This window comes from Oncorhynchus tshawytscha, linkage group LG12 (genome assembly GCF_018296145.1).
Source record: "Oncorhynchus tshawytscha isolate Ot180627B linkage group LG12, Otsh_v2.0, whole genome shotgun sequence".
NCBI lineage: Eukaryota > Metazoa > Chordata > Actinopteri > Salmoniformes > Salmonidae > Oncorhynchus > Oncorhynchus tshawytscha.
In genome coordinates this window covers 42,034,340-42,106,428 of record NC_056440.1, presented here as the reverse complement: position 1 = coordinate 42,106,428, position 72,089 = coordinate 42,034,340, and the positions used below count along the sequence as shown (strand labels likewise).

Below are 72,089 nucleotides of genomic sequence, written 5' to 3'. Positions count from 1 at the left end.
CCAAAGTAGTCCGTTGTGGCTCAGATAGTTGTGGGTTCGATTCCCACGGGGGACCAGTACGAAAATGTTTTCACTCACTACTGTAAGTCTGTTACGGCAGATTTCCTCCACTTCCTCTGAAGAGGTGTAACAAGGATTGGACCAATACGCAGCGTGGTAAGTGTCCATGGTTTTTAATGTGAAAAACTGAACATGAACACATATACAAAATAACACCGTGAACTAGCAACGAAACAGTCCTGTGTGGCACAAAGACAGACACAGGAAACAATCACCCACAAAATACCCAAAGAATATGGCTGCCTAAATATGGTTCCCAATCAGAGACAACGATAGACAGCTGCCTCTAATTGAGAACCAATCTAGGCAACCATAGACATACAATTTACCTAGACAGGACACAGCCCCATAAACATACAAACCCCTAGACAAGTTAAACACATAAATCACCCATGTCACACCCTGGCCTAACCAAAATAATAACGAAAACAAAGATAACTAAGGCCAGGGCGTGACAAAGTCGCTCTGGATAAGCTGCTAAATTACTCAAATATGCTGTGCTCCCTCACTTTTTTCATTTTAAGAATGCACAGAGAAGGGAAAATATTGGAGGAAAATAAATTATGATAAATTCAAAATGAATTATTGGCTATTTAATTACCACAAAATTTGTTTCTCATTTTGTCTGTCATAGTTGAAGTGTACCTATGATGAAAATTACAGGCCTCTCTCATCTTTTTAAGTGGGAGAACTTTCACAATTGGTGGCTGACTAAATACCTTTTTGCCCCACTGTAAGGTATTTCAATGTTGTATTTTTTATAAATTAGCTAAAATGTCTGAAGACCTGTTTTCACTTTGTCATTATGGGGTATTGTGTGTAGATTACTGACAAAAAAATGAACTTAATCAATTTTAGAGTAAGGCTGTAAAGTAAGAACATTTTGAAAAAGCAAAGGGGTCTGAATACTTTCCTAATGAAATTCACTCTTCCTGGAGTCTAGCAAAATTAAGGCAGATATTTAAAAATTGTAACATTAGAATACATTCACAACCGATTTCAGAACACGTTAAGTGTGTTCCCTCAGGCCCCTACTCTACTACCACATATCTACAACACAACATTGATGAAGGATCTGCCTTGTTGATAGTGCTGTTAAGGAGGCAGAGCAAGGCTTTATTATGAACAGACTTCTCGCTATCTTACATAGTGTTGTATCAATATGTTTTGACCATGACAATTTACAATCCAGGGTTACTCCAAGCAGTTTAGTCACCTCAACTTGCTCAATTTTTATATTATTCACTAAAAGATTTAGTTGAGTTTTAGGGTTTAGTGAGTGATTTGTCCCAAATACAATGCTTTTTGTTTTTGAAATATTCAGGACTAACTTCTTCCTTGCCACCCATTCTGAAACTAACTGCAGCTCTTTGTTAAGTGTTGTAGTCATTTCAGTTGCTGTAGTAGCTAACGTGTATAGTGTTGAGTCATCCGCATACATAGACACACTGGCTTTACTCAAAGCCAGTGGCATGTCGTCAGTAAAAATTGAAAAAAGTAAAGGGGCTAGACCGCTGCCCTGGGGAATTCCTGATTGTGTTTATAGGCTTCCATTAAATAACACCCTCTGTGTTCTGTTCGACAGGTAACTCTTTATCCACAATATAGCAGGGGGTGTAAGCCATAAAACATTTTTCATTATCATAAATTTCTCTCAGCCATTTGTGTAAGTGCTGTACTTGTCCTTCCCTATACGCGTGTTGAAAGTCTGTTGTCAATGTGTGTACTGTAAAATAGCATTGTATCTGGTCGAACACAAAAGTTTACTAAGGGTTGGTAACAGGCTGATTGGTCAGCTATTTGAGTCAGTAAAGGGAACTTTACTATTCTTAGGTAGGGGAAGGACTTTCGCTTCCCTCCAGGCCTGAAGGCAAACACTTTTGTGTATGCTTAAATTAAAGATATGACAATTAGGAGTGGCAAAATCGTCCGCTATTATCCTCAGTAATTTTCCATCCAAGTCGTCAGACGCCGGTGGATTGTCATTGTTGACAGACAACAGTAATTTCTTCCTATTCCACACTCACTTTACGGAATTCAAAATTACAGTGCTTGTCTTTCATAAATTGGTCAGATATACTTGGAGTCAACGTTTGTTGCCATGCCTAAATTTTCTAATCTTGGCAATGAAAAAGTAATTAACCTGTTATGGCTGCAATCCCGAAACCGGGATCGATATGACAACTACCAGTGAAAATAGAGGGCGCCAAATTCAAACCACAGAAATCTCATAATTACAATTCCTAAAACATACATGTGTCTTATATCATTTTAAAGCTATTCTCGTTGTTAATCCCACCAAAGTGTCTGATTTCAAATAGGCTTTTCAGCGAAAGCACTACAAACGATTATGTTAGATCTCCACCAAACCACAATAAGCACAGCCATTTCCCAGCAAAATATAACATTCACAAAAACCAGAAATAAAGATAAAATTAATCACTAACCTTGAATTTTCTTCATCAGATGACACTCATAGGACTTCATGTTACACAATAAATGCATGTTTTGTTTGATAAAGTTCATATTTATATCAAAGAATCTGAGTTTACATTGGCACGTTATATTCACTAGTTCCAAAAACATCAAGTGATTTTGCATATCCACATCATTCAACAGAAATACTCATCATAAATGTAGATGATAATACAAGTTATACACATGGAATTATAGATATAGCTCTCCTTAATGCAACCGCTGTGTCAGATTTCAAAAACAACTTTACGGAAAAAGAAACGCATGCAATAATCTGAGACGGCGCTCAAAAGTAAAAACACCACAGCCACAAAGATGGCGTCAACATAAACAAGAAATTACATGATAAATATTCCCTTACCTTTGATGATCTACATCAGAAAGCACTCCAGGAATCCCAGGTCCACAATAAATATTTGTTTTGTTTGAAAATGTCCGTTATTTATGTCCAAATACCTTCTTTTGTTAGCGTGTTTGGTATACATATCCAAATGCTAATTCTGGTCAGCGTTATATCGGACAAAAACTTCAATAAGTGATATTACCGGTTGAAGAAACATTTTAAACTAAGTACAGAATAAATCATTAGGATGTTTTTCACATATAGCTTCAATAAAGTTCCAACCGGAGTATTGCTTCTTGTCTTCGTGAGCAATGGAATTCAAGTGACTACCATGAGGAAAAAGCGCGATCACAAAATGGCTGCTTGATGGACATCTGATATTTTGCTCTAATATTCTGCTCTGATATTCTGCTCTCATTCACTCCCACAACAACATAGAAGCCTCATTATAATTTCTATTGATGGTTGACATCCCGTGGAACCCCTAGGCAGTGCAACATCATTCATATCTCAAGGGGATTTCATTGGGGACTCTGGTGAATACATACAAGCTCAGATTTCTGACTTCCTGTTTTGATTTCAACTCAGGATTTTGCTTGCCAATATGAGTTATATTATACTCACAGACATCATTCAAACAGTTTTAGAAACGCCAGAGTGTTTTCTATCCAATACTAATAATATACTAATAATAATATGCAAATATTAGCAACTATTAGCAACTATGACTGAGGAGAAGGCCGTTTGATATGGGCACCTTTCATCCAAGCTACTCAATACTGCCCCTGCAGCCATAAAAAGTTAAAGTAGTTGGCGATATCAGTGGGTTTTGTGATGAAGCCATTTGATTCAATGATGATGGAGCGGAGTTTGCCTTTTTCCCTCAAAATGTATTTAAGGTGCTCCAAAGCTTTTTACTATCATTCTTTATGTCATTTAGCTTTGTTTCATAGTGTAGTTTATTTGTATTTTTATTCAGTTTAGCCACATGATTTCTCAATTTGCAGTACATTTGCCAATCGGTTGTGCAGCCAGACATATTTGCCATTTATTTTACCTCATCCCTCTCAACCATACCATTTTTAGTTTCCTCATCAATCCACAGGAATATAACAGTTTATAGTAATTTTACTAATGGGTGCATGCATAAATGTGTCAAGTGAAGAGTCTGGTTGCTTCCCATAATGGACCAACACATATTCTTTACATCAACAACGTAGGAATAACTACAAAAGTTATTGTATGACCTCTTATACACTATTTTAGGCCCAGCCTTTGGAACTTTGGTTTTTCTAGATATGAATAGCATGTTGTGAACACTACATCCGATGGATTTGGATACTGCTTTCATGCAAATCTCTGCAGCATTAGTAAAGATGTGACCAATACATGTTGATGATTTAATTCCTGTGCTGTTTGTAAATACCCTGGTTGACTGATAACCTGAACCAGGTTGCAGGCAATAGTTACAGTTTGAAGCTGTCTCTTGAGTGGCCAGCCTAATGAAAGCCTGTCAATATTTAAAACACTCCGAAAATATACCTCTCTGTTGATATCACATACATTATCAAGCATTTTACACATGCTATCTAGATACTGACTGTTAGCACTTGGTGGTATATAGCAGCTTCCCACCAGAATGGGCTTTAGGTGTGGCAGATGAACCTGTAGCCATATTATTAACAGTATTAACATGAGATCCTCTCTAAGCTTTACAGGAATGTGGTTCTGAATATAAATCGGCCACACCTCCACCTCTGGCATGTCTGTATTTTCTGTAGATCTTGTAACCATGTATTGCTACCACTGTATCATCAAATGTATTATCTAAGTGAGTTTGAGAGATTGTCAGAGTACGAATTGTTACGGTTTTCTTCTATCTCCTCCTCTGACGAGGAGGTGTAGCAAGGATCGGACCAAAATGTAGCGTGATAATTTTCATTCATGTTTAATAACGAATAAACACTAACAATACAAAAACAAGAACCGTGAAAACCGAAACAGCCTATACTGGTGCAAACTAACACAGAGACAGGAACAGTCACCCACGAAACACTCAAAGAATATGGCTGCCTAAATATGGTTCCCAATCAGAGACAACGATAAACACCTGCCTCTGATTGAGAACCACTTCAGGCAACCATAGACTTTTCTAGAAAACCCCACTATACCACAATCCCAATACCTACAAAAAAAACAAGACTAAACACACCACATAATAAACCCATGTCACACCCTGGCCTGACCAAAATACTAAGACCGTGACAAGGGCGTGACAAGAATGTCATATGTTACTAGCAATTTTTAAATTTCACGAATGTTGTTTCTTATAGCTACATACGTAAACATGGGCTATTTTTAGCACTATTCTGGGATGCTTGATTGTTGTTATTGCTTTACTGGGAAGCTTAGGAGAGGTAGACATGCTCTGGTTATTTATTTTAGTGCATGATGAGCTGCACACAGTGGACTTCCTGCTAGGACACACCGCCTCAGTGCTATCAGTATAACTCTGGTTCATAGGCACATGATTACGGCATACAATAGCTGTAGGATCTGAAGAGGCATTCAGTGCAGTAAGAGGTACATGCATGTCTACCTCCTTTAAAAGTTGCGAGCTTACACTGCGGGTCTTAGAGGTACCCGGCGTCACTGCTTCATTGCTCCAGATCACCGCAAGAGGGAGTTAGAACACTCATTATGCACTTGGGTCCCAAGGTTTTTATATGACCAATCATATCAAGTGGTTCAAATGATGAATTTGACGTGAGCCACCTGTCCCTGGTGACTGTCTTCAGCAAAGATCGCTGACAAAACATTACGGTGGAAGCAAATGTAAGTAATTATAATGTCATAATGAGTCAAGCAAAAAAAATGTACAATTGAGAGGAATATGTTAGTTAATGTAGAGACAAACGATTGTGCATATTTATTTGTTAAAGTTCATTTACAAAAATCGCTATTTAGCAATTTAGCTGACTAGCTAACATTAGCCAGCTAGCTAGCTAGTGTTATGACATGAGAATGAAATTGTAATTTGTGTTGTTAAATGCTTTAGGGACTCCTGAGAAAACCAGCAAACCAGCCTGTCATCTTGTGAAACAGTGGATGTGAAGAATCTAGCTAGATAAAGTATTTACTGCAAATTGAATGTACAATTGTGTAAGCTTGCCTTGCTTATATTTGCCATGTAATGCAGCTGAAGAAACATAGCTAGCTAACTATTTACTTGCTTATTGTGTAGTGGAGGATAAAAAAACTGTATGCCTATAGATGTGTAGCTAGCTACAGTATGTAGCAGATCTGTGTATGGACACTAAAACGTTTGGTATGAATTAGGTTCTGAACTATCTATGAACCTCAGTTATCATAGTTGTTGTATCGACTTCAAGTCTGAATGGCATTAATGAAGCCTATGGATTGAGTAGAATATAATAACTTTATTGTGCCAAGGATGCAAGTCCTATATACATGTAGTTAATACCATGCATGAGATCCCCACATTGTAGCCTGCACATTGAATATATTCACTGATCATATACTCTTCCTTGGCAAATAAAGATGTGGTTCCCTAAATTGCCTAAGTTGGTCTTTGAAGTTATTACAAATATAAAATGTTGTTGAGACAACATGTTGGCATAGGCAGACGTTGCAATTGGCAAATGCATTTAACGCATATTCTATAACAGGGGAGGACGGCTCATAATAATGGCCGGAACAGAGTAAATGGAATGGCATCAAACACATGCAAACCACGTGTTTGATATATTTGATACCATTCCACTGATTCCGCTCCAGCCATTACCGCGAGTCCGTCCTCCCCAATTAAGGCGCCACCAGCCCCCTGGGTTCTATGATGATATTCAATAGGCTACATCTATCAGTACAAACTTTGATTGAGATATAAAACAAAAACTGGCTCCTGCACCTAAAAAAAAGTAGCAGTACACCACTGAATGTTACTATATTAACTTTTAACTGGTGAACTATAAACATTAAATGGTATATTAAAACGCTGTAAATTAATAATAACAGAACATCAGGGATAGCAAATCGTCTAGCCAAAATCAGCAGTCCCAGTTCATAAGATTGAAAATATATAGTCACTGGTCTGTTATGTGAACCATTTTTCAATTCAACTTGATTTCTCAAACGTGATGTATAGGCTTATGTGTTATCACCATCTTGTGGAGAAAGACACAGCGGACCAATATCAGCAGTAATGGAGCAATCTGGGATTGGTACATCAAGGTCTACAGTACATCAAAAGTAAAACATTTTGTTAGGTGGACCTTGACCAAGGAAACCTCTGAAATGTATCACTTATAAGCTGAATTTGAGAATTATTGATATGTTTGGTAAAAATACTAGAATGGCTGAATTTAGATGGTGAATAATATCCCACTGGGCACATTTAGTTTTCAGTTAAATTTGTTTGAATTGTCAACTATCCATGAATTCAGCGTGAAATCAACTAGAGATGTGCTAGTGTCATTGAATTAAAGGTTAAATGTTGGGTGAAAAAAAAGACAAAATGCCCGTATGTCGAGGACTTTTTACAAATCTAAATCGTTTTCCACATCATCACTTCGTTTTTTTTGGTTGACGTTCAACCAATTTTTTCCCAGTGGGAACTCCTTTCTCCACAAGCATTAGATAGGTGGAGGTATCAGCTAGTGGCTTTCCACATTTACCAGACACAATTATCTAGAGCAACTTATAGGAGGGTAAGTGCCTAGCTGAAGGTTAAGGTTAAGTGCCTTGTTAAAGGGCACATCTTTCAACTAGTCAGCTTGGGGATTTGAACCAGTGATGTTGCAATTACTGGCCCAATGCTCTTAAGTGCTAATCTACCTGCTCCCATTTTTCTTTCAAATCAGTAAAGGGAAGTGAACAAGTGCACACTTTGGGAGGAAGGAAGGATAAGTAGATGATACAGTTGGAACATAGCCCTTGTCAACAACCACATGAAGTGACATGAAGTTGGAGGAGCAGTTAGAAACCACAAGGCCCAAGTGACAGTTTAACCTCATGTCTTCATCACTTCTCTACCTGAACACAGTTATCTTCAGGTTCAATAGAGGACACATCAGAATCATCATCTCCAGGATCTGTTGTCATTCTTTACTTTATTGAAGTAGGCTGTGTGTGTCCATCACGTACAATCTATTTTTTTATACAATACACCCTGGTCATTGAACAACTGGAAATGACTGGAGGAAAATAGTGTCTCTGTCTGAATTTGTCTATGATTGATGCAAATATTGTGGACACATGTAATTGCTTCAGACTTCTGCTAATATACTTTCGTCTCAATGTGTTGTTGTAGATGAGCTGTTGTTGTTTTAAATGCCACTGTATTGTTGCTATATTCTTCTGCTGAATCTTGTAAGGTCACACAAATAAGTTAATAACCTTAAGGGATTTTATCATAGATAAATAAAGGTTAAACAAAACATTGAATCATTTTATTCTGTACTGAATAATAATAATTCAAACCTTGTGCATGTTAATGTGTACATTTTGTAATTGCAATCAATGTCAGTGGCAGGGCGGAAATTGGACAAGCCGATATCATGGACCTGAACAGAGGGACAGGCCGTCTTCTTCAGCTGCGAAGACAATGATCACTGTACAACTTGTTGTTGGTGCCAAAAGATAGTGGGAGAAGTTTTTCCCTTGATTCTCAACATACAAAAGCATAATTGCATGGTCTATAGAGGCTACAACTATCCACAAAAATATGACTTATCAGCCTTGAGAAAGGAGAACACCTGTGATCTGATGATCAAGTCAGTTAAAGTGGTCCATTCTGCCACCTACTACCGTGCCTGTTATCGGGCTGGGGAACCCACAATGAGAACCAATCAACTCACCATGTACAAAATCTCTGTGGTTTTAATCAAGCTGTGAATACATTTTTTTTTTGCTCCATAGGAAGTGACATGTTCATGTGGAACTGTTTGAGAAGACACACCCCAGCTGAGGTGAGTTCAATTCACTTGAATGTTTGCTACAGAACGGCACGTTTCCCCAAAAGGTTTTGTAAGTTTTTAAACAGACTTTGAGGTCCGTTTTGATATGGTGGGTGTGGTGAGGTGTGGCTTGAAGCAATGAGTGACGTATCTAAAGGGCTGTGGCCATGTTGACAGCGTTCCCAAACCCACAATCAATGACATGCCCACAACCCCAAACCCTTCCCATTTTTCAACTGGTCATTCAGTACAGCACCATTTATCTTCAATTGAACATTCCATAAAGTAAAAAAATACTGAACGCAGACCTGGTGCTTCACCTCTCATCTTCAAAATCAACTATATTATCCAAACCATACTTCAGTAAAGATTTGTGAAATCAGTTAGAATGTCTGTGATCATTTCTTATTCTTATTCATATTGTTCAATGAAGAATACGTGTTTTTAGATTTTCCCAATTCTTAAAACCACATAATCACTGAACATGGACTGTGATATAACAATATGCCTTTCACATTAATTGCAGGACCTTTCATTTTGAACATGGTGCAAATTGTGTTCCCTCCTTAAAAAATAAAATGAATATCACATTTGACTATTGATGATTGTAGGACCTACCCACTGCAGACACTTGAATAGAGGTATATTTAAGGTTTTCTGGAAAAATTAGGAGAGCAAATCTTGATGTTTTCTGAAAGTTGCCCTGCAATATCTGTCATAGGTAAATTATCTATGTATTTGATTAATACAAAAATATTTACCTAAATATTTCATTATTAAATATCTAGACCAATGAGTTCTAAATACGTATTATTATTCAATATAATAATTAGTAACTTATCGTGTGTGTACTGAAGTGTATTTTTTTTCAAGAAATTAGAGTTTGTTTTCTAATGAGGTATTTAATATCTTAAATTATTTCATTATTATACCATGTATTATAGAATATCCAGCTTATTTTGCTTTAAAGAACTAAATGCTAAGTGCTTACTGACCAGCTAAATTGGTCTATGAGTGGAATCATACATTTGTGATATTTTACATCGATTCAATGTTTTCTATTCGATTTTTTACCTTGATAGGGTTTATATGAAGAGTGACATTTTCCTTGCATAACAGCCTGCACAAAATAACCACATTGCTCAGAATAACTACACTGAACAAACATGTGAAGTGTTGGTTTCATGTTTCATGAGTTGAAATAAAAGATCCCAGAATTTTTCCATCTACACAAAAAGCTTATTTTTCACAAAGCTTGTGCACAAATGTTTTACATCCGTGTTAGTGAGCATAATCCATCCACCTGACAGGTGTGGCATATGAATAAGCTGATTAAATGGCATGATCATTACACAAACGTCCAATCGGCCTCACAACCGCAGACCATGTGTAACCACACCAGCCCAGGACCTCAACATCCGGCTTCTTCACCTGTGGAATTGTCTGAGACCAGCCACCCAGACAGCTGATGAACCTAAGGTGTATTTATTTCTATAATAAAGCCCTTTTGTGAGGAAAACAAATTCTGATTGGCTGGGCCTGGCTCCCCAGTGGGTGGGCCTACCTCCCAAGTAGGTGGGTCTATGACCTTCCAGGCCCACTCATGGCTGCTCCCCTGCCCAGTCATGTGAAATCCATAGATTAGGGCCCAATGCATTGATTTAAATTGACTGATTTCATTATATGGAGCTGTAACTCAGTAAAATCGTTGAAATTGTTGCATGTCGCGTTTATATTTTTGTTCAGTATATATGCTTTCTCATGATGATGTGTTTAATGTTTGTTGCCTTTGTGGAAGAAATGCTTCTGCAAAGTACTGGAAATGGTGTTCAGTTCTGTGCTGTTTTGTCACAATAATATCTAATTAAATCCCTGAAAACACCGTATTTCTTTACTAGAAGACAATCTATTCTTAGTTGTGATTTTTATATTATTGGATCACTTCAGAAGCTGATTTTTTTTTTCATTTTACTATGCAAGTCAGTGAAGAACAAATTCTTATTTTCAATGACGGCCTAGGAACGGTGGGTTAACTGCCTTGTTCAGGGGCAGAGTGACACATTTGTACCTTGTCAGCTCGAGAATTCGAACTTGCAAACTTTCGGTTACTAGTCCAACGCTCTAATCACTAGGCTACCCTGCCGCCCCAACAATAAAATCATAAGTTCACCTCACCTCACCTGTTTACTTGAATCTGCATCTTCCGACGCAGATGTTGAGCCTAGACACTCTTGTGGTGGAAAAATGTGGTTATTTATTTGGTTTTCTAATGAAAGGTGACAACGGTAGTTACTGAAAACAAGCTATATGGGTGGCAGGTAGCCTAGCGGTTAAGAACGTTGGGCCAGTAAATTCCCAAGCCCTAATATTTTGTATTTGTTATATTGAAACCTTATTCCAAGACTGTGGCACCACTCAAATAACTGACGGCTTAATGCCGTATCAAGTTTAGGTTTCCTGGACTGAGAAAGAGTGAGCGTAGTTTACAGGTTTTACCATAGTGCTGCATGGAACAATGCACTGGATGAGCCTCACTGTTGGTAACATGTGGGTAGTGCCGTTATAGTTCAGTTCCGTACTACAGCAATGACAGTATATGGCTAATCATATCAATGGAAGATATAATGTACAGGGAAGGTCAAATTAAATCTCAGTGTAGTCTTATACGTTTATTTAAACCTATAGGACTGCATTATAACACAAGTTGTAGTCTATCATTTTTCATCTGGTAAATGACAACAATGGACAGGATATGAAAAGCTGATTATTGCACACTGCCACCTGCAGCATCACAACCATGCTGTGCTTTTTCCTATTTTGGTTTGTCACTACCACACTCAAAAGAAAAGAACCCATCTAGATATGATCTAATTGAGTAGTCAGAAATAACAGTAGAGAAAAATATCAGGCAGGGATTGGATGAAGGGATTATTGTACCCAATCGGCCTATCTAGATGTTGATGTAGATTACAGGAGTGTCTGGTTTTACAGATGTGTGATCTTAATTTGACCCCTTTAGTCGCAGGACAACTTGAATATCTGAGTAAATATTTTGAATCGCCACCAGGGGGCAGCTGGAAGTGGTCTTTGTATACAATGTAGTACTGTAAATATGTTGTAGGCTACAATATGTATGCTATGTGCAGGCTATAGTGCGTCTCGTGTGAATTCTTATATGGATTATAATAAATTGAGGAATTTGTAGGGGGTAGGTGTTTTTTTTGTGAGGGAAAATCTTGTAAGAGAATTTTGTAAGGGAAGTAAACAAGTGCACACTTTGGGAGGAAGAAGAGGTAATATAATTGGAACATAGCCCTTGTCAACAACCATAGGAAGTGATATCAGAACGGAGGAGCAGTTAGTGACAGTGTTTCACCTCACATCATCTCTGCTCCAACTAAACACAATTATCTTCAGGTTCAATAAAGGACATCTCAGAATCCTCACAGAAACGTATCAAGGCTCTGTTGTCATTCTTTGCTCACTTTATTTAAGTACTGTACTGTACATTTTTTTCCTACAATGCACCCTAGTCGTGGAGCAACTGGAAATGACTGGCATAAAATAGTGTCTCTGTCTGAATTTAAGTCTATGATTGATGCAAAGCTTGTGGACACATTTAATTGCTTTTCACTTGTGTCTATAAGTTTTTGTCTCAGTGTGTTGTTGTCAATTGTCATTGCAGTGTCAGTGGCAGGGCAGAAATTGGGACAGGAAATATAATGGATTAGGACAGAGCGAGAGGCTGTCTCCTTCAGCTGCAAAGACAATGATCAGTGTACAACGTATGTCTACTGGTACCCGGAAGGAGGATGGAGAACATTTTACCTTGATTCTCAAGCTGGGAATTAATCAAAAAGAAAGTGTTTTGCACCACAGGAAGTGACATTGTCAGAGGAACTGTTTGAGACGACACACTCCAGCTGGTTTTTCACCTCTCATCTTCATAATCGACTATATGATCCAAACCAGACTTCAGTAAAGATCTGTTAACTCAGTCTGATGTTCAATGTTATTTATAACGTGTAGCTTTTCATTTCCCCAATTCTTAAGCACATATTCCCTGAACATGGACTGTGGTATAATAATATTCTCTCTTTTTCTGGGTAAGTGGTTTATCTAACCGGTATCCATATATTTGAATGGAGTAACTCTACTGTGAATTTCTTTGTGATCCACTTCTGTTTTACAGTGGCTGCTTCAGGACAGCGGCTGCAACAAGATCAGATATCAACTACTAAGAGAGAGAAACAGAGTGTCACCTTCAGCTGCAAAGTTACTGGTTCGTGTTCAGGTGGCACAGTCCACTGGTACCAGAAGAAAGAGGGTGAAGCCTTCACTTGGATTAATGTTGATGCCAATTCTGGCAGCAGTGCTACCACTCATCCTCAGAGAGCAGATTTCATTGTTTGGAGGGAGTCTGTGTCTCACCCCAGTGAGCTGAAGATTAAGTTAGTTAAAGTGTTCCATTCTGCCACCTACTACTGTGCCTGCTGGGTCTCGGGAACCCACAGTGAGAACTGATCCACACAGCCTGTACAAAAACTCTGTGGTTATAATCAAGCTTTGTATTCATGAAAAAGGTTTCTATACCAGAAGTAAGTGACATAAGAGGTTAGAGTGCAGTGTCTTCTTCAAATCCAAAGTGAAATGCAATTGTAAAAGGAATTATAAATACATCATATAAGCAAGATGTCTTGCAAATGAGCAAACAGTGTATAAATCGCATCTTCTTGCTGTGTCCTGTATACGTACATTGTGTGCAAAGGTTGGGCAGAGGTTTGTGTGCTATCTGGAAAAATGGTCTGAATGTCGTATTTACAGTTCAAGTCGGAAGGTTACATACACTTAGATTGGAGTCATTAAAACTCGTTTTTCAACAACTCCCCAAATTTCTTGTTAACCAAATTATGGTTTTGGCAAGTTGGTTAGGACATTTACTATGTGCATGACGCAAGTAACTTTTTCAAACAATATTCCAACAATTGTTTACATACATATTATTTCACTTATAATTCACTGTATCACAATTCCAGTGGGTCAGAAGTTTACATAAGTTGACTGTGCCTTTAAACAGCTTGGAAAATTCCAGAACATTATGTCATGGCTTTAGAAGCTTCTGATAGGCTAATTGACATCATTTGAGTCAATTGGAGGTGTACTTGTGGATGTATTTCAAGGCCTACATTCAAACTCAGTGTCTCTTTGCTTGACATCATGGAAAAAAATTAAAAAATCAGCCTCAGGAACAAAATTGTAGACCTCCACAAGTCTGGTTCATCCTTGGGAGCAATTTTCAAATGCCTGAAGGTACCACGTTCATCTGTACAAACAGTAGTACGCAAGTATAAAGACCATGGGACAAAGCAGCCTTCATACCGCTCAGGAAGGAGACGCGTTCTGTCTCCTAGAGACGAAAAGTGTAAATCAATCCCAGAACAACAGCAAAGCACCTTGTGAAGATGCTGGAGGAAACAGGAACAAAAGTATCTACAGGATATCCACAGTAAAACTAGTCCTATGTTGACATAACCTGAAAGGCCGCTCAGCAAGGAAGAAGCCACTGCTCCAAAACAGCCATAAAAAAGCCAGACTACGGTTTGCAACCGCACATGGGGACAAAGACTGTACATTCTGGAGAAATGTCCTTTGGTCTGATGAAACAAAAATATTACTCTTTGGCCATAATGACCATCGTTTTGTTTGGAGGAAAAAGGGTGAGGCTTGTCAGGAATTGTGAAAAACTGAGTTTAAATGTATTTGGATAAGGTGTAGGTAAACTCCAACTGTACACAAGTATTCAGATCATTTGCTATGAGACACAAATCCAGGTTTCCATTAATCATCTTTGAGATGTTTGTACAACTTTATTGGATTAAACCTGGGCAAAATTTAATTGATTGGGGACATGATATGGAAAGGCACACCCCTGTTTGTGTAAGGTCCCACAGTTTACAGTGCATGTCAGAGGAAAAACCAAGCCTTGAGGTTGGAGGAATTGTCCGTAGAGCTCCGAGACAGGATTGTGTTGAGGCACAGATCTGGGGAAGGGTACCAAAAATATCTACAGCATTGAACGTCCCCAAAAACACAGTGGCCTCCATCATTATATAGTAACGTTATTAATATGCATGACGAAGCCTCTGTTTTGAAACCATTGGATACAGTATCCATTCAGCAATACTGTAACGGCTTTCGATGGTGGAAGGAACAGTGGACCAAAGCGCAGCGTGGAAAGTGTTTATGATATTTCTTTTCAAGAAACACTCAAACAAAAATAACAAATTCAAAAAACGAAAGCGAACAGTTCCGTCAGGCACAGACACTAAACAGAAAACAACACCCAACAAAACCCAAACGGAAAATCACAACTTATATTTGATCCCCAATCAGAGACAACGATAGACAGTTTCCTTTGATTGGGAACCACACTCGGCAGAACAACAAAGAAATAGAAAACATAGATGTTCCCACCCGAGTCACACCCTAACCAAACATAGAGAATAAATACGGATCTCTAAGGTCAGGGCGTCACAAATACGTTTTATCATTGGGGACGATTTTAGAACTCATCACTGTATTCTTTACAAACATGTGGGATGGACCTCTCTGTCACGTTCTGACCTTTGTTCCTTTATTTTTGTCGTTGTTTTAGTATGGTCAGGGCATGAGTGGGGACGGGCAGTCTCTATGTTTGTTTTTCTATGTTGGGTTTTGAGTTCGGCCTAGTATGGTTCTCAATCAGAGGCAGCTGTCAATTGTTGTCCCTGATTGAGAATCATACTTAGGTAGCCTGGGTTTCACTTTTGGATGGTGGGTGTTTGTTTTCCGTGTGAGTGTTTGGTCCACACGGTACTGTTTCGGTTTTCCTTCGTTCACTTTATTGTTTTGTATTTCAGTGTTTAGTTCGTTTCATTAAATATTACATCATGAACACTTACCACGCTGTGCTTTGGTCCGATCCTTCTTCCACCTCTGAATGCTGTGACACTCTCTGTCTGTAAGACGAGAGCTGCACTCTCTTATGTATTTACTATGCAGTTTTGAAACCCTTTGGTCTCCACAGAATTGGAAAAATATGCTTTTAGTTTTTTTGCTCCTTGTGTGGAACAAAATGCAGAATTCCTTGCAATTAGATATTCTGGTGCCTTTCAGACAAATACAATTATTGATTAGAGACTTTTACATTGCAGAATGCGATTGCTTTTCTTAAATACAGTACATTTAATGTTGTGTTTATGTGTTTAATTACACTGTTTTGTAGGGCTGTTGTTTTATTTATGAATTTGGTTTTATTTGTAAATGTATACAGAGCTCTCTTGTAAAATAGTTTTATCTCAGTGTGACTCCCTGTTAAAAAACAGTTAATAAAATTCTTAAATAGAAGTTTGGAACCATCAAGACAATGTCTGGATAGCTGTGCAACGACACTCCCCATCCGACATGACAGAGCTTCGGAGGATCTGCAAAGATGCTCCCCAAATACAGGTGTGCCAAGCTTGTAGAATCACACCCAAGAAGACTAGGCTGTAATCGCTGCCAAAGGTGCTTCAACAAAGTAATGAGTAAAGGGGTCTGAAAACATATGTATTTATTCCATTTATTCCATTTTAAAATAAGGCTGTAACGTAACAAAATGTGAAAAAAGTCAAGGGGTCTGAATATTTTCTGAAAACACTGTATGCATCTGTTGGTCACAGATATCTTTTTAAGAAATGGACTGGCGTAGCTCAGTAAACCAGTCAGTATCTGGTGTGACCACCATTTGCCTCATGCAGCATGGCACATCTCCTTTGTATAGAGTTGATCAGGCTGTTAATTGTGGCTGTGGAATAATCAATTATCTAGCAACAACTCTTGTGGACATTCTTGCATGCCAATTGCAGACTCCCTCAAAACGTATTGTGTTGTGTGACAAAACTGCACATTTTAGAGTGGCCTTTTATTGTCCCAAGCACAAGGTGCAACTTTGTAATGATCATGCGGTTTAATCAGCTTCTTGATATGTCACACCTGTCAGGTGGATGGATTATTATGGCAAAGACGAAATGCTCACTAACAATGATGTAAACAAATGTATGCACACATTTTGAGAGAAGCAAGCTTTTTGTGAGTAAAGAACATTTCTGGGATCTTGTATTTTAGCTCATGAAGCATGGGTCCAACACTTTACATGTTGCATTTATATTTTAGTTCAGTGTGTGTGTTTATATATACAGTGGGGAGAACAAGTATTTGATACACTGCTGATTTTGCAGGTTTTCCTACTTACAAAGCATGTAGAGGTCTGTAATTGTTATCATAGGTACACTTCAACTGTGAGAGACGGAATCTAAAACAAAAATCCAGAAAATCACATTGTATGATTTTTAAGTAATTAATTTGCATTTTATTGCATGACATAAGTATTTGATACATCAGAAAAGCAGAAACTAATATTTGGGACAGAAACCTTTGTTTGCAATTACAGAGATCATACATTTCCTGTAGTTCTTGACCAGGTTTGCACACACTGCAGCAGGGATTTTGGCCCAGTCCTCCATACAGACCTTCTCCAGATCCTTCAGGTTTCGGGGCTGTCGCTGGGCAATACGGACTTTCAGCTCCCTTCAAAGATTGTCTATTGGATTCAAGGCCACTCCAGGACCTTGAGATGCTTCTTATGGAGCCACTCCTTAGTTGCCCTGGCTGTGTGTTTCGAGTCGTTGTCATGCTGGAAGACCCAGCCACGACCCATCTTCAATGCTCTTACTGAGGGAAGGAGGTTGCTGGTCAAGATCTCGTGATACATGGCCCCACCCATCCTCCCCTCAATACGGTGCAGTTGTCCTGTCCCCTTTGCAGAAAATCATCCCCAAAGAATGATGTTTCCACCCCCATGCTTCACGGTTGGGATGGTGTTCTTGGGGTTGTACTCATCCTTCTTCTTCCTCCAAACACAGCGAGTGGAGTTTAGACCAAAAATCTCTATTTTTGTCTCACCAGACCACATGACCTTCTCCCATTCCTCCTCTGGATCATCCAGATGGTCATTGGCAAACTTCAGATGGGCCTGGACATGTGCTGGCTTGAGCGGGGGGAATTTACGTGCACTGCAGGATTTTAATCCATGACGGCGTAGTGTGTTACTAATGGTTTTCTTTGAGACTGTGCTCCCAGCTCTCTTCAGGTCATTGACCAGGTCCTGCCGTGTAGTTCTGGGCTGATCCCTCACCTTCCTCATGATCATTGATGTCCCACGAGGAGCCCCAGATCGAGGGTGATTGATCGTCATCTTGAACTTCTTCCATTTTCTAATAATTGCACCAACAGTTCTTGCCTTCTCACCAAGCTGCTTGCCTATTGTCCTGTAGCCCATCCCAGCCTTGTGCAGGTCTACAATTTTATCCCTGATGTCCTTACACAGCTCTTTGGTCTTGGCCATTGTGGAGAGGTTGGAGTCTGTTTGATTGAGTGTGTGGACAGGTGTCTTTTATACAGGTAACAGGTGCAGTTAATATAGGTAATGAGTGGAGAACAGGAGGGATTCTTAAAGAAACACTAACAGGTCTGTGAGAGCCGGAATTTTTACTGGTTGGTAGGTGATCAAATACATATGTCATGCAATAAAATGCAAATGAATTACTTAAAAATCATACAATGTGATTTTCTGGATTTTTGTTTTAGATTCCGTCTCTCACAGTTGAAGTATACCAATGATAAAAATGACAGACCTATGTTAAAAATTGCAGACTTCTACATGCTTTGTAAGTAGGAAAACCTCTCCCCACTGTATATACACAGCAGAGGCGGACTGAAACAATAATTCAGGCGGGGAATTTGACTCCATCCCAGGCCACCCTGTTCACACAAACCATCAGACCGTTAATTTTGTAGGCTAACCCTAGGAGAGCATCCTTGTACCCTTGGGCCTTGCTTTGGATGGCAGGTTTTATGGTCACATCCTTTTCAATTATTTCCATTGTGATGACCACATCCTTGTAAAGTGCACGGTCAGGCTTTGCAAAGCTTCCAAATACTTTCCTCAAGGCCTCGACTTTGGCCCACCAGCATGTTTCACCAATTACATCAAGCCATCTGTCTCCTGTCCTCACTGGTTTCCTCCCATAGCTTCATGCTCTTGCAGGAATCTCGAACGAACACTGCAATATCATTCAGCAGGTAGAAAAGGGATTCACCTGCCACAACAACCCCAGTGGTGTCAGTTAGCACAAGGTTGAGAACATGTGTGTAACACCATATGTGTATTTGGTTAGGAGACTCTCCTGTGAGCAATGTAGAGAAGCCCATGTATCGTCCCTACATATTAGCTACTCCGTCTGTCGAATTACACCTTTTGATATCTATGTCCATCTTCGCAAGGGTCTGTTTCACAAGGTCCACAAAGTACTGTCCAGTCTGACTCACAGTCAATGACTGCAATGAGTCTCTCTTGGACAACATCAGTGACATCTCGCAGAACTACTGCACACTGGTCTTTGTGGTTAAATCCTGTGTTGTGTCCATTTGTATTGAGAACATCCCTGCCTTTCTCACTTCAATAGCAACTGTCTGACTTGAATTACTTTATTTGCTTTTGTTTTGGACATCATAGTTACCAAGGACCATCTTCCTTTACTTCCCATCTGCTTCTTGCTCTTCTCAATGCAATCACTAACATGCAGACATCATATTTGCTTAGCAACAACATAAGCTCAACAAACTTGCCATGATTGATGGCCATGTTTTCCAAGTTATATGCAGCTTCGTGTTTGTGTCCTCTGTAGCTCACATTTACCAATAACTTTAACTACATCAATCACATGTTCCATGACCCGCCTCCTCTTTCTGTCCTGGTCTTGTTGAACTGACATTTACTTATCACTCAGAAGGGTACGGATGTCTACTTTGCTGGCTCTGAGGAAAAGGGCTTCTACACTTTCTCTATGGGTCTTGCTACTCTCATGTTCCTGTACTCTCTGATGGGCATGTTTCTAGGCCTGCATGCCTCCTTTGACAAATGCACTACACTGGCTGATGGTTTTGCGAATGCAAGACACACTGAGCAGAATAAGGAGTGAGTTACTTCATTGTAGGTCAGTCATTTTCTGTTTGTGCTATCTTTGGAGTGGAATACATTGAGAATGACTGTTTGAGGGGTTTGTTTTGGGTGGTACTGAAAAAAAGAAGTCAAAATCCTTGGACTGAGGATGGGCAAAATAATCACATTTTCAGTGCTTTCGCCGTCCCTTTCTATTTTCCCTGTACTGGGCTCTGAACCTCTCTCTCTCTGCACATCTGGTTGCTCTGCAGAATGAGATTATTGTAAATAACATAAACTTAAATTTACATTACTTGTGCAGTCATCAATTGTATGCCACCCGATTACAGTCCTACTGATAATCTCATAAATAAAGTACATATTAATCTAAAATCATAGCCTACATGTTTAGGTTTGTGCTCTTAAGTTGTACCTGAAGGTTCCTGCTCTGAGTCTGACTCTGAACTGACCACCATCTCCCTTTCTGCAGGAGCACCTGAAGTTCTGGTGGTGGTGCTGCTTCCTTCTCCACCTTTGCAAAGAAAATACTCTTATCATACTTACTATCTTTAGTGTATCGGTAGGCTACATTAATACAGCTCTGGAAAAAATGAAGAGTGGTCTCTCAATTTGAAGTGGTCTCTTAATTTTTGCCAGAGCTGTATATTATTGTAGTAACTTAAAATGCTGGTACTAATGGTGCTAATGATCTTTGTCATTGCCTATGCTGTGTCACACAGGCTAATGTGTTAAGTTCATGGATGTATTATGGTTAACTTACTGCAGCCTGTTTCGCTGTACAGTACATGTGCACTTTCCCTAGCTTATGTGGCATGAGTCATGACCGAATGCTGGCAAGTCCATAGTCTAGGTTTACTATGTTGTACTAGTTGAAACATATTGCCTTCAATGTTATATTATGATCGCTATGTTGCACTCATTGCTATGATATAATACCTCCACGAAGACTTAAGATGTGCAAACTGTTTAGCCTACCGGCCGTTGTGTTACTATTTTTAGCTACTATTTAGCTAGCCATATTGGGTGTCGTGTGTGTGTGTCAGTGAGTGTGTTTTAGATAGTGTTTTTGACTGACATGGTCCCTTATTTGCGAACATGGCACTTATTTTGCAGCATTTAGTTGTGTCTGTGGTAAGGGCTTTTCTAATTTAATTCTCTCCCTCTCTGATCCACCTTTCCTTTTCTGACCGTCCATTACGCCGTGGGACCTTTCTAAAATGTTATCGGTAGAGAAGCAGGTAGATGGTTTCTATGTGCGTTGCGGAGAGACCTGATGTCACTTTTGGTGCGCTCACCCTCGCATGGGGACACGACAGCGCCTGATGCATGGATTCTCCGTCAACTCATTCCTGCTTGCTATATTATCGCTGGTCAAGTTGACTACTCACGGCATGCCAAAATGGCCCTCAGGGTTAGGGTTAGGGTGTGATTCCGGCTTTCATTCGCGAATTGCTGCAAGGAAACCACTACTAAAGAACACCAATAAGAAGAAGAGACTTGAATGGGCCAAGAAACACGAGCAATTGACATTAGGCTGGTGGAAATCTGTCCTTTGGTTTGATGAGTCCAAATTTGAGATTTTTGGTTCCAACTGCCGTGTCTTTGTGAGACGCAGAGTAGGTGAAGGGATGATCTCTGCATTTGTGGTTCCCGCCATGAAGCATGGAGGAGGAGGTGTGATGGTGCTTTGCTGGTGAAACTGTCAGTGATTTATTTAGAATTCAAGGCACACTTAAGCAGCATGGCTGTCCCGGTCTTCCCCAACCAGCTCTCTGGACTTCCGAAGACAAGGTCGCATGCAACTTCCCATATAGCATTCTGTATTCCTCCACAACCACCTCTCTGAGACCCAGGGTTGTTGCCTTGCAGATTTGGTCGTCCGTTCACCACAACCATTAGTGTGGACACAAATGTCAGAATTGGAGGCTGTTTTCCTAGCTTTTTGAAGATTCATAAACTGGTAAAAAAAAGGCGTTTCCCCAAAGCTTGTTGGCAAGACTGTCAATAGATCCTCCCATCGCACAAAGGCTCAAAATGCTTCAAGTTGGTCCAATTTGAATTAAAACCCTTCATTGGTCGTTACTAGGTGGCAGTGTAATCTCTCTATTTTATTTTCAGAAAGCTCCATCACATAGTTTTTCTCCCCAACAGATTAACCTTTTCACTAGTCAGTTCCAAATATCTCCAACGGTCTCCCCAACATTACTTTTTTTATGTGCATGATGTCAGAATGCACTCACTGCCCTCAAACAAAGCCTGCTATTTATCTATAGGCTATGTTTCAAATTGTCAACTTGTATTGTATTTTCTAACAGTTTAGTGTTAAGCTATTTGCCAGCTATGTGTGGTGCCACGATTGTGGTTGTCACGTAAGAGCAACCAATTACCTTCTGAAGTCACATAATTAGTTAAATAAAGTCCACCTGTGTGCAATTTAAGTGTCACATGATCTCAGTTTATATACAGCTGTTCTGAAAGGCCCCAGAGTCTGTAACACCACAAAGCAAGGGTCACAACCAAGCTAGCGGCACCATGAAGACCAAGGAGCTATACAGACAGGTCAGGGGCAAAGTTGTGGAGAAGTACAGATCAGGGTTGGATTATAAAAAAAAAAAATGAAACTTTGAACATCCCACAGATCACCACTATTAGGTATAAATGTTTCACTAGACCAACATCCAGTGAAATTGCAGAGCGCCAAATACAAAAACAGAAATACTCATAATAAAAATTCTTAAAACATACGAGTGTTATACATCGGCTGAAAGATACACTTCTTGTTAATCCAGCCACAGTGTCAGATTTCAAAAATACTTTACGGCGAAAGCATGCCATGCGATTATCTGAGAACAGCACCCAGCAGACAAATCATTACAAACAGTAACCAGCCAAGTAGGAGTTACACAAGTCAGAAATAGTGATAAAATTAATCACTTACAATTGATGATCTTCATATGGTTGCACTCACAAGACTCCCATTTACCCAATAAATGTTTATTTTGTTTGATAAAGTCCCTCTTTATATCCAAAAACCTCAGTTTTGTTAGCGCGTTTTGTTCAGTAATCCACAGTCTCAAACAACATCCGGTGAAATTTCAGAGCGTGAAACTCAACAAAACAGAAATTCTCATAATAAACATACATAAACGATACAAGTGTTATACATCAGCTTAAAGATAAGCTTCTTGTTAATCCAACCGCTGTGTCAGATTTCAAAAAGGCTTTACGGCGAAAGCAAACCATGCAATTATCTGAGAACAGATTGTGGAGGCTGATTGTGGAGGCCAGGTCATCTGATAGAGCACTTCATCACTCTCTTTCTTGGTGAAATAGCCCTTACACAGCCTGGAGGTGTGTTGGGTTATTGTCCAGTTGAAAAACAAATTATAGTCCCAAGCGCAAACCAGAGGGGATGGGCGTATCTCTGCAGAATGCTGTGGTACCAATGCTGGTTAATTGTGCCTTCAATTCTAAAAATAAAAAAAAAACAGCAAAGCACCCACACACCATCACACCTAAGGAGGTCATCCGTTCACCTACTGAAAATCTAACCCTAAACGTTGTTTCAACCAGTCAAATCACATTCATATGTATTCCTCAGAGATTCTAGAACGTATCCAGACTTCACTATATCATTAGGGGTGCGGTATATCCTATAGGACACCAAATTTGGTCAGAGAGTGACGCCTTCATGGCACGCCGATGACTCAGGCAGTCTTCACTTGATCGACTCTAACTTTGTCAAATAAGCACCAATCGGGGTCAAACAAAGCTAGCTCGATAGCCAATGAGATGGGATTTACGGGAGTATCTGGAAACCCTGTATCTGTCGCAAATTGTAGCTGCTGACCTTCTGCGACAGCATGCCTTTTCCTTTAGGACAAAAATTATAAGAATATTCAGAATTATGAATTTATGAAAACTGGTTGTTTTGCAAATGTTGAACTTATAATATGGCTACTAATACTGGAGAAGCTAAATCCAAGTGCAAGTATACAGATTTGACGATATTCTTGCAGAAAAATGTAATATGAAAGCAAATGTTTCCTTCACGATTTGCCCAAATGTACTTGGGTGACTTCAAACTAAATGTCATGTAGTTTGCACATACTTCAAGTTATTTTGCACATACAAAATGCCTGACTCCATAACAATAACATAGCAACATTTGACAAGACACGACAAGATGGTGACCGGCAAGTTCGGCCTGGTGGCAGCACTTTTATTTTACCTGTTTGTTTTAAATGTTACTGGAAATAATTGCATCTGCTATTTAGATGAAAGAATAGTACATTCTCAGCAATTTCTCAGTCAAGCAAACACTTTTGATGGCATTCAGCACTTTGGATTTGGAAGAAATGTTATATTCCAACCTTTCATAGCACCTTGGCACAAACCAAAACGATCATCAAAATCCAGTCTGATCGCAAATTAATGGTGGAGATCTTACAGTAACTCTATGCCTTCTCTTATTGAGTGATATCCATCAATGCCCTGGACCTCACTTTATCAGGAAGCCCATCAAACGGCCTATGCACCCATGCTCCTCTTGCAAACGGTGGATAAAGAGTAACAGCAAAGCTTTGGTGTGTTTGGAATGCGCGCAGTGGATTCATTTAAAATGCAGCAATTCTAGCTTTGGGCAAGGGGTCAATGAAGCTTACCATTGCTGTCGGTGTGCTGTACCCGCGGGGCATTGAAGGTGGAGTGGGACCAGAGGACTTACCGAGGGTGGAGAGTGCACCGGAGGAGGGGGGTCCACAGCGGAGCGGCGGCAACCAGAGGTGAGTGACGGGGGACACGGTGGTGAGGACGATGGAGTAGCACCTGGGGTGGGGTGCTCCATGGCGACAGAGAGTCCAACAGAGGCAGGGAAGTGGGAAAATGGCAGCGCAGTAGGAGGCAAATTACAAGTGGATCGGGAATTCAATGAGGCCTTTGGGAAGAAGGGCTTACATTTTGTGCACTTAAAAGTCCGAAGCCTACTACCGAAGATCAATGAGATACGCCTGTTGGTTTGCAAATCAGAGGTGGGTGTCTTATGTTTTACTGAGACATTGGATTCATCTGTTTGTGACTCAGAAATTGAGATAGGTAATTACTCTGTTGTCAGGAAGGATCGGAATCGGAACGGTGGGGGGACATGTGCATTCGTAAGATCAGACATTGCTTTAAACATCAGATCGGATTAAAACGCTGATCTGGAGATTGCTGGATACCTGCCTTCCCAAAACCAAGCCGATTTTGTTGGGGTTGTGTAATAGGCCGCCCAAGCAGAATGCATTCTGTGAAGGCTTGGTTTACAGGAGTATTGATGGTCCTGCGCCCAGATATCTAAGTGATTACTTTCCTCGTGTTAGGGAGGCACACAATCACAGCACCAGATCAGGTGTTGCTGATGTGTGCTTATACAGGTTCAGGAGTAATGCTGGGAAAGGTACATTCTTGTATACTGGAGCCTCAGAATGGAATGAGTTTCCTCTGCCTATAAAAACAACGTCCTATCTGGACAGCTTTAAAAATAAAGTAAAAAATGTTTGATGTCTTCTGTGCCCATAGGAATAACTCCTATGATGTAACTGGAATGAGGAGAGAGATGTTCTTGTTCTATGTTTTTGTTTAATTATTTCACTACCATACTGTGTTCGATCTTGTCCAGCCATCTTGTTTCAAGAGGACCACACTGGAAATAAGTCCCAGACTTTATTGTGTGTTATCCTCTGATGTTATTCATGTGCATGTATGGCTTTTACGTTTTATGTGTGCTTGTTTTTTTTAATGGTCGCATTAATAAACTACACTAAACACTACTTCCATCTTGTGAACACCATCGGAATTATAACCAGAGTGATGACTAGAAGTGGGACCTTTGTTGCATTTCAAAGATGGTGGTAGAAAAAAAAGTTTATTTCGTATTTTCTTCTACCATATCTATTGTGTTATTCTCCTACATTCAATTCACATTTCCACAAACTTCAAAGTGTTTCCTTTCAAATGGTACCAAGAATATACATATCCTTGCTTCAGGTACTGAGCTATAGGCAGTTAGATTTGGGTATGTCATTTTTGGTGAAAATTTAAAAATAGGGGGCTATCCCTAAGAAAACAGAACATCAGTGATAGCAGATAGTCAAGCCAAAACCAACCGTTTTCATTCAGAAGACTGAAAAGATATAGCCACTTATGTTAACCATTTCTCTATTCAACTATTTCAAACATGGTTTGTAGGCTTCTGTTTTAGCATAATCTTGTGGAGAAAGACACAGGGGAGCAATGTCAGTATTAATCGAGCAGTATGGGATTGGAACATAGAGGTCTACATTACATAAAATGTTAGGAGGTATTTAAACAAGGATACACATAGAATGTATCACTTAGATGACTAGTATTGATAAATCTGGTACAAAGAATATAATGGTTGAATTTAGACAGTGAATGGGTGTTCACTACTTTCCACAAGCATTGAATAAGATGAGACACCCTGGTCATGGAACAATTGGAAATGACTGGAGGAAAATAAGTCTTTGATTAATGCAAAGATTGTGGACACGTAATTGCTTTCAGATATTGCTAATGTATTTTTTATCTGAGTGTATTGTTGTTGACAATTGTCATTGCAGTCTCAGTGGCAGGACAGAAATTGTACCAGGATATATTATGGACTAGGACAGATGGAGAGGCTGTCTCCTGCAGCTACAAAGACAATGATCCGTGTACAACGGATGTCCATTGGTACCAGACGAAGGAGGGAGAAACTTTTATCTTAATTATTGAGCTGTGAATGAATTAATGAAAAATATAGTGTTTTGCACCACAGGATGTGACATAATCAGAGGATCTGTTTGAGACGACACACCCCAGCTGTTTTTTCACATCTCATCTTCATAATCGACTATATGATCCAAACCATACTTCTGTAAATATTTGTGGAATCAATTTGATTTTCAGTGATTCATTTCTTATTCTTATTCACATTGTTCAATGTTATATAGAACACTTTTGATTTTCCCAATTCTTAAGCACATATTCACTGAACATGGACTGTGGAAAAATAATATTCTCTCTTTTTCTGGGTAAGTGATTCATCCAACCTTCATCCAACTGGTGTCTAATATTTGAATGGAATAATTCTACTGTGAGTTTTTTTGGTGATCCACTTCTGTTTTACAGTGGCTGCTTCGGGACAACAGCTGCAACAGGACCAGATTTTAAAGACTAGGAAAGAGAAACAGAGTGTCTCCTTCAGCTGCAAAGTTACTGGTTCGTGTTTTGGTAACACAGTCCACTGGTACCAGAAGGGAGAGGGTAAACCCTTCTCTCAGATTTTATACAAAGTTTTAAATACCAATTCTTTCACCCGTGATAACACTCATCCTCAGACAGCAGATTTCTCTGCCATGGGTAAGTCTGACTCCAGTGAGCTGAAGATCCAGTCAGTTAAAGTGTCCCATTCTGCCACCTACTACTGTGCCTGCTGGGACTCGTCAACCCACAGTGAGAACTGATCCACATAGCCTGTACAAAAACTCTGTGGTTTTAATGAAACTTTGAATTCATGAAAAGGTTTCTGCACCACAGGAAGTGACATAATCAGAGGTTAGATTGGTTAGATTTTCCACCATGCAGTCGAGAGACAGTTCAAGTTTAATAACTACAGTATGTACATGAATAAGTAAATCCACTTCTGATGTAGCAGAGTGTGTGGGGCTTGCCATCATAAAGCAACCATTCTCTTGGGATATAAGCGAAGCTGCTATCTCTATCGGCGCGGAAACCAAGACGGCCATCAAGGAACTTCACTGGACTTTATGTAAACTGGAAACCATACATCTCGAGGCTGCATTTTATATAACTGGGGATTTTAACAAAGCTAATTTGAGAACAAGGCTACCTAAATTCTATCAGCATATCGATTGCAGTACACGAGTACGTAACACACTCGACCACTGCTACTCTAACTTCCGCAATGCATACAAGGCCCTCCCCGCCCTCCTTTTGGCAAATCTGACCATGACTCCATGTTGTTGCTCCCCTCCTATAGGCAGAAACTAAAACAGGAATCGCCCATGCTTAGGTCTATCCAACGCTAGTCTGACCAATCGGATTCCACGCTTCAAGATTGCTTCGATCATGTCGACTGGGATGTGTTCCGGGTAGCCTCAGACAATAACATTTACGTATACGCTGACTCGGTGAGCGAGTTTATAAGGAAGTGTATTGGAGATGTTGTACCCACTGTGACTATTAAAATCTTCCCTAACCAAAACTGAAAGCACATTTCACTGCATTTAATCATGGTAAGGCGACTGGAAACCTGGCCAAATATAAACAGTGCAGTTATCCCCTCTGTAAGGCAATCAAACAAGAAAAGCTTCAGTATAGAAACAAAGTGGAGTTGCAAAACAACGGCTCAAACACGAGACATATGTGACACGGATTACAAAAGAAAACCAGCACCGTCGCGGACATCAACTTCTAGCTCCCAGACAAATTAAACAACTTCTTTGCATGATTTGAGGACACAATACAGTGCCACCGACATGGCCCGCTACCAAAAACTGTTGACTCTCCTTCTCCATGGCCGACGTGTTAACCCTCGCAAGGCTGCCAGCACAGACGGCATCTCTAGCCGCATCCTCAGAGCATGTGCAGACCAACTGGCTTGTGTGTTTATGGACATATTCAATCAATCCCTATCCCAGTCTGCTGTCCCCACATGCTTCAAGATGGTCAGCATTGTTCCTGTTCCCAAGAAAGCTAAGGTAACTAAACTAAATGACTATCGCCCTGTAGCACTCACTTCCGTCATCATGAAGTGCTTTGAGAGACTAGTCAAGGATCATATCACCTCCAGCCTACCTGTCACCCTAGACCCACTCCAATTTGCTTACAGCCCCAATAGGTTCACAGACAATGCAATCGCCATCACACTGCACACTACCTTATCCAATCTGGACAAGAGGAATACCTACGTAAGAATGTTGTTCATTGACTACAGCTCAGCATTCAACACCATAGTACCCTCCAAACACATCATTATTCTTGAGACCCTGGGTCTCGAACCCGCCCTGTGCAACTGGGTCATGGACTTCCTGACGGGCCGCCCCCAGGTGGTGAAGGTAGGAAACAACATCTCATCTCCCCTGATCCTCAAAAATGGGGTCCCACAAGGGTACATTCTCAGCCCCCTCCTGTACTCCCTGTTCACCCATGACTGCATGGCCATGCATGATTCCAACAATTTAAAGTTTGCAGACGACAATACAGTTGCTGGCTTGATTACCAACAACAACGAGACGGCCTACAGGGAGGAGGTGAGGGCCCCCGGAGTGTGGTGTCAGGAAAATAACCTCACACTCAATGTCAACAAAACAATGGAGTCGATTGTGGACTTCAGGAAACTGCAGAGGGAGCAGCACCCTATCCACATCGACCGGACAGTATTGGAGAATGTGGGAAGTTTAAGTTCCTCGGCGTACACATCGCAGACAAACTGAAATGGTCCACCCACACAGACAGCGTGGTGAAGAAGGCGCAGCAGCGCCTCTTCAACCTCAGGAGGCTGAAGAAATTTGGCTTGTCACCAAACACACTCACAAACTTTTACAGATGCACAATCGAGAGCATCCTGGTCGTGAGGTAGTGAGGTCTGCACAACGCATCACCGGGGACAAACTACCTGTCCTCCAGGACACCTACACCACCCGATGTCACAGGAAGGCCAAAAAGATCATCAAGGACAACAACCACCCGAGCCACTGCCTGTTCACCCCCCTGTCATCCAGAAGGCGAGGTCAGTACTGGTGCATCAAAACGGGGACTGAGAGACTGAAAAACAGCTTCTATCTCAAGGCCATCAGACTGTTAAACAGCCATCACTAAGATTGAGGGGCTGCTGCCAACGTACTGACTCAACTCCAGCCACTTTAATAATGGAAAAATGTATGTAATAAATGTATCACTAGCCACTTTAAACAATGCCACTTTATATAATGTTTACATACCCTACATTACTCATCTCATATGCATATACTGTACTCTATACCATCTACTGCATCTTGCCTATGCTGTTCAGCCATCACTCAGTCAAACATTTTTATGTACATATTCTTATTCATTCCTTTACACTTGTGTGCATAAGATAGTTGTTGTGAAATTGTTAGGTTAGATTACTTGTTGGAAACCTGGCCAAATATATTGCAACCCCTATTACTAGCCTGTTCAACCTCTCTTTCGTGACGTCTGAGATTTCCAAAGATTGGAAAGCAGCTGCGGTCATCCCCCTCTTCAAAGGGGGGGACACTTTTGACCCAAACTGCTACAGACCTATATCTATCCTACCCTGCCTTTCTAAGGTCTTCGAAAGCCAAGTTAACAAACAGATTACCAACCATTTCAAATCCCACCGTACCTTCTCCACTATGCAATCTGGTTTCAGAGCTGGTCATGGGTGCACCTCAGCCACGCTCAAGGTCCTAAACGATATATTAAATGCCATCGATAAGAAACAATACTGTGCAGCCATATTCATTGACCTGGCCAAGGCTTTCAACTCTGTCACCACATCACATCACATCACCACATGGTGCGGCAGGGTAGCCTAGTGGTTAGAGCGTTGGACTAGTAACCGGAAGGTTGAAAGTTCAAATCCCCAAGCTGACAAGGTACAAATATGTTGTTCTGCCCCTGAACAGGCACTTCAGAAAATAAGAATTTGTTCTTAACTGACTTCCCTAGTAAAATAAAGATAAAAAACATCCTCATCAGCAGACTCAACAGCCTCGGTTTCTCAAATGATTACCTCGCCTGGTTCACCAACTTCTTTTCCTATAGAGTTTAGTGTGTCAAATCGGAGGGCCTGTTGTCTGGGCCTCTGGCAGTCTCTATGGGGGTGCCACAGGGTTCAATTCTTGTGCGAACTCTTTTCTCTGTATACATCAATGATGTCGCTCTTGCTGCTGGTGAGTCTCTGATCCACCTCTACGCAGACGACACCATTCTGTATACTTTTGGCCCCTCTTTGGACAGTGTGTTAACTACCCTCCAGACGAGCTTCAATGCCATACAACTCTCCTTTCATAGCCTCCAACTGCTCTTAAATACAAGTAAAACTAAATGCATGCGCTTCAACTGATCGCTGCCTACACCTGCCCGCCCGCCCAGCATCACTACTCTGGACGGTTCTGACTTGAATATGTGGACAACTACTAATACCTAGGTGTCTGGTTAGACTGTAAACTATCCTTCCAGACTCACATTAAGCATCTCCAATCCAAAATGAAATCTAGAATTGGCTTCCTATTTTGCAACAAAGCATCCTTCACTCATGCTGCCAAACATACCCTTGTAAAACTGACCATCCTACCAATCCTCGGCTTCGGTGAAGTCATTTACAAAATAGCCTCCAACACCCTACTCAACAAATTGGATGCAGATTATCACCGTGCCATCCGTTTTGTCACCAAAGCCCGATATACTACCCACCACTGCGATCTGTACGCTCTCGTTGGCTGGCTCTCGCTTCATACTCGTCGCCAAACCCACTGGTTCCAGGTCATCTACAAGACCCTGCTAGGTAAAGTCCTGCCTTATCTCAGCTTGCTGGTCACCATAGCAGCACCCACCCATAGCACGCGCTCCAGCAGGTGTATTTCACTGGTCACCCCCAGGGCCAATTCCTCCTTTGGCCGCCTCTCCTTCCAGTTCTCTGCTGCCAATGACTGGAATGAACAACACAAATCTCTGAAACTGGAAACACTTATCTCCCTCACCAGCTTTAAGCACCAGCTGTCACAGCAGCTCACAGATCACTGCACCAGTACATAGTCCATCTATAAATAGCCCAAACAATTACCTCATCCCCTACTGTATTTATTTATTTTTGCTCGCTTGCACCTCAGTATTTCTACTTTGCACATTCACCTAATGCAAATCTACAATTCCAGTGTTTTTATTTGCTATATTGGATTTACTTCGCCACCATGGCCTTTTTTTATTGCCTTTACCTCCCTTATCTCACCTCATTTGCTCACATTGTATATAGACTTGTTTTTGTACTGTATTATTGACTGTATGTTTGTTTTACTCCATGTGTAACTCTGTGTTGTTGTATGTGTTGAACTGCTTTGCTTTATCTTGGCCAGGTCGCAGTTGTAAATGAGAACTTGTTCTCAACTTGCCTACTTGGTTAAACAATGGTAAAATAAATCAAATACTTATAACTTTGGCGAACTATATACCTTAAATGGTACATAAATAACAGAACACCAGTGATAGCAGATCGTGTAGCCAAAATCAACAGTCCCCATTTATAAGATTGAAAAGATATAGCCATTGGTTTGTTATGTGAACCATTTCTCTGTTCAACTTTATCAAACATGATTTATAGTTTTGTTTTACAACCATCTTGTGGAAAAAGACACGGGTGCAATGTCAGTATTAAAATAACAATATGGAGCTGGTACATAGAGGTCTACATCAAACGTTAGGAGAACATTGAACAAGGATACACCTAGAATTTATCACTTAGCTGGGTAGTAAATCTGGTACGAAGACTGGTTGAATTTAGACAGTGAATGGGTGCCTCCATAATATAAACTTTCTCCCTTCATTGAATACGTGGAGGCATTGGCTAGTGGCCTTTTCACCATATTTCTTTCAAATCAGTGAAGGGAGTGAACAAGTGCACACTTTGGGAGGAAGAAGAGATAATATAATTGGAACATAGCCCTTGTCAACAACCACAGGAAGTGGCATCAGATTGGAGGAGCAGTTAGTGACAGTGTTTCACCCTCACATCATCTCTGCTCCCACTAAACACAATTATCTTCAGGTTCAAAAGAAGACATCTCAGAATCATCATAGAAATGTCTCTAAGCTCTGTGGTCATTCTTTACTCACTTTGTTGAAGTACTGTATCTTTTCTTCTTACAATGCACCCTAGTCGTGGAGCAACTGGAAATGACTGGCAGAAAATAGTGTCTCTGTCTGAATTTAAGTCTATGATTGATGCATAGATTGTGGACAAATGTAATAGCTTTTAAGTTTTGCTAATATATTTTTGTCTTAGTGTGTTGTTGTTGTCAATTGTCATTGCAGTGTCAGTGGCAGGGCAGAAATTGGACCAGGAGATATCATGGATTAGGATAGAGTGAGAGGTTGTCTCCTTCAGCTGCAAAGACAATGATCAGTGTACAACGTATGTCTACTGGTACCAGAAGGAGGGAGAACATTTTACCTTGATTCTTGAGCTGCGGAAGAATCAAGCTGTGAATTAATGAAGAAGAAAGTGTTTTGCACCACAGGAAGTGACATTGTCAGAGGAACTGTTTGAGACAACACACTCTAACTGGTTTTTCACCTCTCATCTTCATAATCGACTATATGATCTAAACCATACTTCAGTAAAGAATTGTTAAATCAGTCTCATGTTCAGTGTTATATATAACATGTAGCTTTTCATTTCCCCAATTCTTAAGCACATATTCCCTGAACATGGATTGTGGTATAATAATATTCTCTCTTTTTCTGGATAAGTGGTTGATCAAACCTGTATCCATATATTTGAATGGAGTAACTGTACTGTGAATTTTTTAGTGATCCACTTCTGTTTTACAGTGGCTGCTTCAGGACAACGGCTGCAAAAGGACTCGATATCAAAGACTAGGAGAGAGAGAGAGAGTGTCTCCTTCAACTGCAAAGTTACTGGTCGGTGTGGTAACCTGGTCCACTGGTATCAGAAGAGAGAGGGTGAACCATTTACTTGGATTCTATACTTTAATTCTGGTGACAATTCTGACAGCCGTGCTACCACTCATCCTCAGAGAGCAGATTTCTCCATTTGGAGGGAGTTTGACTCCAGTAATCTCATGATCAAGTTCGTTAAAGTGTCCCATTCTGCCACCTACTATTGTGCCTGCTGGGACTCGTCAACCCACAGTGAGAACTGATCCACACAGCCTGTACAAAAACTCTGTGGTTTTAATCAAGCTTTGTATTCATGAAAAGGTTTCTATACCACAGTAAGAGGTTAGAGTGTCGTGTCTTCTTCAAATCCAAAGTGAAATGCAATTATAAAAGGAATTATAAATAAATAAACAAGATGTCTTGCCAATGAGCAAACAGTGTCTAAACTGGATCTTCTTGATGTGTCCTGTATATGTATATTGTGTGCAGAGGTTGGACAGAGGTTTGTGTGCTTTTTAGGTATATATGGGTATAACGGTCAGAATAACGTATTTACAAAAGTTTTCAGATCGTTTGCTATGAGACTCAAAATTGAGCTCAGGTGCATCCAGGTTTCAATTGATTTGCATCCAGGTTTAAATTCAATTGATTGGACATGATATGGAAAGGCACACCCCTGTCTATATAAGATCCCACAGTTGACAGTGCATGTCAAAGCAAAAAACTAAGCCTTGAGGTAGGAGTCATTGTCCATAGAGCTCTGAGACAGGATTGTGTTGAGGCACAGATCTGTGGAAGGGCACCAAAAATTGTCTGCAGCATTGAACGTCCCTAAGAACACAGCGGCCTTCATCATTCTATCGTTACATTATTTATATGCATGTGGAAGCCTCTGTTTTGAAACCATTGGATTCAGTTTTCCATTCAGCAATACATTTTATTACTGGGGAAAGTTTTAGAACTCATCATTGTATTCTTTACAAACATGTGGGATGGACCTCTCTGTCTGTAGGAAGAGAGCTGCACAACCTTTTAATGATTTACAATGCCGTTTTGCAACCCTTTGGTCTCCACATAATTGAGAAAGTCTGCTTTTAGTTTTTTTGCTCCCTGTGTGGAACAAAATGCAGAATTCCTTGCAATGAGATATTCTGGTGCCTTTCGGGCAAATAAAATGATTGATTGGAGACTTTTACGTTTCAGAATGCGATTGCTTTTCTTAAATATATTTAATGTTGTGTATTATGTGTTTTATTATAGTGTTTTGTAGGGCTGTTGTGTTTAATGTGTAAAGGTATACAGGGTTCTCATGTAAAATAGTTTTACCTCAGTGTGACTCCCTGTTTAAATAAAGGTTCATTCAATTCTTAAATGGAAGAAGTTTGGAGCCATCAAGTCAATGTCCTTGAACATCTCTGGAGAGACCTGAAATTAGCTGTGTAACGACGCTCCCCATCCAACTTCACAGTGCTTGAGAGGATCTGCAAAGAAGTAACTCCCCAAATACAGGTGTGTCAAGCTTGTAGAATCATACCCAAGAGGACTCTGTAATCGCTGTAATCGCTGCCAAAGCTGCTTCAACAAAGTACTGACTAAAGGGTCTGAATACCTGGGTAAATGTGATATTTTTAAAAACAATTTCAAAAATGTCTAAACTTGTTTTTACTTTGTCATTATGGGGTATTGTGTGTAGATTGATGAGGGGAAAAAACTATTTATTTAATCTTAGAATAAGAATGTAACATAACAAAATCTGAAAAAGTCAAGGGGTCTGAATACACTGTATACATCTGTTGCTCACAGATACCTTTTAAAAAACCGGAGGTGCGTGGATCAGTAAACCAGTCAGTATCTGGTATGACCACCATTTGCCTCTTGCAGCGTGACACATCTCCTTCGCATAGAGTTGATCAGGCTGTTAATTGTGGCTGTGGAATGTTGTCCTACTCCTCTTGAATGGTTGTGTCAAGCTCCTGGATATTGGAGGAACTGGAACACGCGGTCATACAGGTCCTTCCAGAGCATCCCACACATGCTCAATGGGTGACATGTCTGGTGAGTATGCGGGCCATGGAATAACTGGGACATTTTCAGCTTCCAGAAATTGGGTACAGATCATTGCTGAAACATGGGGTGGTTAGTGCGTTGGGCCAGTAGCCGAAAAGTTGCTGGATCGAATCCGTGAGCTGACAAGGTAAAAATCGGTCTTTCTGTGTTCCCTGGAAGGCTGTTATTGTAAATAAGAATGTGTTTTTAACTGACTTGCTTAGTTTAAAAAAAAGGTTGTATTGAGAAAAAAACAAGAAAAAAAACATGAGGTGATGGATGAATGGCACGACAATGGGCATCAGGATCTCGTCACGGTATCTCTGTGCATTTAAATTGCCATCGATAAATGCAATTATTTTGGCTGTCTGTAGCTTATGCCTGCCCATAACATAACCTCAGCGCCACCGTGGGGCACTCTGTTCACAACGTTGACATCAGCAAACAGCTCGCCCACAGAACACCATACACTCTGTCTTCCATCTGCCCGGTACAGTTGAAACTGGGATTCATCCGTGAAGTTGAATCTCTTCTGCAGCCTGCCAGTGCCCATAGAAGGTCAGCATTTGCCCATAGAAGGTCAGCATTTGCCCACTGAAGTCAGTTTCAACACCGACCTGCTGTCAGGTCATGACCCCGGTGAGGACAATGATCACGCAGATGAGATTCCCTGAGTTTCTGACAGTTTTTGCAGAAATGATTCTCTTGTGAAAACCCACAGTTTCATCAGCTGTCCGGGTGGCTGGTCTCAGATGATCCTGCAGGTGAAAAAGCCAGATGTGGAGGTTCTGGGCTGGTGTGGTTACATGTAGTTTGTGTAGCTCAGTTGGTAGAGCATGTTGCTTGCAATGCCAGGGTTGTGAGTATGAGTCCCACGGGGGACAAGTACAGAAATGTATGCACAACCCTTCTCTGGATAAGAGTGCCTGCTAAATGACTAAAATGTAAAAAATGACAATGTCTGCAGTTGTGAGACCGGTTGACATACTGCCAAATTCTCTAAAAGAATGTTAGATTTGGCTTATGGTAAATAAATGAACATTCAATTCTCTGGCAACAGCTCTGGTGGACATTCCTGCAGTCAGCATGCCAAATGCAGACTGCCTCAACTTGTGGCATTGTGGTGTGTGACAAAACTGCACATTTTAGAGTAGCCTTTTATTGCCCCAATCACAAGGTGCAACTGTGTAATGATCATCCTGTTTAATCAGCTTCTTCAAATCAAATGTTATTAGTCTGGAGTACAACACAGTGAAATGCTTACTTACGAGCCCCTAACCAACAATGCAGTTAAAAAAAATAAAAGTAACAAGTAATTAAAGAGCAGCAGTATAATAACAATAGCAAGACTATGTACAGAGGGGTACCAGTACAGAGTTAATGTGAGGGAGCAACGGTTAGTTGAGGTAATATGTATATGTAGGTGGAGTTATTAAAGTGACAATGCATAGATGATAACAACAGAGAGAAGCAGCGGTATAAAAGAGGGGGGACCTAGACTTGGCACTCCGGTACCGCTTACTGTGCGGTAGCAGAGAGAACAGTCTATGACTAGGGTGCTGGAGTCTTTGAAACATTTTAGGGCCTTCCTCTGACACCACCTGGTATAGAGGTCCTGGATGGCAGGAGGCTTGGCCACAGTGATGTACAAGGCCGTACGCAGTACCCTTTGTAGTGCCTTGCGGTCAGAGGCCGAGCAGTTGACATACCAGGCAGTGATGCAACCGGTCAGGATGCTCTCAATGGTGCAGCGGTAGAACCTTCTGAGGATCTGAGGACCCATGCCAAATATTTTCAGTCTCCCGAGGGGGAATAGGTTTTGTCATGCCCTCTTCACTTGGTGTGCTTGGACCATGTTAGTTTGATGGTGATGTGGACACCAAGGAACTTGGTCTGCTTGGTCCTCTTTTGGTCCTCTTTTTCCTATAGTCCACAATCTACTCCTTTGTATTGATCACGTTGAGGGAGAGGTTGTTGTCCTGGCACCACACGTCCAAGTCTCTGACCTCCTCCCTATAGGCTGCCTCGTCGTTGTCGGTGATGAGGCCTACCACTGTTGTTCCATAGGCAAACTTAATGATTGTGTTGGACTTGTGCCTGGCCTTGCAGGCATGAGTGAACAGGGAGAACAGGAGGGGGCTGAGCACTCACCCCTGAGGGGCCCCTCTGTTGAGGATAAGTGTGGTGGATGTGTTGTTACCTACCCTTACCACCTAGGGGCGGACTGTCAGGAAGTTCAGGATCCAGTTGCAGAGGGAGGTGTTTAGCTTATTGATAAGCTTTGAGGGCACTATGGTGTTGAATGCTGAGTTGTAGTCAATGAATAGCATTCTTACATTGGTGTTCCTTTTGTCCAGGTGGGAAAGGGCAGTGCGGAGTGCAATAGAGAGATTGCATCATCTGTGAATTTGTTAGGGCAGTATTCAAATTGAAGTGGGTCTAGGGTTTCTGGGATGATGGTGTTGATGTGAGCCATGACCAGCCTTTCAAAGCACTTCATGGCTACAGATGTGAGTGCTACGGGTCGGTAGTAATTTAAACAAGTTACCTTAGTGTTCTTGGGCACAGTCACTATGGTGGTCTGCTTTAACTTCTTGAGTGGAGGCGGCAGGATTTTTGTTTTTTGGCTACAAAAACGTACCCATTTGAAACTGCCTATTTCTCAGGCACAGAAACTAAAATATGCATATAATTGTCAGATTAGGATAGAAAACACTCTAAAGTTTCCAAAACTGTCTGTGAGTATAACAGAACTGATATTGCAGGCAAAAACCTGAGGAAAATCAAACCAGGAAGTGGTGTTTTTCCTGAAAGCTCTTTGTTTCATTGGATGCCTTGCCTCCATTTAAAGGGATATCAACCAGATTCCTTTTCCGATGGCTTCCTCAAGGTGTCAACAGTCTTTAGACATAGTTTCAGGCTTTTATTTTGAAAAAATGAGCGAGAAAGATAACTTCGCGTCAGTGGATAGCTGGGTGTTCGCAGAGTTTTGCTTGCGCAACCGAGTGGGTCAGCCATTGTCTCTCCCTCTCCTATTGAAAAAGCGATATTGATATTGTTACGGCTTTCTTCCGTCGAAGGAGAGTCGGACCAAAATGCAGCGTGGTTAGTTCGATACATGTTTAATGAATGAAAAATACGAACAAATATAAAAACAACAAACAGAAATGTGAAAACCTAATACAGCCTGTCTGGTGAATACAAACACACTGATACAGGAACAGTCACCCACAAACACACAGTGAAACCCGGGCTACCTAAATATGGTTCCCAATCAGAGACAACGAGAATCACCTGACTCTGATTGAGAACCGCCTCAGGCAGCCATAGACTCTGCTAGAAAACCCCACTAAGCCACAATCCCAAAACCTACAAAAAAAAACCCATACATAAACACAACACAAAATTAACCCATGTCACACCCTGGCCTGACCAAATAAATATAGAAAACACAAAATACTAAGACCAGGGCGTGACAGATATATTATCAATTATATATTTTAAAAACAACCTGAGGATTGATTATAAAAAATGTGTTTCTGTAGACATTACGGATACTATTTGGAATTTTCGTCTGCTATGTCATGACCGCTCCAGCCTGTGGATTTCTGAACATAACGCGCCAAACAAATCGAGGTATTTTGGATATAAAAATCATCTTTATGGAACAAAAGGAACATTTATTGTGTAACTTGGAGTCTCGTGAGTGCAAACATCCGAAGATCATCAAAGATAAGCGATTTAATCTATTACTTTTCTGACTTTTGTGACCAATCTACTTGGCTGCTAATGTTTGTGATATTTTGTCTACTGAGAGAGATGTTCTTACATAAACGCTTGTTATGCTTTCGCCGAAAAGCTGTATTGAAATCTGACACGCCAGGTGGATTAACAACAAGCTAAACTGTGTTTTGTGATTTCATGAAAATTAAATATTTTTAGTAATTTAGTAATTTAATTTGAATTTGGCGCACTGCAATTCAGCGGGTGTTGATGAAAATGATCCCGCTAAAGGGATGGGTGCGGCAGCTTACCGATCGCTGCAGCTGTACACAGCCCATCTGTAAATAGCCCATCCAACCAACTACCTACCTCATCCCCATATGCGTTTTTGTTTTTCTGCTCTTTTGCACACCAGTATTTCTACTTGCACATCCTCCTCTGCACATCTATCACTCCAGTGTTAATTGTGAAATTGTAAATACTTTGCTACTATGGCCTATTTATTGCCTTACCCCCTTACTTCATTTGCACACACTGTATACAGATTTTTCTATTGTATTATTGACTGTACGTTTGTTTATCCCATGTGTAACTCTGTGTTGTTGTTTTTGTCACAATGCTTTGCTTTATCTTGGCCAGGTCACAGCTGTAAATGAGAACTTGTTCTCAACTGGCCTACCTGGTTAGATAAAAAATAATAAGAAATAGATCTGTAAAAAAAAAATAAAGCTCAAGAGTTATGCTTAGATATGCAGAGAAACATTTAAATATTTTGCATTAACAATTAAAAATGCTAAATTATCAAATTTAAAGATGGGGGGGGACTAGCTACCTCAGGAAAAACCCACCAACCCCCCACCACCCCCAATATCCACCCCTCCAGGCTATCCTCACAGTGCAGAATACTTTTTGAGAAGGGGATTTTCACTGTGAAGGCTCGAATTTGGCTCTGGCACGACACTTTATGTGACAGGTAAGATATCCATTCCTCTGATTTTCAAAAGGTAAACAAAGCAGTAGTCCTTAATAATTAATATTTAATCTATAGCTCTATTCACTATCCAAAATCATTTCGAAAACATCTGCAGTATTGCTCCGCAAATAGGCACTATTCATGATTAATCCATGTTAGGACAAAAATATTAAGTATTTGAACATTTGTTATTAGTCTGTACAATAGATGATTCTGATTTTCAAGGAAGCCATATGAACATTTTACAGTATATTGCATGTCCCTACTCTTAGAGATATACACCCTCGGTTAAATTAATGATATAAATGTAAAGTAATTTGACATAGAGCAAAAATGTTGAACTGTTTATTTAAATAAGAGTCTTACGTTATGATATTGAAAGTTATGATTTACATTGAAATAAGATATTCCATAAAGGATAGTTGTTATGGAGAAAAATGTAATTAATTGTTTACTTGAATATAGACAGTACAGCTGGATATAAAACAAATGGTGTGGGACATCACGATTCATCTAGTCTGTAAATGTTATTATTTCTCTTGAAAATCAGACGGCATTCAACGAAAACCCAAAGTGACGCTGTACTCAGCGTCCAACTCTGAGTCGAATGAGAAGACCACCCTGCTATGTCTGGCTAGAGACATGTCTCCAGACTTGGTCAAGATCTCATGGAAGATTGAGGAAGCAAACGGCGGAAGAACGGAGGTGCCCAAAGCAGAGGGGGAACAGCTGGAGCAGAGGGAGGAAGAACAGACGACCAGTATGATCATCATTGATAAAGAGAATACGTACAGGAACAAATACATCTGTTCTGTGGAGCATGAATGGGGTGCTCAACATTTTGACATCCCAAAAGGTAAAGCCAGTCATTGAAATAGTTTTACATTAGTATGTAGACCTATTATGTTTTTCATGCACCATTATTCTTTTAATATTTATGTACTATATTTATATGAGTAGATTATCATGGATTCAACCATGTAAAACGGACATAGGCCTATTAAAAAGAAAGTACATAAAAATGTGACACACAATTGGCCATTGCATAGGAATGTTGTGTAGTTCGTGTTGCAAGTTAAAAACAAAACACAATAATTAGCGTAACAATTATCCCTGACAGTAGCCTACATAATATTCTGAAAGCATATTCTTTAATATTATCTTTTTCCATCTCATTCTCAAATAAACCAACTGAAGATACTCCAACCACCATGTCTGCACCAGCGTTCAGAAATGACATGCAGGAGTCACTGACTCTGCAGTGTACCGAAGGTAAAATTCATGTATATTTCATGCAGGGTTGGGGTCAATTCAAAACAAAAAGAAAAAAGGGAAAAAAAGAATGAGGGGTTGGATAAAGGGGTTGGATAAATGAACAGATTTAGACAGGTATTAAATCCGATTGCGTTTTGTAGCCATTCCACCTACTGAGGAACGCATTCACGTTACACGCTGTTTATGGCCGCTCAATTTGAAATTACCTTTAATTAAGGGTGCTTTCACATATCCTCTTATGATCCGGATTCAGGAGCGTTTAGTAGCCTACCCTGATCCGCGCTATAAAGCATGTGTGAGACACAAATTAACCCGGGCTGAAACGAATCCTAGACCAGCGTGAGTAGTGGGTCCAAGATCCAGGACCAGAGTACCAGGAATTGTGACTTGGCAGAGCGAGTCGAATGGAACTTTTTTACCTGTTGCACTCGCCAAGGTCATGTAAAATGTTCGTATTGTTAAAATTTCCTAATTGGAGTATAGCCGACAAAACGCGATCGGATATATAATCTGATCATGGTTTATAGGCAAAGTGCCCCTTAAAGGCACTTGTTTGCCGAGATGCTATCCACGGTAAATGTAGCATATGTCGGCTTAATAAGAACATGTGTTTTTAAACGGCAATGCCTGCAACCTGCATTCAAATTGAATCCCAGCCTTAATATTTTCTCTTCCCCAGATTCCTTCCAGTCAACGTGCAGTCTGAACCTGGCCTCTCTGGTTTACACAGTGATGATAGTGAAAAGCATGGTGTACTGCTGTGGGCTCTCTCTCCTGCTGCACAACAGGATCCTGGGAAGAGGACCCAGCACCTGAAGACCTATATGAGGAAAATCATTTATGTGCTTTTTTACATTGATACAATGTTGTTGTTGTTGTTTTTTTGTTTTTTTTTACATTGATACAGCTTGCATGACATTTTCCTTGCCTAACACAGCCTGCTCAAATTAACCAAGTTGCTCAAAATAACCATATTATTTCAGAAGAGGATGCCTTTGTGAACAAAATGTTGCAACAACAATGGATCTGTAAATGATTGTAAAATACATTTTTACAGTTCCGTGCTGTTTTCGGTGAAATAAGGTTACTTAAAACCCCCAAAATATTGCATCTCTTTACTATAAGATCATCTATTCATATTTGGGAAAATGTTATTTCATTGAATCTCATCAGAAGCGGAACAATACGATTGTAAGTCCACCAATGATCTGTTTTCAACTTGTTTGCTTCAATGTGCATGTTCCCGACGCAGATGTTGAGCCTAGACTTAATAGTGGTGGGATAATATGGTTCATGTTTCTTTGGTGTTCTAAGGACATGTGAAACGGTAGTTACTGTAAACAAGAAATAGCTAGCTGCAGAACCACAGCTCGAGTGTGTGAAGAGATGGTTATCCAAAGCTGCTGGGTGATTCACTTGGCCTTGATCTGTTTTTACCTCTAGTAGTGGGTTCACAGCTCTTGCCATCAAATTGAAGAATATGACAGCGATTGCAGACGAGTCCGTAATGGTAGTTTATGGTTCTTGCATTTGTAGAATTATAGATCTATGGCAAAACTTTTTACACTTTTGTTTATGTGTACGTTTTACCTTGAAACAATCAAATTAAATTAAATCAAGGTTGGAGAGTTTAATTTGTTTTTAACATATATATTTTGCAAGGAAATGAACATTGTTATCAAGAGAAGTATTTTCCATGTTATTGTCATGTTATTACCATTTATTCTGTGCTTCAATGTAAAGTGCTACCGAAATGTCTTATTAATTGTTTTCTTTTCTCTACATCGAAACCATGAAATAACACATATGGAATCACGTAGTAACCAAAAAAATGTTAAATAAATATATTTGAGATTTGAGATTCTTCAAAGTAGCCACCCATTGCATTAATGAATTCATTGCACGCACTTGGCATTCTCTCAACCAGCTTCATGAGGTAGTCACCTGGAATGCATTACAGTTAACAGGTGTGCCATGTTAAAAGTTAATTTGTGGAATTTCTTTCCTTAATGCATTTGAGCCAATCAGTTGTTTTGTGACAAGGTAGGGGTGATATACAGAAGATTGCCTTTTTGTGGCTATTATGGCTAGAACATATTATGGCTAGAACATCTCCAATAAGCAAAGAGAAACGACAGTCCATCGTTACTTAAGAGAAAGGGGGATACCTAGTCATTTGTACAACTCAAATGTGTCTTCCGCAACACTCTAACCTTTAAGACATGAAGGTCAGTCAATACAGTTTCTTCAAGTGCAGTCGCAAAAACCATTAAGCGAAACTGTCTCTCATGAGGACCACCACAGGAAAGGAAGACACAGAATTAACTCTGCTGCAGAGGATCAGTTTATTAGAGTTAACTGCACCTCAGATTGCAGCCCAAATAAATGCTTCAGTAACAGACATATCTCAACATCAACTGTTCAGAGGCAACTGCGTGAATCAGGCATTCATGGTCGAATCATATTAAACACTATTGTTGCACACAGAGTGAGTCCATGTAACTTATATGACTTGTTAAGCACATTTTTACTCCTGAAATTCAGGCTGTAACACAACAAAATGTGGAAAAAGTCAAGGGGTCTGAATACTTCCCAAAGGCACTGAATATTGTGCGTTTTGAAACCTTTCATCATCCTCATTACTTGACACCCTTGACACCCTAATTGACACCCTTGATGAGGGGGCGACAGGTAGGCTAGTGGTTAGAGCGTTGGGTCAGTAACCGGGGAGAGACTATATGGACACCCCTGGCCCGCAAAGCTAGGATTTATGTCATGCAGCCAAGTGAACATATCACACAGGGTTGTGACAGCTAAGGAGTGTCGGTATTTTTGAATTGCTGTGTGCTCGATTTTATACCTGTCAGCAATAGGTGTGGCTGAAATAGCCAAATCCACTAATTTGAAGGGGTGTCCACATAATTTTGTATATATATATATATATATATGTATGTGTGTGTGTGTATGTAGTTTTAACCTTTATTTACAATGACGGCCTAGGAATAGTGGATTAACTGCCTTGTTCAGGAGCAGAACAACAGATGTCAGTTCGGGGGTTTGATCAAGCTACCTTTCAGGTTACTGTCCCAACGCTCTAACCACTAGGCTACCTGCCACCCCATAGTATACGTATAAACAAGGATAGGTACCTCCCCAGCAGCTAATGAAAATATTATTCTACTTCACAGCAGCTTCAAGAAGATAGTTAGCCTACTAAAATAGTCTGAGCTTCATGCATCTTACCCGACAGCATGAGGTTGGTGCCTGAAACTGATCATTGTAATCTACAGTAGGCATAAACCATTACTGTAAAGAAATACAGCATGTTAGAATAATTTTTACAGGAGGCAATCTACAGCCTTGATTCTGTAAAACACATGTATGGTATTATACTGTGCACTCTACAGTGTTTTACTGTTGAAATTGCAGAAAAGTATTCAATACATAAAATGACTGGCTAAAATCCCAGCCTATAAACTTTTATTTTCTCCAGATTCATTCCAGTCCATGTGCAATCTGAACCTGGCCTCTCTGGTTTACACAGTGATGATAGTGAAGAGCATGGTGTACTGCTGTGGGCTCTCTCTCCTGCTGCACCACAGGAACATGATAAGTACACCCAGCACAAGTGGACACATTAATTGAAAGGAAAAACCCCAAGTATGGATATAGTTGTAAGTGGGCTGGTAATAACAAGGATTTTACATCCCATTGAGGTCGAACATTTGTCGTACTTTATTTTAAGATGCTAAAGTAATGTGAGCCATATCTTTCCTTGTCTTCCAGTAACTTCAACTGCCAATTATGAAATGAATTGCAGAACTTTTAATTGTGTATATTGTGTTTCCTTAAAATTGTGTCTCCTTAAAATGTACAATCACATTTTACTTTTGATGATTGTGGGAGCTACTCGCTGCAGACACTTGAAAGAAGGTTAAGTTAAGGTTTCTGAAAAATAAGGAGAGCAAATATTGAAGGTAGATCCTTATGATTTAAATTGTTTGACTGTTTTATGAAAGTTGCCCTACAATAGGCCTATCTGTCATATGGTACATTATTTTCACTAAATCCGTCTTTGATTTACACCAAAATATTTCCAAAATATTAATGTGACCTATAGCTTATTAAATATGTAGTCTCATTATTTCTAAATATGGATCATTATCCAAAATAATATTTAGTAAATTGTCATGTGTGGAATGAAGTGTAATTTATTTCAAGAAATTTGAGTTCGTTTTCGAACATAGTATTTAATACCTTAATTCAATTATTTTTATTAATTTACCATGAATAATTGAAAATCCAGATGTTATTTTTGTTTTAATGAACTAAATGCTGAGTGCTTATTAACCAGACGAATGAGTGAAATCATTAATTTGTGCTTTTTTACATTGATAGTGTTTTTCCTTGCGTAACACAGCCTATGCAGTGTGCAAAGTTTCTCAAAATAACAAAATCCTTCCAGTATCGGTTTAATAATCGCTGCATTCGTGAAATAAATGTTACAGCAAACTTGGTTCTCTAAAGTAGCCTATTGTAAATGTTGTACTGTTCCGGGCTGTTTTTTATGAGGAAACTGTCACCATAATATAACATAAAGGCTACTCCCCCCCTATAAAATAATCTATTTTTATTTGTGAAAATTGGATTTTATTGTATCGGAACAAGATCATAAGATCCCCCTTTCTCTGTTTTTAAGCTGTTTGCTTCCATTTGTGTTTCGAAGCAAGTGTTGAGCCTACTCACCCAATAGCAGTGCGAAAATGTGGTTAATATGTTTCTTTGGTTTTCTAATGAAAGGTGAAACGTAGTTACTGGAAACAAGACATAGCTGCATAACCGCAGCTCGATCGTGTGATGAGTTGTTGGTTATTCAAAGGGTGATGGATGTTACATTTTTTTGTGGGTTCATTTTGACATTTGCATTTGTGTCATTTAGCAGATGCTCTTATCCAGAACGACTTACAGGAGCAATTGGAGTTAAGTGCCTTGCTCAAGGGCAAATCTATCGATTTTTCACCTAGGGGTGTGTTCGTAAATTCGCTCTGGCTATCTACTCCAATTTCAGAGCATTCTCGTCTGAGTGTGCCAGAGCGCTGAAAAACGGATGCATTTACAAACGCTCAACACCTGTTGAATATGGCCGGAGTCGGTAAAGGTCGACAAAAAATGTATTTAAATTGTTGCCAGCAGTATAGTTGCAGCGGATAACATGAACACAGCCTAACCAGCTCTGTTAGTCCGAGTACAATGGTCAGAGAGGTGTTCTCTCATTTGTATTTGGAAGTAGCTAGCTAGCAAGCTAGCCAACGTTAGCCAGTTAACTTGGGTGCTTGACTGCCATTGTGTGGTCAGAACGCTCGGTTCAACTCTACTCCTCGGCTAGAGCGTCTGAACGCCCTGAGAGCGAAACGCACTGAATTTACGAACACCCAGTGCGCACACAGAGTGAATTTACGAACGCACCCCTAGTCGGCTCGTGGACATGAATAAGTGACATTTCGGTTACTGGCGCAACACTCTTTTATTCAATCAAATCAGATGTTTGTCACATGCGCCGAATACAACAAGTGTAGACTTTACCGTAGCGTGAAATGCTTATTTTCCAGCCCCTTCCCAACAACGCAGTTCAAAAGTAACACAATTAGCAAATAGATAAAAAGCAGATAGCAGCATTTAGGCCTAAGGGGTAATCAACAAGGAGGCTATAGCTAGGTTCCCTGGTAAATAATGAAGAACCTGGAAGGTATATTTCACGCCATGCTAACAGAGTGGAACTAACCTTCCACAGAGTTGCCTTATTTTCCAGAGTTTAATAGATAGCTACAGTAGTTACCTTGGTAACCAAACAGACTTGCTAGTTTAGCTAACCAAACGTTTATGAAAATCCAATTCAAGAATTACAATGTTTTCAATTAGACTTTTGCTTTCAAAAGCAGCTTTGTAAGAAAGAACTATAGCCATTTAATTCTACCATGTGGAAATACCATATTTTTTAAGCAATAAGGCCTGAGGGGGTATGGTATATGGCCAATAATACCTGGCTAAGGGCTGTTCTTACCCACGACACAACGCAGAATGCCTGGATACAGCCCTTAGCCATGGTATTTTGGCAATATACCACAAACACCCAAGGTTCCTTATTGCTATTATAAACTGGATACCAATGTAATTAGAGCAGTACAAATACATGTTTTGTCATACCTGTGGTATATGGTCTGATATACCACAGCTTTCAATGCACGCTCTAGAATGCCATTTAAGCCAATCAGGTACAAGTATGCAACAATGACATGGTATGAAATCAAATAAAACAACAAAATAACAATAAAAAGCATGATATATATATATATATATATATATATATATATATATATATATATATATATATATATATATATATATATATATACACACACACACACACACACACACAAGGAGTAGCCTACTGTACAGAGTCAGTGTACTGGGATAAGAGGTAGTTGGTGTGAGTGAGGTCATATGTACATGTAGGTTTGATTGATGTACTAATACACTATAGGCCTACATGTAAGCAGGGGTGAAAAGCAGAAAGTCCAGGTAACCATTTGATTAACTGTTCAGCAGTCTCATGGCTTTGGGGTAGAAGCTGTTAAGAAGCCTTTTGGACCTAGCCATCAAATGTGAGAATATGACAGTGATGGGCAGACAAGACAATTCCATAATGGTAGCTTATTGTTTTTGCATTTGTAGAATTGTAGGCCTATTGCAAAACAAGCTTGTCATACTTCTGTTTAAGTATAGGCTACTTTTTTTTTTTTTTTTTACCTTGAAACATTCAAATTACACAGAAATTAAATGAAGTCAGGGATGGAGTGTTTCATTAATTTTTTTACATAGACTAACTTTTACCAGGAAATTAATATGATTATGAAATACAGTAGAATTAAAGTCAGTTTCCAAGTTATTATCATATTAGTACCTATTTATTTTGTGCTGTAATGTAATGTGCTACCGAAATGTCTTATTGATTAATTGTATTTTTTTTTATCTTCACTTCCCAATGAAGGCCCTTTAACAATATGTTCAAATGTTACATTTTATTTAATTATATTAAAATACAAAAATTAACTGTCACGACTTCTGCCGAAGTCGTTGCCTCTCCTTGTTCGGGCGGTGCTCGGCGTTCGACGTCACTGGTCTTCTAGCCATCATTGATTCATTTTTCAATTTCCATTGGTTTTGTCTTGTCTTCCCACACACCTGTTTTCAATCCCATTCATTACCTGTTGTGTATTTAACCCTCTGTGTCCCCTCATGTCTTTGTCAGAGATTGTTTTATTGTTAGTGTTGTTTATTTGTTGTGTTGGTGCGCAACGGGTCCTCCTACCCATGTTTTTTCATGTCTGTAATTTTTAAGTGTTATGGTTGCATGTTCTGTGGACATTTATTAAAAGACTCCATTTTGACTCTCCTGCGCCTGACTTCCCTGCCACCTATACACACAGCGTTGACATTAACATCTTTAATACTATAATTAACAGAAATTAATGATACAATTTTCACTTTCATCCCAAAAACTAAATACAAAGACGAGTAAAACTAATGACAAACTAATAAAAAGCTAGATAGCCTGCACGGTATTGCTTCACTGAATTAATTAAGCAAGCATTGTAATTATTGATCAAATGTGGTAACATACACATAGGCTTTCCACTGTGAAAATTAACTTGGTGCCTTGAACAGTGAACCTTATTCATTTACTCTATTGAAAAAGAGAAGAGAATGCTCTCTTTAGTGGGTATGAAACAACAAGGCCGGATTTCAATCTGGTTAACTTTGTCGGCTACAGGATTGACAGTTAACTACATGCAGCAGGATGTTTTTTCTCACACATCAACACTTGCTAATGGGGATGATGGTTGTGGCATTTATGTTGTTTGATCAGTGAGAGATACAAGTTTCCAGTAAAGTAGGCAACCTAATCTAATCTTCAACATGAGTGTCTTGGTAGGCTATATTTTTCCAATGCCTTTGAATTATTGATTATTATGTAAACATGCTCTGACAATCTCCAATTCAACCTCTGATGCTACTTTACAAAGCATAGTAGTATGGTCCCTTGTAGCTCAGTTGGTTTGATTCCCAAGGGGGACCAGTAAACTATTAACCGCTAGGCTACATGCCACCATATTTCTTTCAAATCAGTGAAGGGAAGTTCACACTTTGGGAGGAAGGACAAATATGTAGATAATACAATTGGAATATAGCCCCTGTCAACAACAACAGGAAGTGGCATCAGATTGGAGGAGCAGTTAGAAACCACAAGGCCCAAGTGACAGTGTTTCACCTCACATCTTCGTCTTTGCACCAACTGAACATAAGTATCTTCAGGTTCAATAGAGGACACATCAGAATCATCATAGAAATGTCTCTCAGCTCTGTTGTCATTCTTTACTCACTTTATTTAACTAAGTGCGTACCAAACAATATTTTTTTCTGAACAATGCACCCTGGTCATTGATGCAAAGTTTGTGGTCACATAATTGATTCTAATTTCTGCTAATATATTTTAATCTCAGTGTTTTGTAGATTAGTTTTTGTTGTTGTATTCTCCTGCAGAATCTTGTCAGATCACAAAAGGTGACGTGTGGCTTGAAGCAATGCGTGAGGGATCTATTTAAAGGTCAGTGGCCATGCTGACAGCATTCCCCAACCCAAAAGCAATTACATTATGCCCACAACCCCTACCCAACCCCTTCCCGTTTTTCAACTGGTCATTCAGTACATCACCGTTTCCATTCAATTGAACTCGTATTTTTAGATTTTCCCAATTCTTAACAACATAATCACGGAAAATGGACTGTCATATAATCATATCACATCAACTGCAGGACATACACATTTGTATATGGTGTGTATTGTTTCCCTCCTTAAAATTAAAATGAATATCACATTTTACTTAAGGACTTACGCATTGCAGACACTTAAACAAAGGTTAAGTTAAGGTTTTCTGAAAAATAAGGAGAGCAAAACTCAAATCAAATCAAATTGTATTTGTCACATACACATGGTTAGCAGATGTTAATGTGAGTGCTTGTGCTCAAGCGAAATGCTTGTGCTTCTAGTTCCGACAATGCAGTAATAACCAGCGAGTAATCTAACCTAACAAATTCCCAACAACTACCTCATACAAACAAGTGTAAAGGAATGAAGAATATGTATATAAAAATATGTGAATGAGTGATGGTACAGAACGGCATAGGCAAGATGCAGTAGAGGGTATCGGGTACAGTATACATATGAGATGAGTAATGTAGGGTATGTACACATTATTTGACATTATTATAACATTATTAGTATAATATATTTTTCAGGTAGATCAATTATGATTTAATTTTAGACTGTTTTGTGAAAGTTGTCCTGCAAAATATGTCATAGTTAAATTATTTTCACAAAATCTGAATTTGATTTCTACAAATATATACAAATATATATATATATATATATATATATATACAGTGTGGAGAACAAGTATTTGATACACTGGCGATTTTGCAGGTTTTCCTACTTACAAAGCATGTAGTCATCAACTGCGAGAGACAGAATCTAAAACAATAATCCAGAAAATCACATTGAATGATTTTTAAGTAATTCATTTTCATTTTATTGCATGACATAAGTATTTCATCACCTTCCAACCAGTAAGAATTCCGGCTCTCACAGACCTGTTAGATTTTCTTTAATAAGCCCTCCTGTTCTCCACTCATTACCTGTATTAACTGCACCTGTTTGAACTTGTTACCTGTATAAAAGACACCTGTTCACACACTCAATCAAACAGACTCCAACCTCTCCACAGTGGTCAAGACCAGGGAGCTGTGTAAGGACATCAGGGATAAAATAGGCAGGACAATAGGCTATTTTAGGGCTACAGGACAATAGGCAAGCAGCTTGGTGAGAAGGCAACAAGTTCAAGATGATGGTCAATCACCCTCGGTCTGGGGCTCCATACAAGCTCTCACCTCGTGGGGCATCAATGATCATGATGAAGGTGAGGGATCAGTCCAGAACTACACGCCAGGACCTGGTCAATGACCTGAAGAGAGCTGGATCCACAGTCTCAAAGAAAACCATTAGTAACACACTACGCCGTCATGGATTAAAATCCTGCAGCGCACGCAAGGTCCCCCTGCTCAAGCCAGCGCATGTCCAGGCCCGTCTGAAGTTTGCCAATGACCATCTGGATGATCCAGAGGAGGAATGGGAGAAGGTCATGTGGTCTGATGAGACAAAAATATAGCTTTTTGGTCTAAACTCCACTCACCGTGTTTGGAGGTAGAAGAAGGATGAGTACAACCCCAAGAACACCATCCCAACCATGAAGCATGGAGGTGGAAACATCATTCTTTGGGGATGCTTTTCTGCAAAGGGGGCAGGACGACTGCACCGTATTGAGGGGAGGATGGATGGGGCCATGTATCGTAAGATCTTGGCCAGCAACCTCCTTCCCTCAGTAAGAGCATTGAAGATGGGTCGTGGCTGGGTCTTCCAGCATGACAACGACCCGAAACACACAGCCAGAGCAACTAAGGAGTGGCTCCGTAAGAAGCATCTCAAGGTCCTGGAGGGACCTAGCCAGTCTCCAGACTTCAAAGCAAATGGAATCAAATCAAATCAAATCAATAGAAAATCTTTGGAGGGAGCTGAAAGTCCGTATTGCCCAGCGACAGCCCCGGAACCTGAAGGATCTGGAGAAGATCTGTATGGAGGAGTGGGCCAAAATCCATGCTGCAGTGTGTGCAAACCTGTTCAAGAACTACAGGAAACATATGATCTCTGTAATTGCAAACAAAGGTTTCTGTACCCAATATTAAGTTTGGCTTTTCTGATGTATCATGTACTTATGTCATGCAATAAAATGCAAATTAATTACTTAAAAATTATACAATGTGATTTTCTGGATTTTTGTTTTAGATTCCGTCTCTCACAGTTGAAGTGTACCTATGATACAAATTACAGACCTCTACATGCTTGGTAAGTAGGAAAACCTGCAAAATCGGCAGTGTATCAAATACTTGTTCTCCCCACTGTAAATATTTAGATTACTTAAATATTTCATTAGTAAATATGTAGGCCCTTGAGTTCTAAGTATGTATCATTATCCAATATAATATTTTGTAACTTGTCATGTTTTCTAATGTACTATTTCATACCTTAATTCAATTATTTCATTCATTCACCATGAATACCTAATCATCCAGCTTTTATTTTTGCTTTAAATAACTAAATGCTGAATGCTTATTGAGCAGGTATATTTGTCTATGAGGGAAATCATCTATTTGTGCTTTTTTACATTGATACAATGCTGTTGTTGTTCTTTTACATTGATAGGGATTGTATGAAGAGTGACATTTTCCTTGCGTAACACAGACTGCTCAAAATAATTAAGTTTCCCAAAGTAACCATGTCCTTTCAGATGGGGATGGGTTTAATAATAGCTGCCTTTGTGAAAGAAAAGTTACAACACAAATTCATCCTGCAAAGTATTGGTGCTGTTTTGGATTAGAAAAATGTCACCATAGAAGATAAAGGCTACTTGAAACCATCAAAACATTTGATTTCTTTACTATAAGATAGCTTATTCTTAGTTGTGAAATGTGTATTTTATTGAATCATTTCAAAGTTGTGATGACACAGAGAAAATGGCTTGTTGAGCAAGAGCAGTGGCAGCCAGGGAAAGTTTTTGGGGAAAAAATGTGGTGACATCTTGTGGTTTTAATTTGAATTACAGGCAGGGGGCAGTTACCCCAAGGGGCTAATTAACCTCTAGTACCCTACTTCCCAAAGAAGGCCCTTTAACCCTAGGATGCATAGTAAACATGGCACCCCAAGAATGCATATGCCGGGCCAAAATGACCCGATAATGTAATACCTGTGTTTTATTAATATGCGTCTAAAATATCCACTTTGTGGAACATCATTATTTTGAGTAATGATTCTTTTGTTTGAAATGTTTTTAGTTTGATATACATTTCAATGATAACATATTATGAAAATTCATAACCGCTAGTACAATCCTCTTCTGGCCCTGGCTGCTCTGAGTGGTGGTGGCAGGGGTCTCTTTCATCACCCCACATCTTTCCATTACCTCAGTTCTTCTGTGGAGATGGAATAACCTTCCAGAAGGACAACCATGCAGCACTCCAACAATCAGGCCTTTATGGTAGACTGGCCAGACAGAAGCCACTCCTCAGTAAAAGGCACATGACAGGCCGCTTGGAGTTTGCCAAAAGGCACCTAAAGGACTCTCAGTGTCACGTTCTGACCTTAGTTCCTTTGTTTTGTCTTTATGTTACGTGTGTGCGTTTTAGCTAGAGGTGGATTTATTTTCTTAATTTGGCACCCTGTGTTTTTTGGGTTGTCACGTTGTTGTCTGCGCCCTGTATTGTTGGGCTTATCATTTTGTGTGCTGAAGTAAAGAGGACTTTTCCTCAGTGGAACTCTCTGCGTCTGATTCCTTCACCCACCTAGTCCCGCGTGACAGAATCTCCTCGGGCCGGTGTACATGGCCGGTGTACATGGAGTCTCCCATCTGTCCAGAGCTGCCAGAGTCTCCCGTCTGTCCTGAGCTGCCAGAGTCTCCCGTCTGTTCTGAGCTGCCAGAGTCTCCCGTCTGTCCTGAGCTGCGAGAGCCTTCCTCCTCTCCAGTGCTGCCAGAGTCTCCCATCTGTCCTGAGCTGCCAGAGTCTCCCGTCTATCCTGAGCCGCCAGAGCCGCCAGTCTGTCCTGAGCCGCCAGAGCCGCCAGTCTGTCCTGAGTCGCCAGAGCCGCCAGAGCCTTCAGTCTGTCCTGAGCCATCAGTCAGCCAGCAGCTGCCAGAGCCGTCAGTCAGCCAGGAGCTGCAAGAGCAATCAGTCAGCCAGGAGCTGCCTGAGCCGCCTGTCACGCCGGCTGCCGGAGTCTCCCGCCTGTCCGGCGCTGCCGGAGTCTCCTGCCTGTCCGGCGCTGCCAGAGTCTCCCGCCTGTGGTGAAGTGGGGTCCACGTCCCGCGCCAGAGCCGCCACCGCGGACACATGCCCACCCAGACCCTCCCCTATAGGTTCAGGTTTTGCGGCCGGAGTCCGCACCTTTGGGGGGGGGTACTGTCACGTTCTGACCTTAGTTCCTTTGTTTTGTCTTTATGTTACGTGTGTGCGTTTTAGGTAGAGGTGGATTTATTTTCTTAACTTGGCACCCTGTGTTTTTTGGGTTGTCGCGTTGTTGTCCGCGCCCTGTTTTGTTGGGCTTATCATTTTGTGTGCCGAAGTAAAGATCACTTTTCCCCAGTGGAACTCTCTGCGTCTGATTCCTTCACCCACCTTGTCCCGCGTGACACTCAGGACCATGATAAACAAGATTTTCTGATAAATCAATCAAATGTATTTATAAAGCCCTTCTTACATCAGCCAATGTCACAAAGTGCTGTACAGATACCCAACCTAAAACCCCAAACAGCAAGCAATGCAGGTGTAGAAGCACGGTGGCTAGGAAAAACTCCCTAGAAAGGCCAGAACCTAAGAAGAAACCTAGAGAGGATCCAGGCGATGAGGGGTGGCCAGTCCTCTTCTGGCTGTGCCGGGTGGAGATTATAACAGAACATGTCCAAGATGTTCAAATGTTCATAGATGATCAGCAGGGTCAAATAATAATAATCACAGTGGTTGTCAAGGGTGCAACAGGTCAGCACCTCAGGAATAAATGTCAGTTGGCTTTTCATAGCCGATCATTCAGAGTATCTCTACCGCTCCTGTGTCTCTAAAGGGTTGAAAACAGCAGGTCTGGGACAGGTAGCACATCCGGTGAACAGGCCAGGGTTCCATAGCCGCAGGCAGAACAGTTGAAACTGGAGCAGCAGCATGACAGGTGGACTGGGGAGCAAGGAGTCATCAGGCCAGGTAGTCCTGAGGCATGGTCCTAGGGCTCAGGTCCTCCGAGAGACAGATAGAAAGAAAGAAAAGAGAGAAAAAGGGAATTAGAGACTGCATACTTACATTCACACAGGACACAGGATAAAACAGGAGAAATACTCCAGATATAAGAGACTGACCCTAGCCCCCCGACACATAAACTACTGCAGCACAATTACTGGAGGCTGAGACAGGAGGGGTTGGGAGACACCGTGGACCCGTCCGACGAAACTGGTCTGATGAAACCAAGATTAAACTCTTTGGACAGATTCCCAAGTGTCACGTCTGGAGGAAAGCTGCTCATCCACTGTGAGCAGTCGATGGGGATAAACCTTCCTCTACACAGTTTGCTAGGAAAAGGTCCCACACATACCGGAAGGCTGCCTGGTGGTCCATTGCCTCTCAGAACACTCTGGTCCTCTTGTCATCCAGACTCAGGTAGCGACGGATATCCTCATATCTTCCGACCGACATGGAGGCCTTAAACATTGGATTCTGCAGTGGATTCAAATATAGCTCCCGTGTGGAGACATCCCACCTCTTCTCCATTCCGTCGAGGAGGGCTAAACCAATAAAGACCTTTGGCTCCTCTTTGTTGACCTCTCTCCACTCTGTCCCCTTTGCTGTATCTATTCTCCATCCTTCTAAATTTGTACACTTTAGGACCTCCTCAATGATGTTGTCACTAATGAACAGCTCCCAGGCAACTTTTGGTGACAAATGTTGACCCTGGCACAGACACTGGGCAGGCTCCTCAGGATGTTATGGCTTCTGGTCCTGCCTTTAGTGGGGGGTGTTCACTCCAGTAAGACCCATTTTTATTCAGTCTATTTGACTGGTTTTCATCTGTAGAATCATCTAGGACAGCTGGACTACCAGGTGCATCCACAATGCCAACTTCAACCACAGGCACATATTCTGTGTCACCTCTGGCACTCTCTATGTGGGTGCCACATGGTTCAATCCTCAGGCCAACTCTCTTCTCTGTATACAGCAATGATGTTGCTCTTGCTGCTGGTGATTCTCTGATACACCTCTATGCAGACGACACCATTCTGTATACTTCTGGCCCCTCTTTGGACACTGTGTTAACGAACCTCCAGACGAGCTTCAATGCCATACAACTCTCCTTCCGTGGCCTCAAACTAAAATCATGGTTATATTGATTGACAATCAGATTTTCCAATTTAACAATGGATATGCGGTTGGTAGTCACTGTAGGACGTCCACATTCATCCGTAGCAGTACAGGGGTTAAGTGAACCATTGACCACATCCTTAATACTGTCCTTACCAAATACGGTCCATTTCCTTCACTATAAATGATCTGCCAGGGTTCTGTCACCTTTGGGGCATTGACTCCAATCAGTAACTCAATGTCAGCGTCAATCTCATTCAGTTGTATTTTCTTTAGATGAGGCCACCTTTGGATATCTTTCTGAGTGGGGATGTTGTCTCTTGTCACCGGGATTTTGCTCGGTGTGTAGGCCTTTGGGAGCGCCAAAAATGTGTCGCTGTCTACGCTACCTACCTCCAAACCAGATCCCTCATAGCTCTTGACAGGCTTCTCCTGTTCCATTGTCCGTAGGAGAATTTCTGTCTTCGGACCTTTAGCATTAAGCTTCCTCATTCATTTCTTCGTACAAAACGTCGCTGAGCTCCTAGGATCAAGGAAAGCATAGGTGAACATGGTTTTGGTTCCCTTTGCGACCTTCACTTGAAGAGGTACTATTGCCAATGTGCAATCCCTACCGGCCCCTGTTCTTTCACCACCTCCCAATGACACGAGAGCACTGCTGACAGATGTTTCCTCCTGCTTGGCTGCTACTCTACCCCAGCCTGACCGCTCTGCCTTCTGACATGGAGATCTCTCTTTTCCTTTTTCCTTTTTCCATATGTAGAATGGTGGGGTGCCTTCCATTACAGCTTAGGCAGGTCATTCATTTCTTGCAGTCTCTGCTCATGTGTCCCTGCAGCAATCTCTTAGCCTCAGTAAAGCCCCTTTGCGCATCCATATGAAGACAGCTTCTGACCAGATCCCTAGGCTGACCGGAAGTGAATTGCTCGAGGTAGTAGAGCGTGTCCTCCCTGCTACTTGTTTTGGCCTCTATGCCATGCTCAAATGCCTGCATGAAGGACTTGTAATCCAAAGGATTACCCTCAAATGTTGGTATCCCCCTAGCTGTAAATGTGCTTGTTGTACTATGAGCAGGTCAGATATCTCATTCTGTCTTTGCATGACAGTGGTTGGGTTGTCATGGTTAACATGGCTTAGTTGACAAGGCCATTGTTGATTGAACCTTTGTGCTGGTAGGGGTGAACCTCTTCCTATTGCTGGTTTCAAACTGGACTCTGGTAATATTGATGGTAAGTCTAAGGCCCTTTGCAGTGGGGAGAAAGCAATAGCTATGAAATCCATAGGTGATGTTACAGGTGTCAGTTCATCTTCCATAAGTGCACTGGGATTTTCCTTCAAAATCGTACAAACTTTAAAATATGGGAAAATGAAAATGTTCCTTATAATTCCTCTAATTATAATAATTTACAAGTGAAATAAGTAAAGAGTATTGTGTGCAGTAAGTTCAAGACATCATGTGAGTAATTGCGAGCAAGTGCTGTCCAAAAACTATACTGCTCCCCTGCGTAACCGAGACTCCTCCTCATAGGCCCGAATTCCTCCCTCAAATAAAATGTCCTCCTCCCGTAGCCACCACACCGGCCACAAAGGGGTATTCATCTCCAATAATGGTCAACGTGAGTGCTATGGGGCGGTAAACATTTAGGCAGGTAACTTTCGCTTTCTTGGGCACAGGGACTATGGTGGTCTGCTTGAAACATGTAGGTATTACAGATTCGGTCAGGGAGAGGTTGAAAATGTCAGTGAAGCCACTTGTTAGTTGGTCTGCGCTTTCTTTGAGTACACATCCTGGTAATTCGTCTGGCCCCGCGGCTTTGTGAATGTTGACCTGTTTAAAGGTCTTGCTCACATTGGCTACGGAGAAAATGATCACACAGTTGTCTGGAACAGCTGGTGCTCTCATGCATTCTTCAGTGCTGCTTGCCTCGAAGTGAGCATAAAATGCATTTATCTCGTCTGGTAGGCTCGCGTCCCTGGGCATCTCGCGGCTGGGTTGCCTTTTGTAGTCCATAATAGTTTGCAAGCCCTGCCATATGCGATGAATATCAGAGCCAGTGTGGTAGGATTCAATCTTAGTCCTTTATTGACGCTTTGCCTGTTTGCTGGTTCATCTGAGGGTATAGCAGGATGTCTTATAAATGTCCTTGTTATAGCGTCCCGCTCCTTGAAAGTGGCAGCTCCAGCCTTTAGCTCTGTGTAGAAAAGGCCTGTAATCCATGGCTTCTGGTTGGGATGTGTACGTACAGTCACTGTGGGGATGACGTCGTCAATGCACTTATTGATGAAGCCGGTGACTTAGGTGGTATACTCCTCAATGCCATTGGATGAATCCCGGAACATATTCCAGTCTCTGCTAGCAAAACAGTCCTGTAGCGTAGCATCTGCATTATCTGACCACTTACGTATTGAGCGAGTCATTGGTAATTCATGCTTTAGTTTTTGCTTGTAAGCAGGAATCAGGAGGATAGAGTTATGGTCAGATTTGCCAAATGGAGTGTGAGGGAGAGCTTTGTACGCATCTCTGTGTGTGGAGCAAAGATGGTCTAGAGTTTTTTTCCTGTGGTTGCACATGTGACGTGCTGGTAGAAATTTGGTAAAATGGATTTAAGTTTCTCTGCATTAAAATCCCCGGCCACTAGGAGCAGCGCTTATGGATGAGCATTTTCTTGTTTGCTCATGACCTTATACAGCTGGTTCAGTGCGGTCTTAGTGCCAGCATCGGTTTGTGGTGGTAAATAGACGGCTGCAAATAATATAGATGAGAACTCTCTTGGTAGATACTGTGGTCTACAGCTTATCATGAGGCACTCTACCTCAGGTGAGCAATACCTCGAGACTTCTTTAATATTAAACATCGCACAGCAGCTGTTATTAACAAATAGACACACAACCACACCCCTCGTCTTACCAGACATAGCTGCTCTGTCCTGCTGATGAATGGAAAACCCAGCCAGCTCTTTATTTTTCCTTGTCGTCGTTCAGCCACGACTCAGTGAAACATAAAATATTACAGTTTATAACGTCCCGTTAGTAGGACAGTCTTAATCATAGATAATCCAGTTTATTTTCCAATGATTATACATTGGCCAATAGTACTAGTGGTAGTGGTGCTTTACAAACTCGCCTACGAATTCTCACAAGGCACATGTACCTCCACACACGTTTTCTCTGTCTTTTCTTCACATAAATGATGGAGATTTCGGCCTGGTCATTGAGAAAGCAGTATTTCCTTTTTGTTGGAGCTGTATATGTATATTCTGTATATAGCGCAGTTATAAACACATAAATAAGGAAGTGTCTTACTATTCTCCATGGTTGTTCCTCTTGCCTATTCTTTGAATGTTTGAATTTTGTACAGACATCACCCTTACCTACACAGCACCCTCACCTGAGAAGTAGAAACTGTGAATTGAATAACTGCAGTTGTCATAGCTAAGTAAATGGAAGAATACTCTTATTCCAATGTGGATAGCTCTTTAAAAGGCCTTTGGCTGTGCATAGTGTAGTCTATGGTGTTGCCAGGGAACAGCACCCTCTTCAAAGAGGTAGGAGATATAGATCTCCCACAAACGGATTACCTCCCATGCTGCGTTGTTGGCCCCCACCCTTGCAACATCCTGCAGAGCAGCAGACCTCTCCTCTGGCACACGGCAGCAAGCTGCAGGTCACCTCCTGGTCCTCATGTCCATCCTCATGAAGCTGTGCAGAACACAGGTTGCATTCACACATGCCTGAATTACCCCCATGTGGCAGTCCCAGATGTCCCTGGTCACCCAACCGTACAGTGCTCTACACAGTAACTGTTGGCAATCGTTTTGAAGGAATCTCCAGATGCAATGTATCTGTAGGAATAAGGAAGATAATGTCATTATTAGACTTTTACATCACCAGGTCATTCTGGATTACTAAAACATAATATCTCTTATAACAAATGTTAACATTGGATAGATAGATGCATGTGCACACGTGCATGTGTTGTTATGACTTGAGTGAGGACCCAAAAGCGGTTTAACAAAAACAGAGTCCTTTAATGTAAAAACACAGGGAAGACATAGATCCTCTTCAGATGTAGAAAAATGGCAAAATAGACAACCCTCAGAGAGGGCGACAAATGAAACAAAGTCCTTCTGATATTTACAAAAGAGTCCCCTTCTTAGCAGCAGTGGAGAATAGCTGGGTTGCGGCGACAGACTGCTGGTCTCTCTGGGTAGGCGCGGGTCGTAGCGGACAGAGGTACCTGATCACACGTAGCATCAGAAGAACAGGCAGATTCCGACAGGATGGGACAAGGGTGAAGCAAACAAGACGATAGTTTGGTTCTGGCATGAGAAACTCAAACGAGAATCTGACAAAGAAAGAAGCAGGAACAGAGAGAGAAATAGAGACCTAATCAGAGGGAAAAAGGGAACAGGTGGGAAAAGAGTGAACAAGGTAGTTAGAGAAGATGAGGAACAGCTGGGGGAAGGAGAGGAAGAGAAGGTAACCTAATACGACCAGCAGAGGGAAACGGAGTGAAGAGAAAGAACAGGAACAAGACATAATATGACAATACATGACATGTGTAGCATGTGACAACAGCAGGATCATATCAAGGATATCGTCACCAATTAATACATAAATACCACTTGAAGCTTGATGATGAGGACCATTTGAATCAGCTGTGTATTGCTAAGGTAAAAACAAAAATCATGACTGAGAACCACTGCTCTTCATTGGGACCTCTTCATCTGCAGACAGGCTTTCACAGCTCTCTGTATCTGAGGACAGAAAATAACACAAGAAACAGACATCATTATACACAAATTAGACAGCACTGAATATTATGTTACTATCATCTCTGTCCTCACTTCTAGGGACTGGAACTACACAAAGTATAGGATAGCCTACTCTCTCACTTTGACAGTTGGGGCTGCTATCCTTTCACCCTCCTCCATGGCTGTTAGTTAGCTACCTACAAATGCATTTGGAGTTTGTTTTTTACAATGACAAATACATCAAAATAGCTAGCTAATATGAAGTTAGGTAGCTGTTCATATTTAATTCACTTAGCTAGCTAGCTATACAGTATGTACAGTTGGCTAAAAAGCTAGTTAGCTACATTAGCAGGTCATTTGAGTTAGCCTGCACTTGTAATGAATACTCAGGGAAAAAGGGTGTAGATTCCCGCTCAGAGCACGGCAGGTGTTTATTTTGCCTTTGCAGAAGGCAGGAATCGTGGTCACAGGCAGGCAATAGCCATACATAGGTAGGCAAACAGGCAGGTGAATCAAAACTAGGACTGAAGGCTATAACTGGTACTCACAAACGAGCTAGGAAAAGGCTTAGCAGAGTCAAAATGAACACAGGTGAAATCAATTAACAAAAATGAAAGACAGGGCTACGTTCCAGAACACAAAGAAACAGGGCTATGTTAAATGACACAAAGAAAAAGAACACATGGTTGACTAAGAAAAGAAAAGCAGAAACTTACCACTGTAGCTAGTTCGCTAATAATACATATTTTTTTATAACATTTTCAAAATGTATTTACTTACTTGAATAGGTTCTCCCAGCCATGTAAACGATTGGAAACAGGGCAGCAAAGTTTTTTTTGTCACAGTTTAGAGTATATTACTATTTACCTGTGAATAAATTCATGAAATGGAGAATGGATTAAACTATTTACCCATTTAATAACCAAACCTTCATACAAACTTGCTATGCTGAATTCTTGATGCACAGTCAAACGTGCTGTTATATGCTGCCAGCACACCCACAAGCGAGCCACTCTGGGCGCCATAAGGCAAATTACTGCATACTAATGTACACGTACGGTTACGCAGCACGTTAGCAGAATTAGGTTAAGGTTAGGGAAAGAGTTAGGGTTAGCTCAAATGCAAAATAAAATACTTTGGATGTTAATTTGATAAAGCCTGATCACTTTTAGCCAGGACTCCTTTTCGGCCTAGATTACATGGTTGCATTCAAGACAAGGTTGTTTTTATTGATCTGTTGTCAGTGTCAGTAGAGTAGGCCCAGGCCACCATCGTATTAAAAATGATTGTGCTAATGTCTCCAGTCATATAAAGTGTAGTAATGTTTATCAAATGTTTATCAAAGGCTGTGGTGATGAATAAATTCGTTTTAGGGACTGTTATCATGCAGTTTGGGGTAGCCACTCGGCTGTTGTTGTTAAAATAATTAATGTGGTGGTGTTCCAACATTGCCGCCAGGAGGCAATGTACGTCAACTGCAAGCCCTCTATTATAGCTGTTATTTGGACAGATACAGCTTACTAGTCCTTTCTACAAGCTAACTAGCAAGATTTCTGCAAAGCGACTTACCGATGATAAAGTGCTTGAACACACATAAATGTATCGAGGAAGCGGAGCCCACAGCTTTCCATCATCATCGCAGCCTAATAGCCGGAAACCAGTGGAGGCTGCTTAGGGGAGGACGGCTCATTATAATGGCTGAAACGGAGCACCTAGAATGGCATCAAACACATGGAAACTCTATGTTTGATGTATTCAATACCATTCCAATGATTCCGCTCCAGGCATTACCACAAGCCCATCCTCCCCAATTACGGTCCCACCAACCTCCCCTGTGCCTGAAACCATAGGGTTCGTCTAAACTGATCCTTGGGCAGTTGATTAAACTTAATTTGGTGATCTTTTCTCTTACTATTATTCAAACAAAATGGTATGCAACAGGTTTTTCGGCATCTTAAAAGTAGGGTTAGTTAGCTAATTGAAGTAAGTCCGTTGGAATCGACTCTTTGGCTGATAATCGTGATGTACATTCCATTCAACAGTCTATCTGTTCATACAAAAAAATGTACGAGCATGAAAGTGTTTTCAGGTACGATGTAGTTTGTTGATTAAGACTACATAGATGTTAAAAATGACCAACCAATCATATCTAAAATGTTTATAGAATTGTAAAAAAAGAATACTGCCATTGTCGAGTTAACATCACACCGGTTTAAGGTTTTCTATTGGTTTTCAAATCAATTCATGATTGTGCACCCCAGTACATGTCAGCCATGGTTTTAAGTTAGGTACCCAATAGGTCCATTTGTAGGCACTGGCCTTTTGACTATCCCCCAGCCTCTGGAAAAGCCTGCCAGAGAAATTTGTGGAGAAAATTGTGGACATATTTAAAAGGTCTTATAACACATATTTTTAGCTTTGATTTTCCTTTTTAGTTCAGGTTGTCACATTCTTTTGTTTTTTAACTTATGTTTGTGTAGTAAATATTTCAGCTTTTATTATCATTTTTTATTTAGATTTGTCCTGTAAAGCGCATTGCGTTGCATTCCATGTCTGAAATGTGCTGTATAAATAAAGCTTGATTTGACTTAATCTGACCAAATAGGTAAATGAAAATGAACAATGCCATTTAAGAAAGCATGTATTTTGTGACGAGAGAAACACCTATTTAGCCATTTAAACAAAATGTATCTCCAAAACATCACCCAATCTCTGTTCCACTCTGTCCCCCCCACCCCCCCCCCACAACCCCAACATATGACCCTATTGAAATATACTGTATCAACACTCACAACGTTATTGGCACCAATATATTAGCAACAAACACGCTTCTTGGACCAACTACCTTCATAATCTCATTGTGGCCTCGTAAAGAATATGATGCACATGGAAACTGAAAATAACAATATTCACAGGCTTGCCAATGCATAAAGATTGTATTCTCATCCACTAGGTATCCATGCAGGTGCATGCCTCTTATTGATCCTCCAATGGCTTTGGTCTAGGACACAGTAGGGCTGAAGTGGGGGTTAGTCAGTGTTTCTCTGCTCCAAAATTCTCTCTCACACTTGCAGCCACAGTACCAGCAGCAGGGTAGCCAAAGAGCACAGCCAGTGTAAGGTCGTTCTGCGCCAGTGGGGGGTGCTGTTGCAAAGGTCTGAAACACAGCAGTGGATCCACACCCCGGGTAGCTCCTGTTGGCAGTGCTGAGACGTGGCACAACCGCTGGTCAGAATGATTCCCATGGCACCTGCAGGGTTTGTACGCACACACACACAGAAATAATAAATATGCATAGACAGTGAGAGATACATCTGAGAGATACATTTGAAAAAGACAGGTATTTGAGACAAGCATGGGGACACACTGAGCTGAGGACTGGGGACTGAGGAGGAGAGATAGATGAGAGGCATGCTGTAAGCATGTTATGAGTGAGAAGCTGCCTTGACAGGGATGAGAGTGACTGTTCAGGATTAGACCAGGAATCTTTCCAGAAATTCCCCCTGCCTTACACAGCACATGACTCATCATATCACAGCCCCTTACTCATCCTTGACCCCAGATCTTCCTGCAGCAATCTCAATCAGATTGGGGTCTTTCTTTGTCATTGCAATCAGGTTATCACTGTCTCTATTATTGTCGTTGACTAAAATTAAAATTAATTGACGGGACAGTTACAGAATGTGTTTGCATACACTAGGTAAGAGACATTCTTCTACTATTTCAACCCAGGTCTGGCACTCACGTAACGAGTTGTTTTAGATAAGGAGTGACCGTGTGGTAAAAAAATGCAAGGGTGAGGGTGAAGAAGAGGGTGAGGAGGACTATACTCACTGCTCTCCGTCTTAATGCAGAAGCGGTGCTTGAAGCCTTTGTGTGAGTGGGAGCAAGTGATGACCTTGGGGCTGGAGCAGCCCACATCCACGTACATCTGCCCCTGGAGGATGTTACAGCCATAGCACTGCAGCGCCTCACCTTCCACAACACACAGAGAACATTAGGACAACGCTTTGCCACTGTACATTGCCCTGGTGCCATTTTCAAAGGTTAAAGTTGAGTCAGTGGCACAGTTTACATAAGCACCACACTAGAATATCATTAACATTAAGGCTGGACCAAAATGTTACAAATGACATACAGTTTAAAGTTCAGTGGAAGGTTTTTGAACTTAGCAAGCCTGAGGATGGCTGTGAGAAAGGATGGCAAATGGAAGAATCGCTGAAAATAAAAATAGGATATATATTACAGGGCCAAAAGTTTGTGGACACCCCTTAAAATTTGTGGATTTGGCTAATTCAGCCACACCTGTTACTGACAAGTGTATAAAATCAGGCATGCAATCTCCATAGACAATCATTGGCAGCAGAATGGCCCGTACTGATGCGCTCAGTGGCTTTCAACATGGCACTGTCATAGGATGCCACATTTCCAACAAGTCAATTTGTCAAATTTCTGCCCTACTAGAACTGTGTAGTCTGTTTTAGCAGCAAAGGGGGTACCAACTCCATATAAATACCCATTATGTTAGAATTAGATGTACGATGATCAGGTGTCCGCATACTTTTGTAGTGTGATATGTTTAAAATACTGTATTCACAAACACCGACTGTAGTATTCTTGACAAATGTATGTTTTTCCATGTTCAGTAATAGACACTTTGCCATGTAAGATCAATACTAAGACACACCTGCAACACATCACTGACACACCTGCAACACATGGGTGTCAGGTAACCTAGTGGTTAGAGCATTGTGCCAGTAACCGAAAGGTTGCTATATTGAATTCCCAAGCTGACAAGGTTAAAATCTGTTGCTCTGCCCCTGAGCAAGACAGTTAACCCACTGTTCCCTTGGCACCAAAGACGTGGATGTCGATTAAGGCAGCCCCCCGCACCTCACTGATTCAAAGGGGTTGGGAATGCGGAAGACTCATTTCAGTTGATGACATTCAGTTGTACAGCTGACTAGGTATCCCTTTCCCTCTCACACTCTCATATACACATGCCCCCCCCACACACACACACACACACTCTCACTCTCACACACACACACACAGTAAAACATGCTCTCACACTCTCATACACACACACAAACACTCACACACACACAAACACACTCTGTCTCACTTTCTCATATACTTACCATGTGAAAATAGGAGAGTAAAAAAAAAATACAGTCCAAATCCATTCATTATCCCGGTGTGTGGTGTAATGGGTGATGTCTTGCCAGTGGTCAGACAGAACTGTGAGCTGTGTGGAGTGAGAGAGAGGCACTCCTCTCCCGTTATACTCTGGTGGAGAGTAGGGTGTCCACCCCCTCTGCGCAGAGTGGGTAAAAACGTGCTTTGGTGATGATATTTCAACTTTTTATGTGATGAAATACATCTTCTTCATGTTCTGAATCATTCAGTGGGGTCTTTCTCTAATATATCATTAATATTATATCCTAAATGTTGTATTTCATCCGACAAACATTCCCGAGACCCACATATTTTGGGGGGTGAAAAAACCCATTACTATGATATTTAAAAAATATATTTTTTCTTTATATTTTATTGTAAGTGCAAAATTGTCCTTTTTAGTGGTCATTGGGATGTAAATATGAAAAAATTTACATTACAGTCAATGGTAACAGTAGCTGAAAAACAGTTGTGGCATCCAGGGATCCATTAGAGAGGACATTTCTAGATAAGCTCTTATTTAGCTCTTATTTAATGTGAAAAAATGATTACACAGTCCTGGCAACTTACTAAACTAGTCCTGAGATATTCACTTATTAGAAATTATTTGAATGTCAAACTCACAAAAGTATTTTTTTTAAAGTATAATTAATAATTACACACACCTATTCAAAGTTTCATCAAATGTGCTAATTTTGCAGACACGTCTTTTAAAGAGCCAGGAAGATAAAGTTGTCAAGTTCACACCACCACACGTGATATCATTGAAAAGCCCAGAATGTCCTTTCAAAAGGACAACAGTACTTAATACAGTGGCTTGTATGGCGTAAGAGATACGGACCAAGAACTCATGCCCACTAGGTAGGACAAAAAAATGAAATGCTGAGACTCAGGAGGATAAGAACCGAGCTCTGTTGGCAGAGCGGTGCTGCTTCTCAAATCAAATGACATTTTATTTGTTACATGTGCTGAATTCAAGCCAACAATGCAGTTTGAAGAAAAAATATATATAATTAGAAATAAAAGTAATTAAAGAGCAGCAGTAAAATAACATTAGCAAGACTATATACAGGGGATACCGGTACAGAGTCAAAGTGCTGGGACACCACTTAGTTGAGATAATTGAGGTAATGTGTACATGTAGGTAGTATTATTAAAGTGACTATGCACAGATAGTAAACAGAGAGTAGCAACAGTGTAAAATAAGGTGGGGGGGGGCAATGCTAATAGTCTGGGTAGCCATTTGATTAGATGTTCAGGAGTCTTAAGGCTTGGGGGTAGAAGCTGTTAAGAAAGCTCTTTGACCTAGACTTGTTGCTCCGGTACCGCTTGCCGTGCGGTTGCAGAGAGAACAGTCTATGACTAGGGTGGCTGGAGTCTTTGACAATTTTGAGGGCATTTCTCTGACACCGCCTGGTATAGAGGTCCTGGATGGCAGGAAGCTTGGCCCCAGTGATGTACTGGGCCGTACACACTACCCTTTGCCCTTTGAACTTGGTCCTCCTTTCCTGTAGTCCACAATCATCACCTTTGTCTTGATCAAGTTGAGGAGAGGTTGTTGTCCTGGCACCACACGGCCAGGTCTCTGACCTCCTCCCTATTGGCTGTCTCGTCATTGTCGGTGATCAGGCCTACCACTGTTGTGTCATCGGCAAACTTAATGATGGTGTTTGAGTCCTGCCTGGCCATGCAGTCATGAGTGAACAGGGAGTACAGAAGGGGACTGAGAACACACCCCTGAGGGTCCCCCGTATTGAGGATCAGCATGGCGGATGTGTTGTTACCTACCCTTACCAACTGGGGGCAGCCCGCCTGAAAGTCCAGGATCCAGTTGCAAAGGGAGGTGTTTAGTCCCAGGATCCTTAGCTTAGTGATGAGCTTTGAGGCCACTATGGTGTTGAACGCTGAGCTGTAGTTAATGAATAGCATTCTCACATAAGTGTTCCTTTGTCTAGATGGGAAAGGGCAGTGTGGATTGCAATAGAGATTGCATCATCTGTGGATCTGTTTGAGCAGTATGCAAATTGGAGTGGGTCTAGGGTTCCTGGGATAATGGTGTTGATGTGGGCCATTACCAACCTTTCAAAGCATTTAATCGCTACGGACGTGAGTGCTAGTTTTTCTGCATTAAAGTCTCCGGCCACTAGGAGTGCCGCCTTTGGGTGAGTGGTTTCCTGTTTGCTTATTTCCTTATACAGGGGACTGAGTGCAGTCTTAGTGCCAGTTTCTGTCTAGTGGTAAATAAACAGCCATGAAAATTATAGCTGAAAACTCTCTAGGCACGTAGTGTGGCCTACAATTTAGGATATTACCGTTTTTGATATCCCGTTGGTAGGATATTCGTGATCGTACCTTGTCTAGTTTATTGTCCAATGATTGCATGTTGGCGAGTAGTATTGACGGTAACGGCAGCTTTCCCACTCGCCTTTTTCGGGTCCTGACCAGTTATACTTTGTCCTCTGCACCTGCGTCGCTTCCTCTTGCAAATAATGGGGATGTTGGCCCTGTCAGGTGTTTGTAGAATGTCCTGTGCGTCTTGCTTGCTGAAGAAAAAACCTTAGTCTAATCCAAGGTGAGTGATCGCTGTCCTGATATTCAGAAGCTCTTTTTTTGCCATAAAATACGGTTGCAGAAACATTATGTACAAAATAAGTTACAAATAACACAAAAAAAAACACATAATAGCACAATTGGTTGGGCACCCATTAAACTGCTGTCATTTCTTCCTGCGCCATTGGAACCACTCAATATGATTGGTCAAATAAAAACCTTGGGACCCAAATGCATAATGAGTGCTCTAACTCCCTCTTGCGGTGGTCTAGAGCAATGACACAATGACACTGGGTACCTCTAAGTCCCGCGGTGTAAGCTTGCAACTTTTAAAGGAGGAACCATTGTAAGTGAGGTGTACAATGTACTTTAAAATATATATATATATATATATACAATTACCATGTGATGGATTCAAGACAGCATCTCATATCACAGTATATTAAAGCATCTCAATATAATCTAATTATCATTATTATTGCCAACAGAGAATCACCTTACATATACATATAATTGGCTTTGCAGTGCAAACATACAGCTGTGGAAGAATCCAACATAACGGTAGCATCCTTAAGGGATCCATTCTGTTCTTTTGCCATGACCACAAAAACAATAAAATAACAAGTCTTCTGTCATTCTGACTGAGCTCTATCTGCGAAACAGAAGCACAGTGCACCTGTGTGGATATGAGGCTGCTTCAGCACCCAACTGAGACTGATGCTTGTTGTGCCAGTTTGGTGTGATATCGAGGAGGCAGGGATAGAAGACAGACACAAAGATAGAGGACATGGACAAGGTAAGGACCGAGTTAGTGGCAGGGACAAGGGGCAAGGACAGGGACAGGGTAAGGACAGAGACGGAGACAGAGATGGGGATAGGGGGAGGGTTTACTGGCAGGGACAAGGAAAGGAGAGACCCATAGTGAAAGAATCTACTCACTCATAAGTCGGAAATACTTTTGAGTGTTTTTCCAACACAGGTGAACATTTTTAAGTTGAACAGCCGTGAAACTTTAGGACACGCTGCGTCAGGTTTTTGTCATGAGCCTTGTTCTAGTGCTGTCAGGAAGGAGAATGTCTGACACTGCCTGCTGGGAGTGGTTCTGTACAAGATGTTGGCCTAGTTTTCCTGACTTGTTCTAACTCTGGAAAGCAGATCCATTGGAGATCAGAATTACTGAGTCATCCCGTTGGAAAACATCTCAAACCACAATACAAAGACAATAAGCTCTCTGATTCTGCCCATGCCTATTCAGAAAGAAAAAAAACATGTTGCATTGTGTAAAAAGCCCACACTGTATCGCTCTTTTGCTGTGAAAACAAATAATGTAAAAAAAGAAAAGGAAATAACAAACACTCAATTGATAAACAGTAAGAGGACCGTTCCAACGATTTGCACATACAGGCAAATACCTTTCCCAGGGATTTCTGTGGTGAAATGATACAGAAGAAATGGATGCAGTACCATCAACTGTCTGGAAGAGGTCAGACATGACATGTTAGAATTCAGTGAGTGTGGCTATTCGGCAAGATGTTTGTGGCTGCAGTATTTTCATTGACTAGCAACGGGCAATCGATGAGAGAAGTTTGATTGTATAAAATCCACACTGTGGACAACAAATACTCTCCAGATTTTATTGCACTGACTTATCTGTGTATTGTGCTTATGGTGGAAAGCTATGAATGACCTGCTCATTAGTTGGTTGCATTTAAACTGTTATTATACCCCCAGATTGGTCTCCATGACTAGACATAACATAGTAAACCTAAATCTGGAAAACCCAAATTAGTATGATATGTTACGTTATGATATGTTACATAAGACAGAAGGTTACTTAAGTGTTGCTCTAGTTTATTTGCAAAATCCTTAATAAGATAGTACATTGTACCAATTTTTGGAATGCACAATGTAACAATGTATACGATACCTACATTGTAATTTCGTATGCTGCACTTGCCTCCCTACAATATAAATACATAGGTATTAGAATCTCATATTGTGAAGTCAGTCCATTATTTTGAAAACCACCTCTTACAAGAGTCTAACTAATGAATATCACAATTTGTGTGACGGAATAGGCCTATTGCATCATAGGCTGCAGGCAAATGAATGCACAACAGAGGCAATATGGAAAATGCACAAGTTTGTACGCAGATGATTTGACCTTTGAGTCATCACTTTGCCCAACACAGAAGTGATGAAGTGTGGCGGGTTTCAACCTGGTCTCAGAGCATTATGTATGATTCTGTATGTAAATCCGAGACACTCCATTTCGTATGATATTATACTTTTCGTAAGGTATGTATGAATATGTGGATGATGTGTTACAAATTACAATTTGTAATGATCCGAGAACCTTCAAAAGGGGGTCGGCCCACAACAATATCAACGATTTTACTGAATTACAGTTCCTCCAAGGAATTCAGTCAATTGAAATAAATTAGGTCCAAACTATGGATTTCACTAGACTGGGCAGTGCGCAGCCATGGGTGGGCCTAGGAGGGCATCGGCCCACCCACTGGCGAGCCAGGGCAAGCGAATCAGAATGAGTTTTTTCCCCACACAGGGGCTTTATTACAGACAGAAAAACTCCTCAGTTGTCCACGGCGTGGCTGGTCTCAGACGATCCCACATGTGAAGCCAGATGTGGAGGTTCTGGGCTGGTGTAGTTACACATGATCTGTGGTGGTGAGCCCGGTTGGATGTACTGCCAAATAATGCTGTAGGCAGCTTGTTAGATAAATGAACATTCACATTTTTGTTGAGTACACTTAGCATGTTAGCTAACCCTTCTCTCAATCCTTTCATTAACCCTTTTAGCTAACCCTTCCCTAACCCTAACCCAATGACCTCTCTAGGGTACGTGGGACGGTAGCATCCCACCTGGTCAACAGCCAGTGCCAAATTCAAAACAAAAGAAATCCGATAATGAAAATTCCTCAAAC

General features: G+C 40.8%; 1 protein-coding gene across 1 annotated transcript; it reads left to right on the top strand.

Moving 5' to 3' along the window:
• The first annotated feature begins 16,296 nt into the window (after positions 1–16,296).
• LOC121847859 lies at positions 16,297–43,456 on the top strand. The gene is made up of 10 exons (XM_042331102.1): positions 16,297–16,341; positions 19,722–19,909; positions 24,597–24,924; positions 26,515–26,626; positions 27,065–27,388; positions 34,070–34,082; positions 40,285–40,322; positions 40,873–41,178; positions 41,520–41,594; positions 42,277–43,456. Exons 1-10 carry the CDS (start codon positions 16,297–16,299, stop codon positions 42,411–42,413), a joined length of 1,566 nt encoding a protein of 521 aa, XP_042187036.1. The 3' UTR covers positions 42,414–43,456.
• Positions 43,457–72,089: the final 28,633 nt, after the last annotated feature.

Bases quoted from the DNA above. Each gene is read 5' to 3' on its own strand.
- LOC121847859 (XM_042331102.1), top strand. From the start codon at position 16,297: ATGACAGAGCTTCGGAGGATCTGCAAAGATGCTCCCCAAATACAG. The intron at 26,627-27,064 runs GTACCAGACGAA...TCTGTTTTACAG, and splicing joins TGTACAACGGATGTCCATTG to TGGCTGCTTCGGGACAACAG. The intron at 41,179-41,519 runs GTAAAGCCAGTC...AACCAACTGAAG, and splicing joins ACATTTTGACATCCCAAAAG to ATACTCCAACCACCATGTCT.